This window comes from Urocitellus parryii, chromosome Y (assembly GCF_045843805.1).
Source record: "Urocitellus parryii isolate mUroPar1 chromosome Y, mUroPar1.hap1, whole genome shotgun sequence".
In the NCBI taxonomy this organism is placed as follows: Eukaryota; Metazoa; Chordata; class Mammalia; order Rodentia; family Sciuridae; genus Urocitellus; species Urocitellus parryii.
Window position 1 is genome coordinate 13012592 of NC_135548.1, and position 72089 is coordinate 13084680.

Sequence of the window (72089 nt, forward strand, 5' to 3'; positions counted from 1 at the left end):
TATCTAACCTCTAGGGGGCAGAGAGCCTGGAGTCGCTGAAGAGCCACGGAGTGAGAAAGAATCCTTGTTCTTGGTCCTAGGTGCCAGTCCACCTGCAAAGTCTTTTTGGCCCTGTCTGTAAGCCGGCCCAGGAAACCTGCCAGGCTTTTTTTTTTCTTTTCTTTTCGGTGGGATATCCAGAAGCAGGACTAGAAAGTCACCTGAAAAAGGCTCCATCAGCAGAAAGGACAATCCCTTTCTCCAACTGCTGCAGCAATCTCTCAATGCAATGCCCTGATGCCACCTTCACCTCCCAGTTTGCTTATCTGTGTTCAGAGGCTGGCCAAGGAAAATCACTCTGCTGGCAGAAAGTCAGCTTCAAGTCTTAGCTTTGGCAAGCTCTGTGACCTTGGGCCACTTGGTACTACCTTGTGGGGTTGCTCCGTGTCAGGATATAATACTGGAATACTGGAAAGGAGGAGGTGCCAGAACTTGCTTTATAAAGAGTTTATAGAGTTTATAAAGGTGGTTCCGGGAGAGGAGGAGTGATGTCATGGCCCAGGTGAGGTGGTAAGCAAGGTCTTCATCCTGTTTATCCCTGCATCTCCCACAGGCCTCATGCAGTCAGACAGCTGTGCTTGACATCAACAGTGAGTGCACAAATAAGTCAACACACTTGGCTTGACCACATGGACTTCTGCTACCTTCTCAAGATACACTTGTAGGAGAAGCATTTCTGGAAAACACCTTTTTGGCTCACCAAGGACAGGTACTTCAGAAACTCCATTGTCCCTTACAGGCATCCTGCCCTCGAGTGGTTTCCTCGTTCTGTCCCCACTCAGCACTGTGGAGAGCTTTCACGGGTAAGCAGGGGACTGAAAGCAGTCTATGAGAGATACCTTGTCAGCTTCTTCCTCCAAGAGAGGGTACATGGCTTCTTGGCAGGTGTGGCATCCTGGTCCTGAATGGCCTCTTGGTCATCTAAACCTTACTTAGGGAGATGAGGGCTAAGTGAATCTGTGTTTAAGGAGGCAGGAGATCAGGGTTCTAGCACCTTATATCTCTGAGAGGCTTTGGCATCTTATTTTCCCGAATCATAAAATAAAAAATAATTACCTTAAAAATCTTTCTTGCACATCAGTGAGACTTGAAGGTAGAGGTCCAATCAATGTGAACTGAATGTAGAAGTATATCAGCCTAACTACTGATTCATGTGACTGAACCTCAACACCTTTCCTCCAAATTCCATGAATCTACTTGGGAAATGCTCAGTTCTTGCAATGGTCAGGGGACAGGATAGCAACCTTCCTGGGACATCCTGCTTGCAACACTCCACCAATAGTGAGCCTTCTCTACCATGGGACTCTGTAACACCTCTAAAAGTTTCTACATCCCACATAGCAAAGTCAGAGCTCAGAGTTAACTTCTGAGAAGAAAAGAATGGAATAAAGACCTTTCCTATGAGACAAAGGCAGTGATATGAGAAGCCTGCCTTGTTATGATGGACCCATTGTTGTTTTGGTGGATTTTTCACGTGGTTGGAAACAGTATCTCTCCTTCCTCAGGGAACCCCAATTCATCTCTTCTGGAAGTGGAGTATTTACCAGGATTCTTTCACACAAACCTGCTTTGTTCACAGCCCACCTGGGTTACTCAGCTTTTTGTCTCTGTGACCAAAATATCCAACCAGAACAACTTAGAGGTGGAAGTTTATTTTGGCTCACAGTTCCAGAGGTTCCGCTCATGGTGGGCCAGCTCCATTGCTCTGGGTTCAAGGTGAGACAGAACATCATGGCAGAAGGGTGTGGTGGAGAAGCAGGACTTCATTCATGGCAACAGTAAAACAGAGAGAGGGGAAGGGGCTGCAAGGGAAGATGAACCCTTCTGGGACAGACCTTCAGCCATACCCACCTGCCTCATTACCACGAGTCTATTCAAACCAGCATGGACTGATTAGGTTACAGCTCTCATAATCCAACCATTTTGCCTCTGAATGTTCCTGCATTTTTATTACAATTCAAAGGATACAAATTTGGTTGTTTTCCCAGTTAAAACCAGCAGGTGGTTCTGAAATGAAGGCATGCAGATAATGTTCCAATTTGTGTTACCAAAATGAAATTTGTTTAATAGATCTCTTACAGTCATAGTAATTTCCCAGCTCAAGAAAATATAAAAAGATTTCATAAAGGCAAAGAAAATTTCTGAAAGAGTTTCAGGAGAATTCCAACTTTGTTTTATGCCAGGTTATCTGATTTGCTTTAACATGGAAATTTTTAAAGGATTATTAATTTACATTATCTTGACCTAATCAGTTAGAAATTTGAATGAAGTTTGCCACTTTATTAATTAATATTATTTTCTTAAAAGCAACTAAAAATAACTCAAGCTTGATGCAAACTACAAATTTTAGGAGAATTCCCTGCCAATAAATTTTAACTTACCTACAAATTTATATTTTCCCATCTAATTCAAACTGGAGCTCCATCCCAAAACTCTGGTTTACTATCACTGCTTTTGAACTGGCCTTGGTTTTATTGGCAAAGAGCATTAACAGAAGGTAAAACTGTTCTAGGTTAAAAAGAATCCAGCAAAGTTAAGGAATCTCTTCTGTTTTGTCTACATTTTGTAAAATAGTTTTGAATAAAATTGAATACTGACCCATGAATACCAGTGACAAGGAAGATCAAATTCCCATTGATCTTTGTACAGTTTATGAATTTGTCAATGTTACTGGAATCCACAGTCTGAGCTGACATCAGTGATCCTGTGCCAATGCCATCACAAGCTGTAGAAACAAGACTCACAGTCAGCGGGCTGAAAAACTTATTTTTGGTCAATAAATTATTGCACTCTCATGATAAAGGAAACAACATTTTATTGAAATATTAAAAAGTTATTTTTTTCTGGAAAATAAAATAATTCATTCATCATTTACTCTTGTCCCTACTTAAAATATTGTCCTAAATAAAAAAAGATGTCCTCGCATGAGTCTTTGTAAGAACCGTATTTTATACTAAAACCTGACATTCATACACCACATAAAAAAGAAAAGCCTTCATTAATCATTGCTTTTTCTTACTAGATTAAATTTACTTATTTTCTAACCCAATCTAAAACATTACTTTAAATACTTTAAACTGCTGGTCACTTAAACAAAATATTTTCCTGGCTTACTAATATTCTACAACATGTAATTTGAAAGACACTGGACTAATGAAGAATATACATCAAATAAAGAATACGAATGATATGAGTTGTTACCATATCAATTTGGGTCAAGGGACATTTATTTAAATACTTGGACCTAATGTTACCTCTGCTTTCTGAAGGCTTTATTTAAAATAATAGTGTGTGTGTGTGTGTGTGTGTGTGTGTGTAGAGAAAGGGGAAGGGAAGAAAAGAGAGGGAGAGAGGAGACAAGGCACTCTAAAAGTAAATGTGAAGTTTGGCATTTTCTAAGGAACTCCTTAATCTTTGAGAAGCTTAATAATGTTTGAAAGATGTGAGCTATACTTTGGTCCTGCTTAATTTAAGCTTCATTCTGGTGAGGAATTTGATCACTCACAGCTAGAAGGGATTTCTTCCTCCACTAAAATCCTACAGTATGAATTATCTGCAACATTTATTTAATGCTTGTAGTAAACCTCATTGTCATTTCGCACATCTTTTAAAAAATATTTTAAGATCTGGAGAGTAAATTTCATGTGGTATATCCCTTTGCATTCCTGTTTATGCATAGCAGATAATTTTGTGTAGAGTGGCAAAGTAGCTAATATGAGCTATGATACTAAAATAAGCATGCAAATCCTTGTTGAGTATCAAACATCTAATATTTGTTACTGACCAAATGGAATTTTATTATTTCTGAGCTCCTATGAAAGTTAACTCTTGAGTTTTATCTGGACCGTTTTAGTTGACATAATTCAAAACCAGTAATACGCACTGTTAGTTGATACTTTGGGGAACTGTCCAAAGTCATGGGAAGTATAGGGGAACAGGAAGGTTTCATTGTGGTAGTGAGTTTATTCTGAGGCTAACTTCATTGGCCTATTGAAAAGTAAATGAAAGACCCTGGTATAAGGTCTCCATATAAGCCTTGGTATAAGACCCTGTTCAAACCAAAGTATTCTAAGCTATCACTCACCTTTTGGGCAAATATCAGTGCAAGGTTTACACATTTTAATCCCATTTTCTTCTACTTCCATCTTGGAACTAGGGCAGGCACGCACACAAGAACTAGAATCGACCACAAAGTTATCTGATACAAAAAAAAGGTAAAAAAATAAAAATTAAAATAATGTTAATGTGCAGTCATCACATTTATGTATTTATTTTCATTTTTTATTTCTTTAGCTGAACTACCCAGGTGTGCTTTACCACTGAGTTACATCCTCAGTCCCTTTTATTTTGAGACAGTATATCTCTAAGTTGCTGAGGACCTCATTAAATTGCTATGGCTGGCTTCAAACCTAGGACCTCCTGCCTAGGTCTCCCAATTTACTTGGATTACAGGTCTTGACACTATGCCTGGCTCAGCTATCGAGTTTAAACAAAACATTGTAGGGTTTGACAGTTTATATGTCTCTTCCCTTAAAACAGTTTTTTTTTAATATCTCAACTTGAACTAGTATCTTAACCATCCACACTGAAATCGTAGGCAGTGTGTTAGCAGAACCTTGCACTTGCTTTTCTATAGCTCTATATCCCAAACTGCCCCCAAGATATAGTGGATTTCCTTTAATACACTTAGGAAACTACATGACATTTAGTTTTTGTTTCTCAATAGTTCCACTTCATTTCAGGTCATGATGCAAGTTGGAAGTCTAAAAATAGTTCAAGTTCATGAAGCACAAATGAAGCTTAAGTTAAATTGCTTTGGATTAATAGAGTGCACTTCATAACCAGGAGAAAATGTTTAAAATATGTTCTATGTTTCAATGGAGTGCCATAGAACATTCCCATATATACTTTATTTTTTTTAAAGAAACAAAAGGAAATTTCAAAGGGTATAGACACGGAACATTTTATTACCTAAACGTAGTGAAATATTTAGGAGACTGGGTGATCTTTGGTACACCAGAACATCCTCTACAAAATAAGGGACAAATAACTGTCTCTGGACTATCCCACCATAAATGGAAAACATAGTGCCTGCAAGACCATTCTGGTTTGAAGGGCAGAATCATCCTATGCTTGGGAATACTAGCCCACTATGCAATAGTGTGGAAGCCTTCCAGACTGGAGGGGAGCCCAGAGCAGGAAAGGCACATGGTACAGGCAATTTTGTTACTTGGGACATAAAACCCAATAGGTTGTATAATATAGGCAGTAGTATAATGGGAATACATGGCACGTGAAGTTATGATAAGTAGCAACTGGAAAAACTTAGCAGATAGGTTTCTGGAGCTAAGTCATGCCATTAGTAGCATTTAACAAAGAGTTCCTGACATGTTTCCGAGTCCTGGTAGAGTCAAAATACCTCATCATGGGTCAGTGGTTACACTTATGGCCAGAACTACCCATGGTGAACAAAGTTTTGTTGGAGTCATGATTTCATCACATTAAGAGCCAACAGCACTGTAAAACTGAAGCAGTGCATCTGGGATTGGGTATGTGCAGAGGACAGACACAAGTGACCTGCATTAGCTGGTGATTCAGACCCCATGTCACCCACCCCTGCCATTGTACACCACACTCAGCTCATGCCTTTGCTACGTGGAGATGAGAGGTGGCACTTAGGAAAAGCTGACCAAAAGAGAAAAAAAAAGTTAAGCTTGATCCATGGTTGCAAAATGAAAATGGACAGTGGCTTCCCTGAAGCCTCACTTAGGAATGGAGTTGAGAGGCAGAGGAAGGACATAGTTCTGGGTAGGACAATTCATCACTCATTTTGTGTGGAGAAAGAAGAGGCTTCTTATATGGACTCATAATCAGTGGCTTGCCCTGGAAGGAGAAATACTGGAAAATCTGATAATGAAGCAAATCTGGGGTACTCATGGGAGTAGGCACAAATCATGGAGATCCCTGTATTCCAGTTGTCTACCACAGAGCATTGACCTCCAAAGAGTTCCTTTGTTGAGAGGGTATCAAAGCTCATTTCTGCTTCCTTCCTTTCCCCTACAGGTATGGATTCTGAGACTATTCCCTAATAACCTAATCTCTTTGCCAGGAGACCCCAATCTGCACCAGTTTCATCTACTATGTGTTAAGTAAGTATTCTTTCTGTGAGGTCTTGGATAGTACCATATAATTAAATGCTTTCATATTTATGCAGCAATTTATGCCAAGTAGAATGAATAAAGATTATAATTGGCCTTACGCCAATGAGGTTCAGGTTTTGCAGCCAAATTTGTTTCAAAAAGGTATGTTATTTGGAGATGTTAAATTTCAGAACTCTGGATTAGGGATTGTAGACCTGTATTTAGAAGCTAAATGTCCTTGTTTTCCCAAGACACTTCAAGCTTGGCAAACCAAGAATCACAAAGAATGCTCATCTAAAATTTAAATTTCACTGTGGACGTGTTTAAATTAGCCTGTAGTTTCACAGATGTAAACTAATCAAAGACAAAAGCTTTAAGCAAGTTACTACATCTGTATTCTGTAGATCATAAAGCTTTCCTTTAAAAAAGTATGTGAAGAAATGTAACTTTTTTTTTTTTTGGCCTTTCCAGTAGATGAAACATGAAACATGGAGGAAAGTCCCACTGGTCACTCAAAGCAAAGAAATTGACTCTAGGAAATGTCAACACATATGTTATATTGAATACCTGGAGAGCAATGCTGGTCATTTTGAATACCCAGGATAAGTAAACAGTTTGCCAAAGCTCCCTAAATGTATTCTTTATACCTATTATTTTTGTTTAAAATTAGATTTTATATGAAAATTATAATAATATATATCTTAGTGTAAACAAATTACATGAATGAATTTAGGTAGAAATCCATTCTACTAGAAGCAGGCCCTATTTATTTTATAGCTTGCTTCCACTTTATTAATCAACTTAATTAACTTTCCCAAGAAACAGCATAATGTGCAAGAAAACTCAGGTGTAGTGAAAATAACAAATTCAGGAGTCAATAAATCATTGCTCTAACCTCAAACATTCCAATCCTTCACTATGAAGTTTAGAACACTTAAATATCTTGAGCTTTAATTTCCTTGTTTATGAAATGAGAGTGAGAATACCCATACCCAAAGAAATCCATGACTTTTCAAACTTCAAGTTAAAATGGATTTATAAGAAATGTTTTCTCATGTCCAAATAATGCTCTAATTAATTGGAGTATTTTTATTGTATCACTTACGTGGGCACTTCTTGACACAGAATGCTCCATATGTGTACTTTGCATTGAAGTTGTGTTCCAATTGAAAAGTGGTTGGATTGTAGACAAAGGTTTGGGGACATTGAGTCACACATGCCCCACTGTCATTGAAGTTCATGCAGGCCTGCAACAGCAAATATAATTTTCATTTATAAATAACTCTCACGATACATACTAATGAAACACTGTGGTGATACTTTTATGAAAGTTGTGTTCATTACCTAGTATACATCAATTGTATAGATACTGCAAATTTTGATACTTTTAAACTCATTTATGCTTCTGAGTTTCCATAAATTTTTTTTCAAATGTCAGTGATATACCATCTATGGTTTCTAATGTTCAAATTGCTTAGTATTTAGCCACTGATTTTGAAACTCAGAAATGGTTTAGATTATTAAAATTAGCTGATCGTGAGGAATTATTGAAGTTCAGACTGATTCAAATCATTTATATTAAGTTTTAAGGTCAATTGAATCTCCAATTCTATGTTGTTTTTTGTTTTTTTTTGTTTTTTTGTTTTGTGTGTGTGTGTTTGAGCTTTCATATAGACTTCAGTGCTTTAAGTGGAATGTTAAACATAAACATCACCATTGAATAGTGAAGAAATGTGATGGATGTTTAAAGTGGACTTAAGGAAAAGGTTCTGGCAGGTGACTAGCCACAGGTAAATTTAAGGTATATAATTAACCTGCAAATAAATAAGATGAAGCCATTTCTTGTATGGCATTTTTCAAAATGCCACACAATTTAGTAAAGCTACCACTTCAAATAAGACAGTTCCTCTCTGCTGACACAGATTTTTCTTGAGAACTCAATTCATTAGTACTTTCAAGCTAATTTGAGAAGAACTAAGAATCATTTTACCACCTGAGAATTAGGTATTTGGTAGCAAATAAAAACATATGTATAAGTACACATAAGCATGTGATTAACAAAAGTATGGATGAGCTAATTCTCTTAATTAAGAAATTAAGCTTTCATAGGCATAATTCAAGACTTGGAAGGCAAGCTAATGTGAACTCAAGTTCTGTTTTACATTTCATCATAAATTGTCATATGGTTATTAATAAGCATTAATTTATTCTGTTTCCTCAAAACATTTGCTTCATCAATTGTTGTTTTAGTGAGCACTTTATCACAAACATGACAATTCCCTGATGAAGGTCTACTAGATGCATAATCAGAATGAGACTCACTGACGATACATTATTCACTGAGATGACACTTTCTAGGAAGAATCTATTAAAAACCAATCTAGAAAACTCAGTAAGTTTTAATTTATGGTTATGAAACTTCATGTGTCCTTATAATTGCTTTACTAACATATTTTATGCAATCTTATGCATTAGATTGCTTGGCAACAAAAAACATAAGCCAGAAAAAATTAAAAAAAAAATTTACCTTTCAGACAACAAACAAGCATATTGTAACTTATACCAGGGCCTCAGTCTGGTATTCATGAGCATTCTGTAACAAATGCCAGAATGTAATTACTGGGCCATTCCAAAAAAGTAATGAAATGAGGATTTTGAACGTCACTTGATCTGCTTGTCATGATAATGAAACAATAAAAAAAGAGGTGATTTCAAACTTCTGAGAGTTTTTATTATTGTTTATTATAGTTATTGTTTTGTAATTACTAAAGCAACACTTTCAGGGTTCAGTGTCTTCAAAGATCAATCTTCCAAGCTCATCTGTCTGTATTGGTGATGGACAAGAAAAAGTTCTCAGTTTAGGAACTGCTGATCTTCTACCTCAGATTTTTAGCATTTTGATTTCCTTTTTATCTGCCTCCCTATATATTTCTGCAATAAATATTTTTTTATTTCACTATACAATTAGAATAGATAAGTTCAATTTCTTATAATAGTTTTTAAAAACTAAGAAATTATTATGTATAAGATTTTTAATTTTTAATTTATAATTTTATGCATAAAAAATAATACAATGATCCATTGATCAAAAGTCCAGTAGTATCTTTCCTTTTTATTAATGTGGGGAAATCTTTCAATCATAGAAATCCACAGGCAAAAGTATCTTCTAATGCCTGAAAACATGTTTCAAAGAAGTTCCATTGAAGACCTGGAAGACCTTCCAGAAGCTACTCACGAAACCATCTTGAGTCTTTTTAATCTTGTTAACATTGTATGTTTAAATAAGTTAAATAGTCATGAATAGGAAATCAGGAAGTCTATAAAAGAAAAAGCCTAAGATGATCCATTATCTCACTTTTAAAGAAGTGTATGTCATCTCTTTGTGAAGGGACCACAGCAATGTCAGTGTCTTCTATAACAATATGCTACTTCTGCAAGTTCTCATAAAAATGACTACCATAGAAATGGAACCTTTGTGTTTATAAATATTAATAGGTATTAATACAAAAAGTAATGAAGAAAGGATTTCTAGTGATAAACACTTCTTTGGGTCTCCTCAATTATGAATTGGCAAGAGCATTTTTGGTTGGACAGAGTCATATGGAACCATAAGGCTCATATAAATATGGAAAACTTATATGTTTTGGTGTGTTTCCATCTCTTTATTTCTGCACTGAGGATAAAAGCTGGTGAAGCTGCAGGTAAAAAAAAATGAAGCAAAGATGCTTTTATTTCCTTTTTCTTTGAAGTTATTTTGCAGGTAGCAAAATGAGGGAACACTTAGATTGTAAAAATGCCTGCAGCTGTGAAGAAAGCATTAGCATTTTAAGACATAGGCTGAGTGATTGTGTCACTGACACTTCTAACTGTGAGAGCTTTGAAGTGCTTTCTTTGAATGTACCATATATGAAGATTACTATGATTTAGATATTATTGTTAATGATTAGTAAAAAGGAATTAAATGGCACAATGTATGCAAAGGTATTTGTATGTGTGTGTGTGTGTGTGTGTGTGTGTGTGTGTGTGTGTGGTGTAGGAAGAGAGAGAACATTTATTTGGAATCAGAGACAAAAACAGCCTTTCCCATAAAGTAGAAACAGTTATGTCCATCAGCACAGAAAGCCATATTACTGAACTATTAAGACACAGAACTTTTTTGGTTGCAAATTGTATGTTTTAACAAAGCAATATGACCTGACCTAGAATTTTTCCTTACACTCACAATAGCTATGCATGACACATCCCATTAATCTGGGATCTTCAGTTCACAGTGCCAATCTGCAGCATTTAGCCATATGCCAATACCAATATAATTATTTAGTCTTGTATCCTAGTTTATAAACAGAATGATGCTCACTGTGTTTCCTCCTGGGCATGAAGCTTCCCATCTCAGAGGTTTACTCCCTCCTCATGCTGCTCAGATGTCTCTCCAGCCCCCCTCCACAATCTCCCCTTCCTTCCCATTGCAATAATATCCCCCCAGAAATGCCTAGCAGGCTTTTGGTTTCTGTTGATGATTACAGGAATAATTTATTTTCAAATGGATGTTAATCTGATAGAAGTAGTCAAATTTTCCCTGAGCTCAGGCAGAAACAAACTTCTTCATGGCAAGTGTCCTGATTCCATCCACTATTATTGTGATGGGGAAGACAAATTATCCAATTACTAAACACACTGCTCTAGGCAATACAAAATAACATCCTGATTAATCTAACTACATAGGAGAGATACTTATGTTTAGAACAAGTCCCCTAAAACAAACAATATTGGATTACGAATAAAGATGAGTCATATTTGTTTGGTAGTGCTTATGGTTGTTTCGATCCTGAATAAAGAGCCTACTTAAGGTGAGAAGTATTTATATAAATGCCCTTAACATTATATAGTTAAAATTATGTTCAAGAGTAAAAGGCTAAATGCATTCATAAGAGCATTTTTGAGATAAAGTACTGACAATTTTATTCTAGCTTATTTGTACTAATTATACACAAATTTTACTTCTTCTCCTCCTGTACTACATACAGCAAAACATTATACGTATAATATTTCATTGATATATGGTAATATTATTTATGAATTTTAGCATGTATTTCGTATGTATATACACATACATACATGTATTCATAAGCTGAGATTCATTGATGGTCGTTATAGACAAGTGTCTTGTTTCTTGTCATGATGGTTAAAAGATTCATTTATTTCTCCACAAGCAAAGGAAAAAGCAATAAACGTTTTGGCAAGAGGATAAACATTAAATAGTATCAGTCAAATTATTTAAGAAATATTTTGCTTTTAACAATTAATTGGGGAAGTTTTTAACTTTGTGAGAAATAAGGATAATGAAGAAAGCTAAAAGAAAGCACACTTGAATTTGTGAGGGTATCTCATTTCTGTGAGAGACCTGCCTCTAGTCTTTTGGTGTCATATTCTATAAACTTTTCCATTTGAGCTTGCCTACCTTTTATACCTCCTGTCTTTGACAATCTTGTTTTACAATTTTGAACTTAGACTGCAACATAGTTCTGATTCCATTTATTTTGAACTCACTTCCTCTTTCCTGCTGCTTCCTCACCTTATACCTTGATCTCAATGTTTTTCCAATAATATCCTACATACCTGGCTCAAATTCTTCACCTGCTTTATTGCTTGACTGTGGTGTTTAGAGATGCTTAACACAGTGTGCAGGAGAATGGGTCTTGATCTACTTACCTTAGGAGTGGTGAAATTAATTTGTATGTCACTTAACTTTTACAAAAAGAATTACATCAAAAACCAGCTCCAAAAGCAACAAAAACATGCAGTGGAGAATATGAATTTGGAATAAGCACCCCTTCTCTCTAGGAAGTCAGCATTCTTAGACTAATGCACAGCTTTCGGAAGGCATGGACGGAGCCATCAGAGAAAGGATACACTTGTACAATCAGCCGGGCAACCTTAGTCTACAAGGGCTGTAAGGGTGGTTGCAGATAGGTGTAAAATTCAGATCATTGTAGAACCCAGGGTTAGTGAACTTTTTGAGCAGGTATGAGGGTGAGGGTTTAGTAATGGATGGATTTTAGTCAGAAATATCTAATTACTCTTTTCTTGTAATTGAATCTTGGAAAAATAGCTTTCCAATTTTTCTTCAAATATTAGCTCTTCCATGTTCTATTAGTGTGACATTGATGAGTTATTAAACTATTCAAGTCCCAAATTCCTTAAATTCAAAAAGAAAAAAAAAGAGGGTATCTATGTCACAAGGTTGATAATAAAATCTGATGAGTTACCTCATAGGAAACCATATAGTAGTGCTTGGAATAAAGTGTGCTTAATTATAGTTTTCTTCAGCAGCAAGATTTAATAACACACTCCAACTAATGTAATATCAAACCCAACTAATACATTTTATTTCATTTTTTAAAAGATTCTCACCTGTTTTGTCCAAGGATATTTGGCTGCAAGGAAATAAAATGTACTTGAAGTAGATGGATGAAACGGGGATCTGATACATTCTTTCACCAATGCCTTGTGAGCCATGAAATTACAGTTCTGTTGCTTTGATAACTAAAGGAAGATTTTACTGATGTTACCAAAGTCAAAGAAGGTGATCAGCTTTAGACAACAACCTTGTGGAGATGTTAGGGTGCCAACATTGATAATGTAAAAAATCTCATTGTGGTGAACTACACACCCAAACCATTGTGCCCTTTTGTGATTTCTACTATACTGACTGTGGGCCTGGCCATGTAACTTGCTTTGGTCAAAATGTATCAATGAACATGATCAAGCAGAGGCTTAATAAGCATTGCAAGTTTTGACTTGCCCTCTTATAACAGTCCTTCTTGAAATCCACTATATGTGTAGGAAATCAAGGCTTTCCTGCTAGAAAGAAGAATGATTTGGATAGAATCTGGGGATAAAACTCCACATGGAGGAAATGTCCTGTGATGGAGAACTGAGCTAAGAATCCAGTTGAACATAGCTGTAGCAGAGACCTTTCCAGCAGTCATCTTGATGAGAAATGGATATACCACCCAGTTAACATAATTTAGGAAAAATAATAAATGCTGGTTTAAGCCATTAAGGTTTGGAGTGTTGTGTTTCACAATACTTACTGAACAATGAGTTTGGTTTTATCTTTTGGATAACTGGATAGGATATCATAGTTAGCATCCCTTTGGCCCTTCTGTTCTGAAGATGCACAGTTTCATTCCTCAGTACCATGAAAACTTGCACAGGGAGCTGAGCTTATACATAATTGAAATTGAGAACAGGAAGCATAAGGGACTAAAATAAACTATAAAATAGAGGTGAGGAAAATAAGAAAGAAAGTGACAAAGGAAACATTTCCTTTAAAACCAGAGTTCTGAGCACAATGTATCACTTAGTGTACTTTGGATACAAACATAAAACCTATCTGAAATTGTCATAGACCATGGTGGAAATTAATTGGCTCAAGTAACCAAAAATGACTAGGCCACAGGAGAGATAGATGAAAGCACTACATTTTTTTTCTTTTTAATATTTTTGTTTTATCCTTCTCCAAGTGTGGCATCATCTTCAGGTATACTTTCTCATTTAAAAAAAAAACTGTCTGCAGTTTTCCTTGACATGCATGTCATTGAAACTCCTTCTTTCTCCTAAATTATTCTTTTATTTCCAAATCAATCATCCAGGCAAAGGGAAAGTCACACACTCAGTTACTGAGATATGTTACAGATGATGTAAAGTGATGACTGAGGCAAAAGAAAAATCAGTATCTTCATTAAGTGTTAGTAGGCAGCAAGAATTACCAGATTCCCACTCAGAAATAAGGAGGTACTCAGAGTCCTCTGTTCTCTCTCCACATCTTAGTAATCAGTAATATAGTAAAGTCTAGTCTGTGTAACTCTATCTTTCTAGCACTAATTGATGTATTGAAAAGAATGATTTCAGTTGCAAGTTACAGAAATATCTAACTTAAACTGACTTAGGCAATAAAGAGGGTTTATTGGTGTTTGAAATTGAAAAGTTCAGAGCTGGAGTGGACTTCAAGCACTATTCGATTTGGGCTCAGCTTCCATTTATCTTTGATTGTTTCAGCTTGCTTTTTGTCTGAGTAAGACTACAACCTTCATGATTTTAAAAACAACCAACACCAAAAAAGAAAAAAGATAGTGATGATGCACTGATCATGTGCAAGGTCTTAGCCACAAGCTGCTGGGGTTGACAATCCATCTCCACTGTTAGACAGACAAGCAACTCTGCATTTGTTTCAACTCTGCATACGTTAGTTCACTCACATGGATTATCTGAATAAGCACAGAATCTATCTCATAGAATTATTATGAAAATTAGGTAAGCTAAATCAAACAATATGATTAAGAATACTGGATGTCTGGCACATTGTAAGAACTTCATAAATTTTAGTTACTGCATCATTATCCTCTGTTCATATCAGTGGAGAGAGAAAAACTTCTCATAATTATCAAATAAAAATCATGAACTTGATTTAAGTCATCTCTAAATCAACAACCGTAACAAGGAGAATGGGATCATTTTTGCTGGCTTAGACCACTTGAAATTCATCCCTTCCAAACTAGATTCACAAAATAGAGGAATGAAATGGGTATTAGGAAGATAACCTCAATTCTTGCTGCATATCTTAAGTAGCAAGATTGACAGTGCTACTTCACATCAATTGTAAACTTGGGAGAGGCCGATGGCTTAAAGAAAGATGAAAAGCATCTCTAAACTCCTTCATCTTGCATTAAATATGGAATATATACCTAAAATCAGAAACAAAATAGTGTCTCTTTATTCTGCCGAGTTTTGGTGTTTGCTGAAAAATATGACTAATTGTGGATTATATGACTGCTGTCATCAATGATCTTTCAGTATATATTTGATTATATGATTGATATCCTCCAGTACTACAGGAGAATGTCATCAAATGCTATTGAACTTTATATGTGAAAGCGAGCATCCATTAAACTGAGCAAGAAACATTTCAGCAATATAGTTAGCTGTTAATAGTTCTAAGAGTGAAGGTGGACCCAGGGAGAATGGCAAAGGTGTTCAGAATGCCTTCTCAAGGAATGAAAGACTAAGGGTACTGATCTTAATGATTACATATCTGATAGATGAGTGTAATTCTTAAGAATGAATATTTCAATCAATGCCAAGAAAATGCCAAGACTGTGTGAGTTTCTCATTAGGTCTGTGAAGTGATCACTGAGGCAAAAGAAATATCAGTATCTTCATTAAGTGTTGGTATGCAGCAAGGATTACCAGATTCCCACTCAGAAATTAGGAGGTACTCAGAGTCCTCTGTTCTCTCTCTTCTAATTATTTATGTGATCTTGGAGATTAGATGAGAGAAGGAGGAAAGATGAGATGTGCTGACTACTATACAATAGGGAATCTTAACAGCTTTAAGGAAACAAAAGAAGAAAAATCAGGACACAAAGGATTACAATTGTAAAAATGGTTGCTAAACCTTTGCCATAGATTCTTAGAGCAAAATTATTGACAGACATTGCATTCATGTAAATAAAGGAGTACAGTAGTGCTAATTGAGTAAGGTCAATGACTGACAATATCTGTCTTAGGTCATGCAGAGAAATAATGCTGGCTCCACATCTTAGTGATCAGTATTGGGAGACCACACTAGTATTGGGAAAATTAGTCCTGTGTGTATAACACCATAGTTGTACCAATACTTTATGATCCATGACCTTAGAAAACCATGCAGTCTCCTTCAGGGTGTTTGAATTTTTCTTTTTAAAAATTCTTATGAAAGATACTATATTTTACAATACTCTATGAAGATTATTTTTAAAACATTTTAAAACTGGAATAATATTAATGCAGCAATAGGGACATAAAACCCCAACTGACATTCAGGTCAAACAATTTTAGGTATCCATCATATCTATTATGCAGTCTTCACAATGGGAAGTGAATAAGATCAAAGTTCCCTGCACCCATGCTTTTATTAGAAACAAAACCTGTATGAGGAAGTTTTGATTATTTTACTAAAATTAAATTTGGAGAATACTGAATACTGTTTTCACCTTTTATACATTCATAGTAAAATTAGCCTATCAAATTCTCTGAGAAGTCTAACAATAGTTTATTAAATCCAGACTATTCCTAAACTGAAATGATAATAATTCACTTTTCTGCAATATGAATAATCATGTCCTGGGGAACTAGAATTCCATAGACACATGTGTGTCATTAGTTTTTTTATTTTTATTTTTACCAGTATGTGAACTATAACACCAAAGATGTTTAAAATAATAAAAAAGCACTAATACTGAAAAATAAAAATATTGTGAGAGAATATATATATAATTAAAATTTGTAAAATACTCTCAAAAAGTTAAACTTTATAATAAGTATTTAATTCTATGCTTAAGTATTTAATGTTTAATCCTATGTTTCTTTTGACTCACTTGTATTTTGAAAAAAGACTCAAAATATTGCTCCAAACAGGATATGTTCCATACAGAAGAAGAATAATGTACAGGGGTAATGAAACCAAACTACCATGCCATAAATGTAGCATTAGCATTCATATTTGTCTCCCTTGCTGATGACTTCTTGAATTTCTCACTTTGTAGATTTTGTCTCCCACCTGTAATGTCTCTCTTGATAGGATTCACAGACATATATTCTTCACTTTGGGACAGTTTCTTTACTCTAGACAACTTGGAAAACACTTTTTAATGCCACCTTTTGTTTCTCCAGGTATTAAATACTACATAAGTTTTTCTTTTCTTGAGAAATATTCAACAACATGCCCTGTGATCCTGCTGTATGTGTATATAATAATTTTAAGATAGAAATTCTAATGAAGTAATTGTTTTAGTTAGCTTTTCATTCTTTTGACTAAAAGACCTGACCAGAAAAAAATGGTAAAGGAGAAAAAGGTTATTTGATGGCTTAAGGTTTCAGAGGTCTCTGTTCATGGAAAGCAGGTTCCATTCCTCTGGGCTGGAGATGAGGTAGAACATCATGGCAAAAGAGTGTGGTGAAGAAAAGTGGTTCACATGATTATCAGGAAGGAGGGAGAGACAGAGAGAGAGAGAGAGAGAGAGAGAGAGAGAGAGAGAGAGAGAGAGAGAGAGAGAGAGACTCCACTTGCCAGATTCAAAATATATACCCAAAAGGCATGTCCCCGGTGACCCATATCCTCCAGCCACACCCTATTTGACTTCAGTTTCAATTTAGTTAATCCTATCACAGAGTTAATTCACTGATTGGGTTGAAACTTTCAAAATCCATTCATTTCTCCTCTAACCTTCTTGAATTGTCTCACACATGAGCTTTTGGGATACACTTCACATCTAAACCATTACAATAATAGACTATTATTTTTTGTAACAACTTTACTATGTAACTTTATTTTCCTGTAGCTTTTTGTTACTTCAGAGAAATTATGTGCAATACAAAGGAAGATTCCACTTTTGATGTATCATCATTGACAGTTTTCAGTCCCCATTCCTCCCTTTTCCCTTTGCACAATATCTGGGCCATTGCCCACACAATGGTGTAGACAGAAAATTCAAACCATGCAGATCCTAGGCCACATGTGAACCTTCTCAAGCACAAGAGCCTATATCATGGGCCTTGCTTCCCTCTTTCTTAAATTTGTGAGTAGCTGTGCCTTTCTTGTTCCTCCTGAGTATCCAGTCACTTCACTCACTGGAGAATGACTGGTGTCATTAGTTTCCATGTTTTGGGCATTCAAATGATGTCTCAACATTAGGGTGTAAATCAAAATAATATCCAGTCAGAATATGTCTCTACAATTTAAAATATGTGCACACATATTATGCTTATATAACAACACTTAAGTGTGTGTAAGAGAGAAAGTACATACATACTTAGGATTAGGCACAAATAATAGATTCTGTCTCAATGTATACTGTCCCTCAATAATCGGCAGTGTGACATGCATCATTTCTTTTCACCATCTGTTTGATATCTGCAATAAGCCTCTTTTTGGACAGCTCTTACTACAATTGCTAGAAATCACAGATAGAATCTTATGGGTTGAGAAATATATCTCACAGAGAAGTAATTGTTCATACTCAAATCAATGGCTTATAGTCTAATTCTATGAAAAAATTAAAACAAATTTGTAAACAAACAAAACAAACAGACAAAAAAAAACAGAAAGAAAGAAAAGATGTAGTGTGAGTTAATTTACAGAAAGAAAATTATCCCAAAGTGGGAAATACACAGAATTAGTAGGAGAGGTAATATTACTGTCCTTTAAACTGTACTCTGAGGGTTTTTTTAATAGAACATTAAAATTTTTCTTAAAAAAGTGATTCTAAAGAAGCTGATGCACAATGTTGATAATGTTTCACAATTTGAAAAATAACTTAGATATAATGAAATAATGAATATTAGTATAGATATGCATATTTATTTAAAGCATTGAGTTTGGAACATGTTAATATCTGCACAGGAACTTATTTCTCTAAGTGATGTTTTAGTAAAAATCCAGCTTAAGCTTTATATCAGCTTTATATCATAGTATACTTTAGTATAAGAAAGGCTATGGACAGTGAGTCAAAATTATAGTAACAAGGGACACAATTATTTTTAGCTCAGTTATTCCACTGAGATTTTAAAGTATTTTTCAAGTACGAATTTTACAGGATATGGGATAGCTCATCATTTCCATATTTCTTTCAACTTTTGTGACTAGTTTTTCTAAGCTTCTTTCACTGCTACTTTACAAAGACTCTGCCTCTTAAACATTAGTATTCCCCAGATTTGGTTTTGACAATTTTCTGTGGGCTACCGGCTCATTCCTGGCCAAAATCATTCAACCCAAGTTGTACGACTTCGAGATCCAAAATGGATTCTCTGTGGAGATACTTCTTATCATAAGTTCATAGGAGATTTTGAAAATAAATATTTGGATCTAGATTTGTGAGTTTGTATCTTGTATTTAGAAATTGAGGTACATTAAATTCTGAAATAAGTGATTTCTTCTATAAATATTCTAGCATACAATTCTACATAATAAAACAGCTTGGCCTATTAATTCACCTTTTAAAAAGTCTCACCTTCTCGGTGAAATCTACTCCTATTTAATGCAGAAGCTTCCCCAAACAACTGTCTCCTGGAGACTTTCCTCTTCTTTCTACTCCTTCTCTTGTCCAGTCTTAGTCATGTTTTTTTTTCTTTTTCCTTCCTTCCTTCATGCCTTCCTTCCTTCTTCCTTTTTCACTTCCTCCTATATTTTTGTTACAGCATCCATCACCATCTAACATGTGTTCCAAATTATTTATTACATTAATTTTATGGTGTATTCCAACATCTAGAATTATACCTGACATTCATGTAATTTTATTTATATTTTATGTATACATTATATATGTGTGTGTGTATACACACATTATAAATACACAAATTACATGTATGCATTAATGTTCATAGTCATATATTGTACTTACATTGATGTCTTTTAACCAAGTGGTGTATTTATTTAGGTGTACTAATTATTCATACATACTATATAAAGCAAATGATTTGCATAGTTTTTTAAAGAGTACATTAAAACATAGCATTTTCTCTTCCAGATGAAATAAAGTCCTTTTGATATATCAAGAGTCACTAACTAAAATAGAAGATATGTGATAAATAAACAAATTATACATTTGAAATAAGTCTCATCACAGGACAGTCTATTAATTTGATTATAGTTGTCAGGCATTAATCAGCTGGAAAATAATAGCATGGAATTGAATCAACAATCATATCCCATAAGTCACATCACATTTTAATTTTAGATGTATATATCTAAGTGTTGATTTCTACTTTTAACTCTATCACCCTTTAAAGTAGTACAGAAAATGTTTCAATTTCCCTTCATTTGTTTACTCTGAACTTCTCTGACATAATAGGAAAGTAATATAGAAAATATTTAAATAAATAAGATAATTAATTTAAATTTTATTTTTAAATTATTGATTAAATGTTCATATTAAAATCATTTTTTGTCATGGGACATTATTTAAACATGGAAATTGGATGTTATGATTATAATAGCACAATCTTAGACTCAATAACAGGCATTGTACTTTATATCTCCTAAAACTTGTATTTTAAAAGATTTAATCATATGTAATGTTAGATATTTTGAAATAGGAATTTCAGCCATATGGTACTCAAATATTTCATTCATATCTAGGACATCTTGATATTCACATTCCATTCCACTTCAGCAACATGCAAAAATCATCTAAGTCATTATCCAAAGGCAAATATATTTTTTAATTTATTTTAAGATATTAAAAGGAAATTTTGGGATTTTTCTCAAAAACAGTCTATAATTGAGTTTTTAAACATTACATTGTATTTAGTATTAAAAATAATACTCTTTAATTCCAAATAAAAATTTTCAAAAAACATATTTGGAAGTGTTGATGAATAAGTAAGCAAAAGAACAAAATGATAAACGTAATTTATAAATAGTGATGAGACAAAGTTTGTAAACATCTTTTTACATTGTTTTATGGGACTTATTTTAGAAATAAAACATTCTCCTTGCACACATCCAACTTGTGAGCAGGGCAAAGGGCATGGCATTATAAAGTAAATCCATTTACCAGAATTTGGTGATTAATAAACATCATTCATTTAATACAGAAAAACTCATCAATCTGTACTCAAAGTTTTTGATGAGAGAGACACAAAACAAAATACAGGTCCTGAAATCAATGAGATAACTCAGCCTCCATAGGAACATTAACATATAATTGCTTTAGCTTTTATTAATTTCCATCCTTGCTGGGATATTTCAATGGAAATGTTTTCGCTGTGTTTGGTATGCTTTCTAAATTGCTTCACTGGGTGCATTAAAATATTTGGGTCAAGTTTTAACTAGCTTATTCATTGCTGGTATACTGCTATGTAGTTAATATAAAAAGTAAAACCTCAGAAGTTAAACTTATATTTGGGTCAATAAACTTGAAATTGGCAATGGGAATTCATTCAAAATATCCATGAGAATCATATGGCAAATTTAAAGAACCAAGTATTCCATGGTAAAGCAATATTGCTGAGAGACTATCACCTCTAAAAACTATAGTATTTGTTAGTAGCATTATCTTACTAGTACCTCACTAATGAAAGCAAAAGTTTAATTACTTCCCTGAACACAATGATATCCAATGTTTTTATTAAAGTTACTCCTTTAGAAAAATATTTATCTCATATGAAGAGCATCAATTTGCAAATGAAATATTCGTTGTTGCTTTCTTTAAATTTTTTTTGTTTTAATTAGTTATATATGACATTAGAATACATTTATGCACTTTGATATATCATACATAGATGGGATATAATTTTTTATTTTTCTGAGTGTACATGTTGCAGAATCATATTGGTCATGTAGTCACTTATATATACATACAGTGATAATGTCTGTTCCATTCTACTATCTTTCTATTACCATATCCCCTCCCCTCTAATCATTTCCCTCTATTTTTATCAGTAGCCAAAAGGAAATTACAGTGAAAAGCTGAAAGGTCTATTTGCTCATTAACAGGGAGAGCCTTTATAAACGTTTGCTCCCCATATTTTTGCATTTGACCACTTTCCTCCTTCTTCCCTGTCTCCTTCCTCCTTCCTTTCCTTCCTTCATTGCCTTGAAATAGTTTTAACTAGTACACTGAAGTTACATGTAAGCTTGAGATTCATTGTGGTGTGCTCACATATGGATAGAGAGTAATTTGGACAATTTTGTTGTTCAGTTCTTTCCCCTGCCTGCTCCTCTTCCCTCCCTCTTCATCATACCCTTCCTGTATTCTACGGGTCTTCCTTCTGTTTTTATGAGATAACCTTTATATTCCTGATTTTTTTCCTCTCTCTCTAGATTCCATATATGAGGTCAAATACTCGACCTTTGGCTTTCTGAGTCTGGCTTTGGATTGGCTTCACTTCGTCCACCCTGTTATTCTAAACTGGTTTGTATATTATATCATGTCATGGGATCTTTCAAACTTGAATATAAAAATTCTTATACAAATAAAAAAAATCAATTCAATTAGCATCAGTGGGGCACATAATTATCTATTTGTCATAAGCTCCTAAGGAATGTCACTGCTTGCTGTTCCACAAGCTCCATTTTAGTAGTATTTTATTTTTTTCCAAATACATTGACTTGAGAATCACTTAATTCCTAATAAATGAAATTAGCCAGCAATGTACTAAGAGTTTTTTACAGTTTTAATAAGTTGCATAGTTGATTCCAATGCACAGTCTAGAGTTGAGAAACATTATTCTGTCCAGTCAAATTGAGAAAAATCTCTAAGTCATTTACACCATTTGATTGACAGATTAATTATTCTTTGTCTGAAACTTAATCATAATGACTTCTTGCTTTCATTTCCTATTTGTGTTCTTAAGTGCTCTATCACTAATAAGAAATCAAACAAAAATTGATAAGCAAAGAGATAATAAAATTTGGAAGGAAAATGACCTAGATTTGGGACAGAAACATGGCATGGCTCGTTCTGAAGGCAGAAGTGTCAGAAAAATGGAACATATCATTATTAGCATCTCAGGCAGCAGCTGTATGCACATTAGGTATCATGAGGCAACCCCTAATTTCATTGCAAAACATTTTAAAGCACTTATTTCATTTTTCTTTCATTTTATCGCAGTTAGTACTAATAACTCATATCTATGATGCCTATATTATTTAAATTTTTATGGACAAAATTTTGAAAAACCATGCCCAGAAAACACAATATATTAATTAGTATTTCAACTTTAAAACATAATATATTAATTAGTATTTCAACTTTAAAATGAGTGTTTTTGAGGTTACAGTATTTTCAGCTACATACCTGGAAGTTTGAATAAGAATAAAAATGCTTGGGTTAAACAAAGGTGATTTTGGTTGGATGTGAAGAAGAATTTATCGACTATTAGAGTGATAAAAACACTGTAATGAGCTACTGAATGGGTTTCTTGAGTGTTTATTTGTCAGTATTTTAAAGGAAATCTCTCCTGCATGCTTTAGACATCCACTTAATTAAAGGCGGGGGGCATGATGAAATGTTCTCTAGAGGTACCTTTTAGCTTTAGAGTCCAATATTTATTCCTATGAATGGTGAAATGGTTCCTAAAAAAAATGAGCAGACTGGGTCACGTAGCACACTTTCAGAGGCTGCCATGACAAGGGTGTACTTGGAGAGAAACAAATAAAACTCACAGACCATCCAAGAACAGGCATAACTCCCCCAGAGCAGGCTGAGAGGTGTGGAAAATCAGGTTTAATGAAACTCACACTAAGGTACACACTGCTTATTCATTCTCCCAAAGGAGACTAGCTAGACACATCTGTATACCAAGGGTCAGGTGGACTTTAAGAATTAAATAGGGAGATACAAAATAAGGTGCCTGGCCTTCCTGCTGCATTCTGATTCAGCAAGTATAGAGAAGGTGCCAGAAAATGTGTGTGTGTGTGTGTGTGTGTGTGTGTGTGTGTGTGTTAAAAACCCCAAGTTTCTTAGAGGGAGATTTTATAAGCAAATATTTTGAAATATCTGCTCAAAGACATTGTCTTCTTCCTCAGAAAAAGCTCCCCCAGAATAGGTAAAACATTTAGATGAAAAGTCAGAAATGGAGATGGATGTTAAACTGGAATGCTCTTCCTTATTTCCCTAAGTTACAGACTAATTAAGCCAAAAAATGTTGCCAGAGTAAAGCCTTATGATAAAATTGTGTCCTGGTATGGACAGGGAGGAAATTTTTTACTTTTAGGAATTCTCCATTATTTTGACCAACACATAAAGTCTAACATATTGAAGCCTGTCAGGTGATATGAGGTTTATATATATATATATATATATATATATATATATATATATATATATATATATATATATATATGTAATTTTATGTATATGTATATGTATATATAAATTTTCATGTTTTTAACAGTTAAAGCAGACAAAGTAGAATTATGAACAGGTGTGAAGGTGTTTAGGTCTTCCAAATTCCCATTCTCATAACACAAAAGAAAATCTGATTTTCTTTCATTCCTAATTCCTAATTACACTGATGAAGCTATTGAAAATGAACTGACCAGTGTAAACCACAAGGTGCTCATGACCACAGGTAGTATTTAATCCTACATGCAATAACTGCTTAGTTCACCAGGAAAAATTAGCAAATACCTGATCATCCCTCGATAAAACTTACATTCAGAGGCAGTTAATACAAGCATGGCCAGATTTTGGCAGGTACTAATTAAGTTTGACCCTTTTCCCAGATAAATCCCTGGTGACCCCAAAGGCTATGCCATGATAATATTGTTAGTGGTGTCAAGGGGGAAAGGGGTCTTGTCTAATCCATTCTTCATCACCAGCCACTTTATCCATTTATTTAATGAAGTTTTATTTAACCTATTTTATTTATAAAGACAAGCTCAATGATTCATCAAGGGACTTTAAAGTTGATTTTAAATCAGACTCTTGGCCACGAGGGAAATTCTCCCTTATTAATAGGCTATGAGCATCACCAAACTTTGTAAGTCAGTATTCAAAGAAAAAAACAATATTGCTCAATTACATCAACTAAAAATAATATTCTTAAGAGTGAGTATGAGCTAGTTTATATATGCCTTATAGGATCATAGATACAAATGCTAAGACTATGGTGGAAGGACATAAATCTGCATGAGAAAATTTTTAAAAAATAGCATCTTAAAAAAGTAACATCTTTAAAAAAATAACATCTTTTTTAACATTATTGTTGAAAGCTGTACCTTCAGTCCGCTAGTAAATTACAGAATGGAGATAACATATTCAAAATTGAAATAATCTTATGATGGACTTGTCACACAGCAAGAAATGTAGAAAAATGATATTAATCATTCAAAGTCACTTTGTCTTACAATAGATCACATCTCAACACCAGTCTTGATTGTAAAATGAAAAAAAAATACTCTATCACTTTCACTTCTTCTAGTTATTTATCTGAAATACTAGTAGAGGAGAATGAAGATAATTTCTATTCTACTTAATATGCATCTAAATTTCCTACTAATATTGTGATGAAAATAATCACAGAATATTAAAATTGAAAAGAAAGAGTCTCATATTGGGTGAAGAATGAATAAGTATCTCTTGAACCAATGAGCTATATTGTCTAAATTTTACATTCTATTGATGAGAAATCTGTTATTGTTATTTGCCTCTGATTAAATTCAAAATAACGTTCACATGTCTCTAAGAGATATCAGTACTCTTCAGGCTTCCCAGGTAGTTTGCAGTTTTGAGGAGGATTCAAAAATCGGACAAACTATTGGTGGGTGTAGAACTGATAGGAGTAATTGAAGATATTGCTAATGAGTAATTGTTATGAATAAATAAAGAGTAATTTGTCCATCAAACCTGTGTATATAAATTCATCTGTGACCAAGCAATTATTTTTCTAGAAAGAAATCTGAATTATGAAAGAAGGGGCACTTGTGGACAGGTATTATTTTAAAATATCCAATGGTCATAATTGAGGTTAGAACAATGCAACCCAAATGTCCACTAATCAGGAATTGGTTAAGTATAGCACAACCATAACTGGGGGAAATGCTGCAGCATATATAGAAATATGGTTGACCTCTGTATGCTGCAATGAAAGGATTTTAAAAATATGATGTCTGTAAAATAATAATAAGTTATAAAACAATAAGTCTTCTACTACAGTTTAAATCTGGAATGACCCTTGAAGGCTCATCTGTCTAAGGCCTGGCCCACAGCTGGTGGTGCTGTTGGGAGGCAATAGGAATTGGGAGGTGGTTGGACAAAGTGGGTCACTGGGAATTAGCCCCTAAAGGGTATATCTGGTCCTGGTCCCTTCTCCTCTCTCTGTTGCTCTGCTTCCTCCCTGTAATGACCTCTGTCACCCATTTCTGTCATGTTTTGTTGTGCCTCACCTCCAGCCCAAAGTAATGGTGGTGCCAGCTGATCATGGACCAAAAGTTCCAAAACCATGAACCAAAATAAATCTTACCTCCTTTAAGTTGTTTTTCTCAGATACTTTGTCACAGTGACAAATGTTTACTAACATGTAAATCCACTTTTGTAAATAAAAATCTCAACACTTATATGTGCTTTTGTTTATACATGTATGCTTGAAACACACACACACACACACACACACACACACACACACACATACACACACACACACACACACACACCAAACTTTTATTAACAAGTAATCACTTTAGGAGAAAAAACAAAGGGTGGAAAAAATGTGCTCACTGATGGAGAGACATTGTTATATTTAATTCTATACTCTTGGTATCATGTAAATTTTCAAAAAATGGAAAAAATAACTGTAATGAAATAACCTGTGCATTTGGCAGAGAAGTTAATTATCCCAGTGTCACAGATGAAGAAGTTAACATTTAAAAATATTTAACTACACCATCCTGGGTCAAACAATAAGTTATTATCAAATTGGTTTAAAATTAGTGTCCTGGGACTGGGGTTATGGCTCAGGGTACAGCACTTCCCTAGGACGGGTGAGGCCCTGGTTTCGAGCCTCAACACCACATACAAACAAACAAACAAACAAAAACAAATAAGTAAATTAAATAAAGGCTAAATTCTTTAAAAATATTAGTGTCCTGATTCCTATATAGCATCACGTGTCTTGCAGCAAAGACGAAATAAAAGGGTGGGGGGAGAAGTTCAGAAATCATTTTATATGCAACATGTTGCAAATAAAATAATCAAACACAGATCTACTTTACATCTCTAAAAAAGTCTGTTCCAAAGTCAAATTAACTAACATGACTATGAGTGATTATAACAAATACTAAGATATTATTCAAATGTTTTTCACATTTGTGGTTTAAGTCATAGAAATGAGTTGATATATGGTGTTTTATAGAATCTTATATAGTAGTGGTTCTGACATACAAAATTTACAGAGGAGGAAAAAGAACAATAGCTAGGGCCAATTTTCAAGTCTATATCTAAATAACAGTTAAATCAGTGATGCTATAAATGTATGTTTTAAATATATAAGGAAAAACATTTTCATAATAATGCTTTTGTCTTCATAGAACACATCTGGGATTATCTGGTCAAGAAGACAAGCATGTCTGGCTACAAATTAAACGAAGCATCTTTGTAGTGTTTTTCAGGCTTTTAAACCACAATTGACACTACAAATAATGTAATGTACAACATGGCTCAGTATACATATGCATGATGAGAAGTTTTGAGGGATAATATTGACTCTAATTATATGCAAAACATTTTAATATTGTCTTTTCTATTCTACCCCAATCTGGCCGATTTTATTCCAATCTATCTTATTTCAATAAAAACTTAATGTTTGTCATGGTCCATCTGTGAAGGGATTTTACAATCCACTAACGAGTTTCAACCAGCAGTGTGAAAGCATTGCCCAATTGCATGGACAAAGGTCAAATTAGGGAATTAGAAAAATCAGTCTGAGGGCTCCTTTTTTTATATGTGCAGCAAATTAACCTCCTAATGAATTCAGGAGCTTGGAGCCACTAGAGATGAAATTCCCCTTTTCTGAAGTTTCAAGATCACAGAGACCACAGAAAACATTGCACAGTAGTGTCTGACCCATGCCTTCCCTCCCGAATTTTGTCATTGGGACTACTCCCAGGGGTTCATGCCTCTCATTCCCACCTCCAAACACTGGAAATCTGGGGTAGTTAACTGTACTTCTACAGAGTAGGTGTTAAACTTGGGGCTAATGCAAAACAACATTTATGATTTTCTTTGGCAAAATATTTATAGAAAATAATATATCTGTAGATATTAGTAAAGAAGTTATGCATTATGAATGTATTGATAAAAGACATTACCATGTCTATGATCTGGACAAACATTTAGAAATCCTCAGAAATTATAGAATATCATGTGACAATAAAGAGGGTGTGATTTATTTGTTGATCCTCTCCTTCTTAAAATTCTGAAATCACATACACATTACACATTTTTAGGAAGTATAAATAACCACAGATGAATTACAGACAAATCATTCATTCTCTTACCACAGCAACACATTTGGGGATCCCCATGTCCACAGCAGTATAACAGGCAAGAGATCACAAAAGTAACCCAATGAACTCAGTCTTTACTGGGAATTTTCAAGTCCCACAAAGGGGACACATCTCTATACCCTGGAATGCTCTCATCCCCCTTAAGACTCTTTCTCACCCTCTGCAACTTGCCCCTCCAACCTGGCTCCCAGGATGGTCTATAGAAATTATTTATGAGGATTGAAGGAGATGATACATATGAAGCTGTTAGCTGAAATTCAAAACAATTTATTAGGTGATAGGCAGCACCATTGATGACTATAGGAAATAATCTGGAGATGACTCCAATTCTGACTTTACGTAAGAACTGTGCTGAATCAGACAAATTAGTTGACCTCTCTGTGCTTCAGTTTCTTCAGGTATAAAAATTAACAACTGTACTTACTTTATAAAGCTGTTTTAAAGAACATATTATTATTAGAAATTATTAAGTTTGGAATAATGCCTATGTAAATATTGCTGTTGATATAGTCAAGTAATGAATGTTAATTATATTGCTTTATAACTTGGTGTTTTTCAACAAAATATTATATCACTAATATTTTGTTAAAGAAGTATTAATATGCTTCTTTTACAAGATGTTTCAAGGCTCTAAATTACACTATTATATGAGAGAAGCATGGTGGCACAGGCCTCTAATCCCATCAGTGTGGGAGGTGGAGGCAGGAGGATTGTAAATTCAAAGCCAGCCTCATCAACTTAATGAGGCCCTAAGCAAATCAGTGAGAACCTGTCTCTAAATAGAATATATGAAAGGGCTGGGTATGTGGCTCAGTGGTACAGCTCCCCTGGGTTCAATTACCAGAATCCCCCCACCAAAAAAATTTAATAATAATAATGATAATAAATTATACTACTATATGATATCCTCTAACTTAACCCACTTTCTAAAATGTTTATATTATTTGCATTTGCTATTACTATATATATATATATATATATATATACACTGCTATAATACATAATATTTAACATACATCTTGTGTAGTATGTATTAAAATAAATTCCCTAGTCTTAGGAAATTTATATTTCAAATCTTTTGACCATAAATAATCAGTCAATACAATGATGCCTACTATCTATAATCCACCAAGAGCAATTGAGATTATTCCTGTTCTCATACTGTGATTCAAACTAGGAATTACTGAACATGTTTAGTTTGTAAAAATTGTATGTTTTTGATTATAAGGCAAAGCATTGATTTATGTCTGAATTAATATCTCAAATATCACTGAAGTATTTTTAAAATACAAACTACTATTGTAGTTAAAGTGACCTTTTCTTTCTTCTTTATATCTTTTATGTCAGGTTTAAGAAGACCTTCATCATTCTACAGATAAATTAAAGACAAATTATTCATTCTCTTATCACGTCACCTGTATGTTTTCCTAGTACAATCAGTTATTTTGTATTTTTTAAGCTGTTAGTCCACACTCCATGTATAATCTGTAGGCTATTTCATGCCTTTCAAATTTAATCTACCATCGTTTTTTGTTTTATATCAGGGATCTAACTTAATTTTAATCCATACATTTGACATTTGCTCCAGCACTATTAATTGATTAATCTATGCTTTTGAATATGTTTTAAATATGCCAACCTTACAAAAAAAGTAAGTTTCTTTGCAAACATTAGCTTTCACCTTGGACTTCCTGTTAGATTCCTGTTGAGCAGTTTCATGCTGAAACCCATACACAGTGTTTCAATAATTACTACCTTCAATGTTTTAATACCTGGTGCAGAAAATCCTTTCACATAGTTTCTTTTCTTTTCTTTTTTTTTTCTAAATGCTTGCCTCTTTAATTAAATTTCGTTTTTCAGAGATACTTTAAACTATTTTTTTTAGTTAAAATGAAACCATTCAAAATTACTTTGATACGGTTAAAAGTATAGCTTAATTTTATAAAAGCCTTTTCATAGTATACATTATCCACCATAGTATATAATTCTTCACTCACTTAAGTTTGCTGTTCTGTTGTGAAATACAGTTGTAACATCAGAGTCTGTCTTTCTTTCTATCCCTTCCTCTCATCCATGTTCTACTCAATGAAATTATGTATATTTTTCCCCTCACTTTAGAGGATAATAATTGCCCTGGTTAACAAGCATTCAAGCTCAAGAAATAGTGAAATCAGATGAAACCTGAAGGTATTCCTGTGATCACAATGCTCTATCAGATCTATTGTAACAAAATTCATGGGCAAAATGACTTCAGAGAAACTTCAAATAACTGTCTCCAATGAGGTAGCAATATGCAAAAATAAATTTTTAACAAAATATCTAGGTTTATTATTTATAAACTAACATAAGGACTATTTCTTTTGCAAATGCCCATGGTAATGGAGAGAAGCAGCCATGATAATATTATAAATTTTAAAATAATATTTAAATTTATATTGGCCTAAGATATAGAATATTAAAATATCCTATTTAGAAATGCACATTTATTGTAATTGTCCAAATGTGACTTGACCCTGGTATGTGGCCCTGTATCAAGTCACCCCTTCTTAGCCTCTTTTGTCTCTGTGCTGCTTACTTGATTCATCCTCCAACCAAACCAACCAATTTGAAATAGAAGATATACGCCTCATATTAATGCTAAGCAGAATAGATATGTTCACTAGATTGCCACATCCCCCAGCCATTGGGGGTGGTATGCAAGTGTGTGCATTCACAAGAATCAAATCTTACACTTCTTTCCATTTCTGTAGCAAACGCTGAATTTTGCTTATCAGAAGCATGTCACATATAGAAATTTTGAAAAATTTTCCTTGATAGTCAAAGATATTTACTCTAACAGCCAATAATTTTGTTGCAAAGATATAAACAATTATGGATAAATTTCATCACTATATCACTATCAGAATAACAAAATCCTTATATCGGTAGCACTTCCAGATACTTCTGTCCTTCTTAAGGTGCTCTTAGTAATCTAATGTGGAATATTCACTTCTGATTTTTCTGCTTAGATTATCTACCTCTGCCATGCCCCACAGTGTGCATTCTCTTCAACCTCTCAATATCTGTATTTATGTCATCAATATCTACATATTCCATAACTGTATTATGTGGGAAGACACCTGTGAAATGTGTGTGGACCAGATCAGCACTGAAGCCACTGAGTGGGAAGATCTGGTATCTGGGAACTCCCAGCAGCACCCCTGCTGATTTTGAGATGGCCCAATACATTGTGAACTCCCACCACAGCATTGCCAAAGGTCCCAGGCAACACTGCAGGTGGGAGTGACCCCTTCCAAGCAGCCTACCTGGCCTACTCTACCCTGTGTTTGAGAAGAACTTTCTATGGTGCTCACTGATGGAGAGACATTGTTATATTTAATTCTGTACTCTTGATATCATGGACATTTTTTTAAATGGGAAAAAACTGTTATGAAATAACCTGTGCATTTAGCAGAGAAGTTTATTATCCCAGCGTCACAGATGAAGAAGTTAACATTTAAAAATATTTAACTACACCATCATGTGCCGATGATCTGTGCTGATATAAATAAACCAAGCACAGGATCATTTCTTTGTTAGTAGCTGCACCTGTCTGTTCAGTTGGCCCATGACTACCCCCAATCTGAAAACATATTTTTTTGTGTTTCCAGTAGTTATTTCACAGTACTATTTTCTCAGCTTTTATTTCTCAGCCAGCCCATCCCTCAGGAGGGGAACCCATTCCCTTGCCCACTCGGGGAGTATGAGAGAATAGCATGTATACCCTGTACAAACAGCTAATCAACATGAATGTACACACACACGCTGTGCAAGGAAGCAGGCACAGAAATCAACTTTTCTCAATGCTTTCACTATGTGGATAAGGGAATTTGGGAAAACTGAAGTTCTTAAAATTGAGTTAGTTTAGAGGCACCATTGCATCTCTAGTGCCCTGATGTTCCCAGTTCAATATTTTCTTTCACCTTTGCAAACATTCCTTATCTTTCTTTTGCACCCCACCCACATTATTCCCAGAAAACAGTTACAGATTTATGCAGTTCCTTTATACCCTATGGGCCCTTAGCAGGGCATTAAGCAATGTCTCAGAAATAACATTAACCTGTAATATCTAGAAGAGTTATGATAAAAGTATCTCCTGTCATTAAAATGGAAACCATTCTCTTCTATCTTTGAGAAAAGTCATCAGTTTACAACAAAGCTGATCAATTTGAGTGAGAATGAACAGCATATCAGTGGAGATTTTTTTTCTCATTTTCTTCAAGTAAATTATTCAGTGATGGTTAGAAATGTTAAATGTGTACAAGTAATTAGTCCATTGTAATGTTTCCCTTAATTTTACAATATCTTCAGAAATTATAAATTCAAAAAAAGGAGAAAATAGAAAATAACTGAAATCAATAAGAAGGCTTGTGGACATGCAAAGTTATTAGTAAAATACAAGAGTTTTAATTAAAGAAGCTGGCTTCTTACAAAGGCAGGCTGCTCTGCTGATTGATCAGGGGTGCTGGCTCAGCTCTTTCTCTTTCCCCCATTAGCTCCCCCTTGCTTTTCTCTGCTCTAATGGGATATTTACCACATCGGCACCTTCTTTTTAAACAGCATTTGTTCCACAAAGACTGCAAACACAGTTACACTGCAGACAAATGATGTGTGGATGCATATATGCAAGTATAATTAGTGTATTATCTTCATAATTTGTCATTCTGATTTCAGAATCTACAGGAAACTTTTAATTATCATGGAAAAAACAATAAAATTGAGCTGCTACTTTTTTAATGAAATTTTGAGGAACAAAAATATATAATCATTTCTTGTGATTTCAAAGCAGTTCCAGATATAGGACAAATGTATGAAATTACTTACATGTATCTCTCAAGACATTCCTAAGAATGAATAGAATTCATAAACCAGGTTAAGGATTTAAGCTTTTCCCTCCTGTGTTATTAAAAGAAAAAACTTTTAATATATTGTCACTGTTGAAAGTAATTTTCTTCATGTTCGTGCATAATGTTATAGAGGAAAACTGTAAAATAATTTCTAAGTTGCCCTAGCATATTCTATGTCTTTATAGAAACGATGTGTAATATAAAGCATTGTCTGAAACAAGGTTTTATTTTGCTAATATAGTGATGCCCCCATTTACAATGATCTACAATAGAATAAATACAATGTCAGTATTTGTTTCTGTTCTATTTTTAATTTAAAAAAATAAGATTTTGGAATGATCTGCCTACAAAGTATATTGTAAGTAATTAGGAGTATATTCTGTCACAAGAAGTTTTCCTTTGGTTAAAATAATGCATTAGCCTTAATCAATTCAGTGACAATTAACTGGGCAGAAGTAACAATCTATCCATTGGTCCAGTAGTTGAAACATACATGTCTTTGTTAATTTTTGTAATATAATATTTTAGTTTAGGAGACAAATAACTTTTGTAACCTGTCACCAAATGCTCCTACATTTTTCAGTTTGGAGTTACGAAATATCTGTCTTAAAGCAACTTGGCAGACTGAGTAGAATATTGAGTGGTTATCAGCCTAGAAGATTCTAGTTAAAAAATATGCCACGGAAGATAATAACTATGACAACTTTTATATAAAAAGTAGGAAAAGGTTGAGAAAAGAAGGTCATATTTTCATGTATTCTTTTGTCCCTTCTCCTCACTCAAAATGCAGTGACTAACGGAGATGATACTGGGCCTGGGAGGACAAAGGAACGTGTGAAATGAAACCAGCACCCTTCCTGTTATTGTGGACTAGAGAGAGCTGGCCTGATGCTGTGCTTAAAGATAAAAAGGGACAAGAAGCATCTATTTTAAATGAGATAAGTGTGCTTCATATATCTTGCAGCAACATAGATAACTTTGTTCCTTTAATCATTATTATTTATTTCTTAAAGCTTAGTTTCTTTCACACCTACACCTATGGAGCTCAGACTTCAGGACTCCTGTTCCTATGAATAGAGAGAGTTGTCATTCTTACCAGTAAGCCTGCTAAATAATACTTCTATAAGCTTCAGACTTCACATAGCAGATAAGTTTGTCTCCCCTGACATGACTACATTAATCCACTGAATCAATTTACTTAAGCTGTGCTGTGGAGCAATGCGGCCATGATTTAACTGAGCTTAAAAGTACTTTCAAGTTAGAGTCACTGCTTTACATGTAATACAGCTCTCACTATCGCAGACTAAGTTGTATTTTGACCCTTTGCGGCTATGTGAGAAATGTTCTTGTCAAATTTATAGGGTCAGGATGCTCAAACATCAAAAAGGAATTAAAGAGAATGAAATCGAGTTGCTTCAGAACATTAGACTCACGATTAAAATAGTAAGAGTAGTACATTCGGTAAGATTCTACAGGTATCATTTAATAACTTTAATATTTAAAAAGTTCTTTAGGTTGCCAAAGATTTTGAAAACTAATTTATTTAAATTAAAAAAATCTTAAGTTTTTAGAAATAAATAGTTTAGAAATAGCTGATGGATCCAGTTTACAGTCTGATCATTATTGAATTCTATCAAGGCACAATGACACACTTAAAGTATAGAACATGCAGTCAAACTAACTGTGACACTCAATCTGTACACAAAATAAGTTGTACAGTGTTACTAAATTATGCTAAAATTTCACAAAATTCTACTAAAATTTCTGACTGAAAAGTTTGCATAGTGAGCCTGTGTAAGCTGTCAATTTATACCACCCTTCTATTTCACTATTAAGAACAAAAACATTTTCTTCATTTCTGCTACTTAAAACTTCTGCCTCCTGCAGACCTCTCCTCAAGCTCACTGTGGTAAACAGAATCTTTGCTCCCATGTCTCTATTTGGAGATGGCTTTAACGCTCTGGCTCTGTACCATTGTTTGGTTGCATCCTAACCACTCATTCATTGCCATGAACTTTGCCCCAGAACCTGAGCCATATGTCATTACCCCTGACTTCTCAACTTTAGTGACACAGAGGACAATTCCTAGCACACTTGCAAAGAGAGAGAAGAGTGAGAAGAGTTCAGCAGTGGTAAGTTTGGATGAGTGAAATAATTTTGTTTTCCTTACTTTAGTTTCCTTTTCCAAAGTGATGAACTTTTAAATACTCTTTTCTTCTTTGCCTAATATATTGAAAGTCTCAAAAAAAGCATCATCCATAAAAATCAGGAAATATTTGGAAAAACATGAAGATGAATACCTCCAGAGAAGCTCACTAAAGGGAATTTATTCCAATGATTGACAAAGAAATAATTTGTAAATAAGGTGAGACTATGGCTTTCAGATCCTAAAATGCACATGTATAGGATCAATCAACAAAAAGCAGAATATTCTTGAAAACTTGCACAACATACTTACTGTTGCTGTTTTTTGTTTGTTTTTAAAATTGAGTCAAGGTTCAGATAGAAGTTTATCTCAAGTGGGCCTCGAGGTAAGTAGGATACTTCAATTAACAAAACAGTCATTGTGAATCTAAAGGAAGCCTAGACAACTTTAAATTTAAAGTATTGATCATGTATGTTACTCTTCTATGGGATAAATGGGTGTCTCATATCACTGTAGAATCTCTGAGGAGGTTAAATTTTCAAAAAAATAAAAAATAAAAATAATTCTAAAATTCAGGTCTTTCAATAAGTTTGTCTTTTAGTAGTTCCAAAATACATTTTGCCTCAGTATGCTGTGCTCTTTAAATATGTATAAGTAATTCATCTTTCAGGAAGCTCAGCCAGGGAGAGAGACTGGGAGCCAATGTCAAGGGCAAGCAGCCTCCCCCTCACTCCAGGGCTTTTGCTTTTCATTCCCCAGATGCTGGGTGTCAGGAGACTTCACAAGGTACAACTGGCCCACAGGAGCTTCTCTCTCACCTCCATTCATTCAGATTTTAAATGGATTCAGTTTCCTGACTTACCTCCTCTAGTTTATTATGCCATCAGCTATTATTTATTGGGTCCTTAATACATGCCAGGAAATACTTAAATATTTCAACTGTATTAGGGCTTTGAATTTCATTCTAAAGAAAGCCACCTTCTGAGATGATATGTGTAATTCTCTCCATTTTATAGATGTGGTAGCTGGCTTTTAAAAAGATGAAGGTGCTTGCCCATAACAGAAAGTGGGAACAACTGGAGTTTGAATCATCTGGCTGATTTCATATCCATTGCCCTCGATTACTGAAAGCAATGTGTAATTCAGTAGGGGATATAGGAGACGGTAATATCTTCAGATGCAGAACACTTAGAAATCCTCAGTTTGAGTTATGTTTAACAACCCCTTTAATCATATCCTCAGCTTTTATTTCTCCAATTGTAAAATGAGGTTAGTGATAACTGTCCTCTTTAGCCCACAGAAAATTCACTTAGAATGAAGTTTTAAATGGAAATGTTTTTTATAAATTATAAAGGTCATTGCTAATGTATATTACATTAAAATTCATACTTGTATATATTTGATACATATGCATGTTGAATTTAAGTCTGACAGACTGTGGAATAGGCACAGTGATCATTAACTGAGTGTGAGGTTATACAGAACTTAATTTCTATGTAGAAATTTCAGATGAATTAAATGATTTTGTGTTTGATACTTTTATATAGAAATTATGGTCTGAAATTTTTCATAGACAAGACTTTTTCCCATTCCACTTGATGGCAAGCAATAAACTCTACTATATGTCTAGAAGAACTAGCATTTGGTAAGGCATCTATGGATAGAAGTGTACCTGTTCCTCGTGAATGCCAGAGTACCAGGAGGCAAAAGTATAACTGCTCCATTTGCATTGTACAAAGTACATGTAAAATGAGACAAAAATGAAATTATTTGATTATTTAAATTCTTTTAAAATATTTATCATTTTAAATTACTTATTATTTAATTATTTCATTTATTTTCACATTTTTTATTTGTTAATAGTCTTATTGAACGTATTACTTCTAATAGTGTTATTATGTACGACTTCTGGTCTAGAGGAGATGGTATAGACTTCTTTCTCCCTGCCCACTGCATTCAACTGTAAACTCTGAAAAGAGCGAAAGAGGTAACCTCTGGCAAAGGAGATATTCTAAAGTGTGGTAGGAGGAAGGCAGTGGGATTTTGGACCTAGCACTGGAGGAACAATACAGGGATTCTTAACCCACCTCCTCCCAAAGAGGAGAAAGAGATGTTTATCCACATCAGTGTTTCCAAGTGCCCTCATCCCCTGGAAGTAAGTTCCTTAACAGCCATTGTGTCTCACCCAAACTAGCCGCCCACAGCGAAGGAGCTCTGATTCCTCTGCAAAATAAAGCAGGTAAGTCTGCAACAGCTTATTCTCTGCTTTGACAACTCAGAACTGTTTTTTTTTTCATGAAAGACTGGAGATCCTTACACACTTCAGTAATTCCCATGGTTACTTGTCACTTCATTACAAAACACTGTGATGTGTCTTCATTATTTTAGAGATCTGGACTTCTTACAATTGGCCACATCAGTGTCATCTCAGCATTGTGCACTCCTTGGTTTTGACTTCTCTGCTATTAAAACATTATCTCCAAACATTGTAATGAATGAAATTCACACGGCAGTCTAATCTTACTTTAGAATCCTGTTTAAAACATTCTTGTCAAAACACTCCTGCCATAAAATATTGTTTCTATTAAATAAGTTAATTTAAATCTAAACTGAGATACTATTTTTCATCTAATCCTGTGACAAAGACCCAAAAGATGGATAATGTACTGCTTTGTCCAGGGAATAGGGAGACAGGCAATCACGCACATCCTCCTGGCAAAGGTAATTGTTAGCAACCACAACAGAGAATAAGATCTCTGTGGTGGTGATCTCTATCAAATTGCAAATACACCTATCTTTGACCCTACAAATGCCATTTCTAAGAATATTGCAAATAATTCATACACATAAGGATAGGTTGAAAAAACAATGGCAGTATAACCACTCCCCATGGCCCATTTGTTAAAGATTTGGTCCCCACTCCCGGTGCCATTAGATGATAGCAGAACATATAAGAGGTGGGGCCAAGTGGGAAACTTTAGGTTATTGGGGGTGGCCCTCAAAGGCCACTGCCAGGCCCAGGTATTTTCTCTTTGACCCCACCATGAAGAGAACAATGACATAAAGTCTTGTAACAGCCAACAGGGCCAATCACTCCTGGAGTAAGAACTATAAAATTATGAGCAAAATAAATCCACTCTATTTATAAGTTTATTATTTTGGTATTTATTACAGAAACAGAAATAACACATAGTACAACATGCAAAGCCTGCTAATATCTGAGTAAAAAGGAGTGGGATATGTATACATATTTCCTTGAGTATGTGTAAATTATCTTTGAGAAGAATATACCAAAATTACCAATACTAATTGTTGCCTATCTAGGGTAGCTAAGGGACCAAAGAGGGATACAGGTGAAAAGGTACTTCTTACTTTATTCTATTATATTTTATGAATTTTTGATATGAGAATGCTCACAAATTTTAAAAATAAACTGAAGAAATCATTTTCCATTGAACATATATCATCTTTTACTTCTTCCTTTGGTGCTTGAAATAAAGCAATTCTCTTTGTCTTTTTGTTGTTGCTGTTATTATTATTGTTATTCAAACAGAATCTAGCAAACATCATGAACTGAGACAAATTAAAAATCTCTAAACTTTCATTCAATACTTTAACAACCTTCCACAATATATAATATTTGTATGTAAAAATCTCCAGCAATATTTTCTGTCTTCTATGCTCATAAAGTAATATGTACTATTGTCACAATAGTGCTTTTCAAATAGTATTCTAGTCATTGTTATTGCAGCAGGAAAAACAAGTATTTACCATTTGTACAGGGCATTTTGTTTTCCATTTATTTTATTTTATTTATTTATTTTGAGTACCAGGGATTGAACCCAGGGGCGCTTAACCAACTGAACCACATACCCAGCCTGTTCTTTTACTTTTTTACTTTTTTTTTTTTAAATTTTGAGACCGACCGGGTCTCTGTAAGTTGCTTAGGGGCTTGCTAAATTGCTGAGGCTGGCTTTCAAATTGCAATCTTCCTGCCTCAGCTTCCCCAGCCACAGAGATTACAGGGGTATGCCACTGCACCCAATTGTTTCCATTTTTAAAGAAACCATTTATACCTAAGATTGGTGAAAGCTCCTGGGGTTAAAATGGCTTATGACTTTAAGCATGATGAAAATATTAGATATTTGTCTCTATACTCTGTGTGGTTTGATTTTAAATGCCTGAGCAATGAGGTTAGCTTCATATCTATCTTACCTAATGATTAGTTCAAGAAACATACTCTCAGAGCAAGATTTATGTTAACAATAGGGAATCTACATGCATCCCTCACTTAGTTTATAACCCCTGTGCCTAGAATAGTGCCTGGAATATAGCAGGTACACAGTATCCTTTTTGCCCTTTATTTTTCTACCAATGAATGGTAATATAACTGCTTGGGAAAAATACTGAAATATCTATTTTACCTAAAGTTGAATTAATATAATTTTGCTCACATTTTGGATTGTGTACTTCTACTGACATACAAATTCTGAAGTCCTAACTAATACCAACACAGTGATGCTGTGAAATCATTAACCTAGAAATTTCAAACAAATATAAGAAGCAACTACATATTATCTTTCATTTGACCATCTCAAACATTTTTTTAATACTATTGAGTACTTACAGGTCTGACAATGATTTTCTGTTGGTCCCCAGCATCGGCCAGTACAGGACTTATGGCAACGTCCACCTGAAGAAGAGGAACAAGGAGGAAAGAAGGTCATGTACGTTTTAATCTTTCACTCCTTGATGAGGAGAGACTGCCCAAGGACATATCCCTGCTCTTTCGAAAAATTTTATGTCATACTAGAGTTGAGGCCTAGTGCTGAAAATGCTCACTTAAGTAGCAAAGCTTGAATATTCTATCTTTGACTCTACAAATGCCATTTTAAGAATACTGGATCTTCCTGCATGTTTGTCAAGAACTGTGAAGGGTCTGAGGTTTTACTTCACATGCAAATTAACTTGGTAGAATTTTGTGGATGCTGAACGATGACATGAGACTCTTGGCTCAGAGCAAAAGACTTTAGTATTCACAATAAAAGCAGTAGTCAGAGTAAAAAAAAAGAATACTAGAAATAATTCATACACATAAAGACAGATTGAAAAAAACAATGGCAGTATAATCACCCCCATGGCCCATTTGTTAAAGATTTGGTCCCCACTCCCAATGCCATCAGATGACAGCAGAACATGTAAAACTGAAGTACAGTCTTGTGGTATTCAAAATACTCTCAACATTTTATATGAAAAAGAAACAAATATGTTTGAAATATTTCCCAGAAAGTCAAAAGTAAATTGTTATATTAAATAAATTTCACTTTGCTAAAGATTTTGGTTGTATTGATCTCTTCTACTTGGTATAATTTCAAAAGTTCACAGCTTACTGATTCCAGTAGATATTACAAATTAAGTTAATTGCTAAAAAGAAATCAAGTTTATGAAAGCGAGAATGTATTCTTTGAAACACATGACAAAACATCAGAATAAAAGGCAAAATCAAGCATTTAAAAGAGTTTTTTTTTAGAAAACAATTTCAGTTATTCAATACATGCTTTTAAAATTGTTATATGCATTTTTTAATATTGGCCTTTAACTCTTGTGGTAGCTCTTTAGCTACAGTGAATATCAGCCTCAACAAATATAGTTGTCCCACAGAGAAATCCCCATAAGGACTCAAAAATAAAAATATTAGCTAGAGGCAATCAGGTAAAATGACTTTGTGTGAAGCTGGTTTCTGAATTTCATTCTAAATTTAGGCACATGGATTATTTTTAGAATGAAAAGTACACATGAAAGTTGATGAAAGACTAGCTGTTCTATAACAAGTTTCCTATTAGACCTCTCTTAGCTTTCAGGTATTAACTGTGAATTCAAAGAGAACTATATTATAAAAATTATCAAATAGAGTTTACCAAATGTTTCCATCTTCCCTTGATGCATGGTTTTCAAATAATCAGCTTGAACATTCTTACTGCTTAGAGGTTTTTTTCCTTTGCAATGAAAGTGCCTGAGTGATCCCACATGATAAAGACCTTCAGAGTTATAATACAGATTCAGCAGACACTTTCTCTGATTGACCTCAGCCTGTCCTGATGGTCTGCCCTCAGAAGGGAACCATAGTGTTTCCAAATCAATACAATGCTCAGGATCAGTTCAAGTCATCTTTTTAAAAAGTATGGGGATCCTTGCTACAGCAGAGTTTATTTAAAGCAGTTCTGTCTGTGATCGCTGCTACTGACATCATCAGTGTATAATATCCTGTCACTCTGCCATCTGTTTATTTAGATCTAAACACATTATAACTACATAATGCAAGCTCATTCTAGTTGACAGGAAAAGGACTCCATCTGGCCTGAACAATATAACTTTAATCAGTGATAATGATAATTATTATTAAAAACTTACTGGAGTTCCTTTGTACCAAGCTAATAAATCTAAATTGATTTATACCAGCGGAAATTAGAAAGGACTGTGAGACAAACTGGGAAGCAAGGAAAACTTTCTGAAGAACCAAACTTTTTTATGAGAAAATATCTAACATTATTATGCCTTCTTAGATGTGTTGAAATGCTTTGAATCTATTCACCAACTGGTAGGTAAATTGAAGATATCTAAAGCAAAGAATGACCTGTCACTTAATCTATGACTTCTTTAATTGTGTTTGAGCTAATAAAATATTTAGCTTTATTCTTTATGGTCAGAATTCTATCTGGTAGGAAAATAAAAGAAAGGAAAAACAGAGAAACAGATAAGATACATTAATAAAATATATTTAATATACTCAATATTTATTTGGGGGGAGGGTTACATTTTTCTTGACTTTTCATTTATCAAGTTTCAATTCACCACCCGAATTCAGGCTCCCAGATTTCGCATAAAAAGGCCCATAAAAATGTATGATGTTTTTGTTTGTTTCTACTAGTTAAAATAAATGCAATTTTTTTAAAAAAGGTATATTTCTTGAAATATTGTTCATGGTTTTTTTTGACAAGGTATCAGAGTCAAGCTCACTATTTGGAAATGAGTGACACAGAATGTACACCCCCAACCTTAACCCTGTCTGCTTGCTGCTGTGAGATGTTCTTCAGTCGTTTTTATTTCTCATCTGTATTTCAACAAAAATATTATTACTGGTATATAAGGATGCCTTCAGCAGCTGCTTCTCTTCCTGGATTTTACAGAATCTTCTATTTCTTCCATATACTTTGGGAGCTAAAAGAAGATAGATGTTCCCTCATTCTACACATTTCAGAATCCATTCCTACCAACATATTGGAGGGGTTTGACTGGCATGTGCTTCTATAAACTGTTGTTTGGCCTGCTCTACCTTGATTTAACTGTCTTCCTGGAGCTTTGACTCTTTTGGAATCTGCCCAGGGACTCAGTTCAGGTTTGATCTTCAAAATGGTATAATACATTGGTATCAATACTATTTTCATCAAGTTGTTGTAATAACTAAATATCACAACATCTGAACAAAAATCTCTGTCTAGGGATTGTCAGAATTCACTCTTTACTACACTTTCAGACCTGCCATCTTAATTTGATACTTGTGGATAATTGGCCAGTAAAGTCCTATAAAATATTATAGTTAAATAACTTAAATTTTTTTGTAGCCCTTTGTTTTCATCATTTCTACTGCAGAAAAGTATCAAAGAGATGATGGGGTAGAAAACCTTACTGTTTCCATAGTAATTATCTGTCTAGCACAGGAACAACAACAATTTCTAGTAGCTTTGCTTCCATCTATCTCCTCATAATTACTTCGTAAGCACCTTCATTGTTCTGTGTATTAGGTATGATGTTAAATATTAGAGATAAAACATTGAACTGAAACAGACATGGCCACCATCCTCAGAGAGTTTAGAATTAATTCCACATCATACTGAAAGGGAAAATTTTTGACTATTACATATTTCATGTTTATTATCCATGAGACTAAGAGGAAAAGCCAACAAATCTACATTTTAAAAGCATTCTAACTCAGGTAAGAAGGGGTAGACTAGACCACTTTCAGTGAGATGATCAGCTAATGAATCCAGGTAGTCCCTTTGCACACTGAACCCTTGAAACAGGCGTGTCAATGACACATCTTCCCTGTATAGAGTCATATTTCCAGTATAGATTAGACTGATTTAGACAAAAGGAGAACAATCTACCAATCCCAGCTTTCTTCCATGACAAAATCAATGGAGCTGACTGGTACTAAGCAGACAGTGAAAACTACACCAGAGCATAAATAAGAAAATTCATGCTGAATCAAACAAATTCAATCCACTTTATTCCTGTTCTTTTTGTTTGAAGAGTTTATAGAGAATGATTCAGGGTGCTACTCTTGGCAGCTGCTAAACCCCTGTTGCTCTCATGTGAGGTATTCATACTAATTTCACTTTCCCTGAGCTTTCCCTGGATCAACCACATTATCCCTTTGCTGTAAATAGTGTGTGAAAAGCCACTAATGCTGAGAAATAATGGATACCATTTTTAGACAATTTTAGGATTAGTTTTGCAAGAACACAGAAAAGCTTAGGCATGGATGAGAACAAAAATGTGTTAGATTTTAGGAGAAAATGGAACAGGATATAAAGAAAAAATGTAGAAAAGATACTATCTACAAAGAGTCCCATGTGAAGCTAGATAAAAGAAGAAGAGAGAACATTCTTTTGAATGCTGTATGTAACATATTAGCAATAGAATATCATCAATAGTTCCAAGATTAAACTTGGTTCTCCAATGGTCAGTATTCTGAAATTTGCTATCTTCTTCTTCAGAAATTCCTTTTTCCCTCACTTTTCTTTTTTAATAAAAATGGGGTTTTAAAATGTAAGAAATTGTTCCATAGGGGTACTTACTTAATATGGCCTGCCAGGAGGGTGGCACTGGGACAATGGGTCAGCTCTGGTCAGTTCCTGACTAGGTGTGCGAGATAGTCAGCCCAGTGAGAAGGCAGTCAAGTGTATCCTGGGCCAGTCTAGGACTCATTCTGGTATCTCCTTGCCAGGTGGTTCAGAGCAAACTCTCAGTAGCATGGGGACACTGTTGATCTTGATTTCCAGGTTTTGGGAGTTAAGGGGAATGCCATACATTATGGGTTTCCAGGTTTGGGATTTTTATCAACTTTAAACAAAAATGTTTTGGCCCATAAAGTGTTTCCTTTTTTATTGTGACAATGAAAGGTATTAGCATTTGTTAGTTTCAGGACCTCAAGGATCTCTTTTCTACAGGTTAATGGGCTTCCTCAGAGCATAAGATGTCTGTGAACCATACCTTACTTATTTCTGTACTGCCTGGCTTGTATCAACCCTGCCCACGCCTTCTACAAGGGCACATTGTAGAAGGGCTGAATAATGAATTTGTTCCGAACTTCTTTTGCCGTGGTGTCATATTTTCTGATGTGTTCTTCATTGTCATTCCTCTTATCTTGGGTGTGTGGGGTGTCCTTTGTACACTCATCATTCTTTGTCTCTTCTTCCTTGATATTCTCAAGGGTGAAAGGGACGGCAGGGATCTTGTTGCAAGAAAAGTCACGGGGTTAGCTTTTCTGGGTGAGCTGTGGACTGGGGCTTCATCTGTGTTCTTCTGACTCTAATAGACCAGAAGCCACAGAATGCATCCAGGGGCTGCTGGCTGGACTTCAGCAACAGTTCAGTACATAAATTAATTTCCAGCATTACTGGCTTGAATTTTTCCTCTATTTTTTTTTCTTTTTTTCCTCCTCGTGTTTGATGGTTTCAATGACAAAATGGCACACTATTTTAAAACCCAAACATTTACTGCAGCAGTCTTAAAATGCATCTATAAACTCTTACATGGAGTCAGGTTCAATATCCTTGAAATAAATACCAGATGATTGTGCACACAGCCCAACCATTTATATTTGAATTAGAAGATAAACAACATGCACATTCTTCCCCTTTTACAAAAAAAGGGACACTGTAGGAATGGTACAAATATTCTTGATTTGTTTGGCATGTGTTACTGGTAAAAATCTGTCAGTATAAATCAAGTGATAATTCTAATAATCTAAATTTGGCTAAAAATTATCTGAAAACAATTACAGATATGTTAAAATTGTTAGGAAATAGATAGAAATACAAAATTACTTCCTTCAGGAATTATTAGAGAAAGATCCAGAAATTATGTACCCATTGACTTACCTCTTCATTTTTCTCGAGTAAAATCAGGCTCATTTTGACTGACACTATGTTTCAGCATTTCTTGTTTGCAACAGCTAAATTCCTGGAACCTCTAGGAGGTAACTATATAACCGGATAATCCATTTGTACACTTATTTATTGATTCAATAAATTATTGGGTCTTTCTCTATGAATCTGGCAATGCTCTAGGAGTAGGGAAACATTGGGCACTAAAAGAGACAAAACAGAGATTCTTAATTCTAGGGCGATAACAGAAAATAATTAGAAAATCAAAATTAAACTAACAATGGTTATATTTTAAAGAAAAAATAAGGAAGAATATGAGACAGGTGTTTGGTTACATATTAGTCATTGTGTGCTCAGGAAAAACTTCAATGAATACATGACATTTGAGTAACATACAGAAAAAAGTTGAAGCAGCCTATAAAGTTAAACTGTGTTCTCTAGAGATAAACACAAATACTAATGCTCTGGGACAGTGATTCTCAATGTTTTTAACCCCTACATGTACCAGTGACATTTACTAATGCCTGGATACATTTTTGGTTATCATTCCTTGGGGCACAGTTGTTACTGGTATCTAGTGAGTAGAGTTTAGCATGCACAGGACAGACCCCAGGACAAGAATCATTCAGCTATTTTCAGTGCTGGTATTTGAAAATCCTGCTATAAAACTGTTGGCTTCCTCTCTCTGCCAAACATAGCTAGGAGGCAAGTGGACCAGGGCAGCAAGTAGGAAGGTGGACAGGCAGAGTGTTGGCTTCTGAGTTTACTTACCAAGGTCACTGCATGCTGCAGTAAGTGAGGCCTGAGTGACAGGTGAAGAGGCTGTAGCAACAACAATCCAGGGAGAAATGAAGCCCACTTGGACTCATGTCATAGCAGTGGCGGTAAGAGATGTTTACATCCTGAATACATTTGATGGTAGAAAAAAAAAGAGCGAGAGAGAGAGAGAGAGAGAGAGAGAGAGAGAGAGAGAGAGAGAGAGATATTCAGAAACAGGGGGAAACAGAAAGGAAGAGAAAGAAAAAGGATATCAATAAAAGTAAGTAGAGTTCCCATTCACAGATGAGAAAAGTCTTTTGTAGAAGCTTCTGTTTCTCAGGAGCTCAGTTCCACTGTATTCATTTGAAAATAAATCATATTTTTATGTAAATATATTTGAATTGCTATGACCATATTTAAATTTCACAAGTTGAAAGATATCTAAGAAGGAAATTGGGGGTTTTGAGTGGAGTTTACATATCTAAATTATGAGTTACAAAGACACAGATTGAGAAAATTGGAGATATTTCAATGATTAAATTTGAAGCGGTATGATATAGAGGTGGTGATTTCAAGACTAGATGACATGCTATCAGGAAACGGTAATGTAACTACTCCTGGTGTCCCCTAGGACTGACTCAAAACTATGAGATGAACTTGCATGATGGCATATTTTAGTTGAAAATAATGAAAAAAATTAAGGGTAAGAACTCTGTAACATTGGGAAAGTTGGCTAGTGAACTCTCTATTTGCTTTAAGCTGTTCATAGTAATATCACAGATTGTGTTTGAGGAATATTTAAATGTTTCTTCTATTGGGAGAGATGTGAGTCTCTCTCATACCCTGTTCACACTCAGAGTATGAAGTATGAAACACCTTCATTGCTTTTCACAGTTTTGTTCACAAATCATTAATTGCATCACATTGCAGCTCCTGGACTTCAAAGAATGGAAAATATAACATTTTTTTAACAATACCTTGTACAATGGGATCTATTGGTCAGTGTGAGTTCTAGATTTTCAAGGATTCAGGTTCAACAAACTAATTAAACATCTTTTCTTAATTTTTAGTGAGTAAATATAGATAATTTTTTCAGAAATCTGCACAAAATATGAAAATTTGCATTCAAATCTAATAACTGCCTCAACTTTTTCCCCAGGTGTTATCTTTAAAGAAGGTTATGCCTTCTAGTCACAGAACTGACAAAATTCGATTAGTTTTCTCCAGTCAGCACTATTTTGCAATTTTGTTCAAAGATAAATATTGTCTGGAGGGCAATGTACACTTTATTCTCCATTTTTAAATGTGCAAATATGAGAGGTTATTTTCTGGTTTGTTTTTTTTTTGCAATTATTAAATTTCTCTTGAATGAGGTAGGTGATTACAGCTAAATTCTGTAATACTTGTCATTTAGGAATTTAAGAATGCCTGAAGCAATTTGAAAGTACTCCAATGGCTATGGGATATTTTAGAAAATAATTTGATACAAACTTTTGTGCATTCCAAAGGGATATGACCCTGTTGCTTAATGGCTACAGTTTGAGTTCTTAGGAAGTACTTTGGTATGCAGCAAGAAAGAATATTTGAAGAAATCGATACTTAATGATTATTCTCATTCTGATTCTTTTAGTTCTGAGAATTTGTTCTAAAATGGATAAACATTAAAAAAGTTGGTGCTTGAATTATTTTCAGGAATATCATTACTTTTCCTGAGTATCCTGTTCTGCAGCTAGTTTTCCTTATTTGCAATCAGGACTATTGTTGGCTGAAAGGGGAAGTCTTCAGGCATTTTTATCAGCTTATACTTTGGTAAGACTGACGGCTATGACAGGTAGAAAAGATACCACCCTAAATGCTGCTCCTCTTTGCAAAATAGGTTCATCCTTTTGACAGATAAATCAACCCAAAAGCCAAGAAAATTATTTTTGGATAACACCAAATCTTTTTTTTTTTTTTTTGACAGTGAATATCATCACTGTTATCAACACTGATTAGAAACATAAACATAAACCTATTTTAAAACTCTTGTATTATTTGACATAGTCAGAATAATTGCTATTATATATTGGTAAATACACATATCCTATTTCAGTATCAAATTTCCCACAATACATAGGAAGCAGTCATAAGAATAATTATCCCTCAAACAAAAGTTAAAATTCTTTTTTTTAAACATATGAAATGACAACAGAAAGACAGTGAGTTAAGATCATAGCTATACAATTTATCCTCTAAGTACTAATTCTTTTTATAAATGTGGACTTACACAGTTGCTTTATCTCTCTGGTTTTCTCTTCTATGAAATAAAGAGAATAATAACACACTCCTTGCATTAATCACAGGAGAGAGCCATACCATTCTGTCTATCTGTCTATCTATCTCTCCTTTAAAACTGAACCTGTTTCATGACTGTCATTCATTAGTCATCATTCCATTACTCTGCATTACCTTTCTCCCGTGCAGATGATAAGCACAGTCCTCTGAGGATGAAGGAGTCCCACTCACTGGGACTGTTACTGGACCTGCCTCTGTCCTGCATCCTCCAGGTACTAAAGGGATTCAGAAACTTAGAGAAGCCCAGGAAAGTAAGGTGTGACATCCACCCAGCAGATAAGATATGCTAAAGGAAGTCAGAGAGAGATGTGGGAACTCATTGGAGTAGAAGTGTTGAGAAAAGTGGCATATGTGTGTGTGTGTGCATATTGTTTTGTGTTGGTGGCAGTTGGGGGTGGGCCTGGATTTGCAATGTACAACCAGAGTAAGGATTTAAAGCAATTATTATCACTATATGTGAAAGAGAATTGAAGGCCACAAATTGGCCTGGATTACAGTGATATGAATAAAACGTAGTATTTAAATGTAAGGTTGGATCTTGGTTTTATGCAAAATGTCAATATTTTGTTCATGATGCATATATTAATTTTGATTTTTAAATAGTGCACTAAAATTTCTAGTACTTATGTTTATCATTAAGATTTTTGTAACCTAAATTTTGTACTTATGACCTCACTAGCCACCAGTCATCTCAACCTTAAACTGGAAACAAAGTTGAAGAAAGGACTTAGAATTCACTGTGTTGTTTATAATGTATGTGAAGAATTCAATTTCTGTTTGCATTTTCTGTTACTTATATAAAATAAAAAGTATGTGTTTCATATATTTTTTTGGTGAACAGGCTACCATTTTATTGAATGTACCCCCATGTAAAAGTAGAATCATAAGCTAGTATATATTTTGTTCTTCTTGTTTCTGTTTTGGTACAATAAAACCTCCTGGGGATGTAGCTCAGTGGTAAAGCACTTGCCTTGTACGTGTGAGGTGCTGGGTTCAATCCTCATCACCACATAAAAATAAATAATAAAGATATTGTACCAACTACAACTAAAAAATATAATAAATAAATAATTAAAAAACTTTCAACACAGAAATCAGAGAAAACTGAATGTGGTCTTCTTTATGTTCAAGTTGCATGAAATCATTTGATACATAAAATTAAATTGTCCTTCCTTCAAAATGAGAAAGGAAGGAAGAAAGGAAGAGAGATAAATGAAAGTAGGAAAACTGCTGTTATTCAGGCATTTACATTAATGAGAAGAAAATTAGGCTGGAGCCAGAGATATCATTCAGAAAAAGAAACTGGTAAATATATACCAAAGAGAAAATATAATAATGTATTTTATGTAGCTATTATAAATGACTCAAAAGCTCAAATGTATGGTAATATGAAATTCAAGAACTGAAACTTGAAAAAAAATTGAATTAAACTCAGAGATTCCTCCATTACCATATTTTTTGTTTCTTCTGTGTCTACAACAGGGCAACATCCTGAGAGAGCATTGAGGGTCTCGTCTGTTTTATTTAGCAATTAGGGAGATGGTTATCCATGTAATATATCACTTGAAATATCTCTTCTAAGTCTTTATAAATGCTATTTAAAAAAATGTACAGTGATAGCCCAAAACATTTTCAGTTTTCCTTTCATTTTTGTGTCTAACATGAAGCATCCTCCAAGAAGGGGAAACACTGTGGTAGTATGAAGAGGTGATATGTGGAGCCGAGATCTTTGACTTAGGCAACTCCAGTTAATGTCTTTGTTGAATGTAGTGTTGGATTTTAGAGAGCTTGACTGTATTGTTCAAAGACGTCTTTGCAACATTTATCCTGAAAAGAAGAAGAAAGTTGCACGCTCCACACGCAATTGCTAGAAAACAGAGTGAGTAGTAAACTTAAAACAAGACTTAACTTCAGATCACAGATATCATCTGGGAGTGGAAGCTGTGCTTTCAAAATCACCTACTGGGTATATCAAGTGAGCAAGGCAATAATCAGAGTAATACTAGCAAATATTAGGTGGTTATTGGAGAGGGACAGATTATTTTTGTGACCTACTCCAACATATCTCTCTAGTTTCAAACGTCAGGGTATACTCTCAAGTTGACAAGCCTACTGCATAGGACAAAGCAAAAGACATCATGCCACTTAGACAAATGTCTAGCTTTTGCAATATATACATTCTATGCACACAAAAAAAACAGCCTTGTGCAGTGTTCTGAGGCTACTGACAGAGAAAATTGTGTTTGGAGACCACACATGTCTAGTGTTTTGTTGTAAGCATGAATATCTCTTAAGATCTTGGAGAGGGAGCTAATGCTGTCTGCCTATCAGTTTCCTAGATGCTTCTCAACACCACATATACATATGACTTGAATGTCAATCATGGTTTCCCACCTGAATTCCAGTCTGCAGCATTGGAAAAATACCCCCTTACCCAAGAACAAGGATTGTGCCTAATTGATATTGGTATTCTAAAATCTGTCACAATGCCTGAAAGATATTTGGCATTCAGTACAATGTTTTTCATCAAGACATGAATTCAGCAGATGGGAACGTGTTTACAAATAAATCTCTGACTTTTATTTTAACTACGAACCAGCACTTACAATCCAATAAATAAATATTTTGATTTAATAAATTAATGGATTAAACCTAGCTAAAAAGGTTTAAATATGAGGGAAAGGTAAATTGTGTTTGACATAAATATATATATATCACAAACTGGTTGATTAAACAACAGAAATTTGTGTCTCATAGTTTGGGAGCCTGGAACCCCGTCCTCACAGGGAGAAGAGAGAGCTTTGGTGTCTCCCTCCTCTTAAAAGACTCCCACTCCCACCACTGTGGCTCCCCATGGCGTCACCTCTAAATCCCATCTTCTCCCAGTGGCTAATGTCCAAATACCATCAGGTTCAAAGTTAAGCTTCAACATGAATTTTCTGTAGACCCAATTCAGTCTGTAGCACCCTCTTTATTTAAAAGAGGCTTTAAAAAGTTACTTAGACTGTCTGCTACAGTTGTTGTTTTTTTTTTTTTTTTTTGCTTTATAGCAATATGATTAAGCAAACATTAAAGTCACAAAAATATATGGTGTCATATCCTAAATGTAGTTTCACAATGTCTATTCTCAGTAAAGAAGCTGAAACAAAAGAATGTGACATTTTAAATCCAAAGCATTCTTTTGTTAAAGATGAATTAGATCACTTTTCATAACATAGTCTCCTGCCAAAAAAAGCAAATAACTTTATCTCTGCTCTGAGAGTTCCACGTCTAAGAAAGGTTGGTTAGACATCACCAAATGTGATTCATGCTGGGATTTTGTGATGACAATGATAGTTGACATGTTAAACTGCGTAACGCTCAAAGGAAGTTTATCCTGACATTTACAAGTAATGGCATTTATAGAAAATAAAATAAATGTCTCATTGTTTTGTTTTTTCAGATTTCATGAACATTAATAGAGACTTCTGTATCAATATAAAACTGAAAAATATAGAAATTTAGTTGCTGCAAAAGCTAAAAGATATAGTATTATTAAACTTCCAAAACATTTTGTCTTAGGTTGTATACCTGCAAGAAAGTATAACATTCAAAATAACATAGGCCATACATGTGTATAAATATGCCCCTAAGCATTTTAATTTGTGTGATCTCTATAGATGTTCAGTAGTGGTACTAGGTTTTCATTCAAATATACCTACATCTAGCCTTGGTTTGCTGTTTTATATTATTATGTTTCCTAGCTCATTAAAAGAATGATGATTTTCTTCAAATCCAAATAAATGTATACCTTAACAAGCTGATGAAAAAGAGAACTAATTTTTTAAATTCTCCAAATGTTCATTAGGTCACTTAGGAAATAAATTTTATGTGGATGCAGAAAATAAATCTAATTAAGTCTATAATAAATAAAATAAATAAATCTATAATAAATAACATTAAGTTAAGGAATCAGTAAGGGCATATACTTTATAGGATCTTTTCTTAATATATATATTATTGTGCTAATCTTTATTTTTTAAACCTTACCGCAACCCTTTGACATGGAATACAATGTCCTTGTTTTTAGTAAGTCAGGATAAATGTTGTTTTTAAATATCAACCACATACATTGTGAAAAGGTAAACTGAGGTTCAAAGTCACATCTACAAATACACTGAATCTTTTATGATATTTATTTCAATGCCTTCTTTTTATGTACTTTGGACAGTGCTAATGTTACATGGCATATGACATATCACCAGGACCATGTTCATTACAGAGGATCTGACTGGCTCTGTGCAAGCATATGGATAGCCCAGCTTCGTCCCTTATCTGAGAAGGAATCAGGCTCTTCAGGAGAAAGAAAACAAATGTGTTCAAGACAGACAAAATGAAATGGTGAAAAATTAAATGCTTGTGTGTTGCATTTACTTTACAAAATGGCTGATTGGAGTGAGATGCTTTCTTATTTCAACACCCTGTGTTAACAACAACCAAAGCGTTTATATTAACACAAATGGTCTTTCTGTCCATGGATCTTTTCCTTCCAGACTAAACATCTATTTTTTGGTTCACTACTACTATTAGCTAGACATTTTATTTCCAACTATCAATCACTATTATTTTAAAAGACTATCATGTGCTCCTTTGTTACATGAGTTCAGAAGACCAATGATTTGCATTAAATTTTCAGGTACATGATTTATCTCACCCGATAAAGAATAGTATGAGTCCAGTTACTGACTTCGGCAACTAGAGGAAGAACATTTTAGAAACCTGATAAAGAAGCATTCTGCTTTGTTTTATATTTCACAATAAAGTGAAGTTGTTTCCTGCCATTATTGAATGGAAAATGTGTAACAACTTTCCTGGAAAATCAGAAACTTACTCAATAAGGGATTCATATTCCATGTTATGGATTTAAGACCTCTTTTTTTGTATTTGGTTCTATAAGCAATATAAATCATTATTTAACTTAATTAACTTAAAATTAGTGACTGTATAGGCAAGAACAATGCATTTCTTTTCTCATTAAAGGAACTAGGCACAATTATATTGAAGACTGGGCAATGTGAACACGGCATCTGCAGTTGGAGAAGGTAATGCATGAGGCATGTAATTCATAAAAGCAGCACACAATGCAGTCTTTCAGGAGCTGACTTTTGTTAACTAGACTTGAATGGTCCTAATGTTCCCAAGTTGCTGATTTGGGAACACAAGGGACTTAGATCACAAAAATGGCATTTTGCAACAAATTTGCCTTTATTCTCTATGGTCATACCCTTGGGATATGAATCATTTTCCAAGTGACTTTTCCACATAAGGGAAGTGTTTATCACAAGATGGAAAACAAAATATTCAGTGAACAGAATGCTAGGAGTATGTGCATGAAATCAAACTACTGCTCCCAGACATGTCTGGTGTAATGTAAATGGACATATTGGACAAACATGCTGGGTGGAAACATTAACACCTCTGTGCCAGTATAAGGAGAAATTTGCCTCTAATTGATGGCTGAGGAATAATGTCAAAGAGCAGGACCCCCAGTGGTGCCAGGTCCAGCTGGAGGCCTCTCCAACAATTTGTAGCCATGTGACAAAATACAAATCCTATAGAGAACAAGATGAGAGACTGGGATGATTTTGATAGATGGCCCATATCCATCTTCTCATTGGTTGATTAGCTAACTCAGAATACAAGGGCCTGTTTCTCTCATTCTTGCCTGGTATTACCTCTATCAACCACAATCCATATAAATCAAAGTTGAACTAAGAGTCCCTGAGATTCTATCTAGTGAAAATTTTTTGCAAAGTTTTCGAATTTTCAGATAACTTTATGGATGGATTTCAAGTTCTATATACATAATGAAAAAAAATTAAAATACCAACCAAAATATGTTAGGGATGTCTGGATTGATATACTAGGAGATGAGAAGCAATCTAGTTCTTGTTTTCTTTGCTTAAATGTTGCTAGGAGTTGAAATCTGAATAAGACCATCAATATAATACTTTTTAATCAGGAATGATTTGAGATTTTACATGGGCTAGAGAAGTAGACTATGAATTTTAAAAAGAGGTAAATCATTTAAAAAATAATAATGCCACATATTTTCCCTAAAATAAGAGTGTTATCCAAACTTACAGACCTGTAGTTGGGTGGAGAGAAGAACCTCAGAAATAATTCTAGAAATATTTAAGAGAAAGTGCATTTCAAATGCATTTAGGCATGCTTTAATTCCTTCAGCAAAAACAAATGTTTACAGAGTATTCAGTCTGAACAGATTTGGAACACAATATATATCATAAAATTGTTCTATTTTGAATACTGGCACATGGGTAAAAGTGTCAACACCAACTACATCCTCATTAGTTATTCTCTATGAAATACTATTCCAACCCTTCACGAAAATGAGTGTGAAAAGCACTTGATAGAGGAAAATAAAATTCAAAATAAAAACACAGGTGTTTCATCCCAAACCCAGCAAGTGGTGTGTCTCAGTGTTGCCAAAGGAAAAGCCACTGTCACATATTGTCAGGTTAGAGAAACATCCCTGTTATGGGAAAGTATGCTTGTTTTTCCTGGCATCCAGTTTCTGACATTAACCTATGTATCTAGTAAAAATTGTCATTTCCTTAGGCTTCATGTAGGTGGACACTCAGCCACCACAGTTTTAGTGCCTTGATGCCTATACTAAAGAACCAGGGAAACTTTCTTCTACTGAGACTTAATTCTGAGCAGGTTTGGTGTTATTTTGTAGTTATCACAACCTGGATTAAAATTTGGATAATTATAGATGGGCATCAAGGTTGGTTTCACAGTTTTATTATTGTGAATTGCTGTGGTTGCACCTCTATAGTATGCTTATTTTAGGTCCTTTGGGTATAGACCAAAGAGTGGGATAGCTGGGTCAAATGGTGGTTCCATTCTAAGTTTTCTGAGGAATCTCCATACTGCTTTCCAGAATGGTTCCACCCATTTGCAGTCCCACCAGCAATGTATGAGTATACCTTTTCCCCCACCTCTATTCCAACACTTATTATTGCTTTTATTCTTGATAACTGCCATTCTGAGTGGAGTTAAGTAAAACCTTAGTTTTAATTTGCATTCTCTAATTACTAAAGAGGTTGAATTTTTTTTCATTTGTTGATCACTTATATATCTTCTTCTGAGAATTGTCTGTTCAGTTTCTTCGCCCATTTATTGATTGAGTTGTTTGTTTGTTTTTTTTTTGGTGTTAAGTTTTTTGAGTTCTTTATATATCTTGGATATTGGTGCTATATCTTATGTGTGTGTGGTAAAAATATTCTCCCACTCTGTAGGCTGTGTCTTCACTTCATTGGTTGTTTCTTTTGCTGCTTTTTAGTTTGAATCTATTCCATTTAATAATTCTTGATTTATTTCTTGTGCTTTAGGAGTCTTATTAAGGAAGTCATGGTCTAATCTGACATGATGAAGATTTGGACCTACTTTTTTTTTCTTTTGGGTGCAGGGTCTCTGGTATAATTACTAGGACCTTGATCCTATTTGAGTTGAGTTTTGTGCATGGTGAGAGACAGGGGTTAATTTCATTTTGTTGCATATGGATTTCCAGTTTTCCCAGAACCATTTGTTGAAGAGGCTATCTTTTCTCTAATATATGTTTTTAGCACCTTTGTTTAATATAAGATAATGGTTTTATGTGTTTTTTTTCTCTGTGTCTTCTATTTTTTACTATTGGTCTACATATCTATTTTGGTGCCAATACCATGTCATTTTGTTACTATTGCTATGTAGTATAGTTTAAGGTCTGGTATTGTGGTGCCTCTTGGTAAACTATGAAACCAACCTAGATGCCCATCAATAGATGAATGGATAAAGAAACCTAGGTTTATATACACTATGGAATATTACTCATCATTAAAAGAGAACAAAATTATGGAATTTACAGGTAAATGGATGGAGTTGGAGAATATCATGCTAAGAAAAGTAACCCAATCCCCCCCCCCAAAAAAAAAAACCCCAAAGGCTGAATGTTTACTCTGATTAGTAAATGTTGATCCATAATGGGGTGGGGTGGCAAGAATGGAGGAATTTTGGGTTGGGCAAAGGGGAGGGTGGGGAGTGAAGGAGGAATAAGGCAGAAAAGATGGTGGAATAAAATGGACATCATTACCCTAGGAACATACAGGATTGCACAAATGGTGTGACTCTACATTGTGCACAACTAGAGAAATTTGTGCTCGATTCATGTACAATGAGTTAAAATGCATTCTGCTATTATGTATAACTAAGTAGAATAAATTTAAAAAATTGGATAATTCTTAATTTCTTAAGTATCTCAGGACTCTGTAATTTGCTACAAACTTTTTCAAGATGAATTTAAATTTTATTTGTTCACTGTATTCTCTGCATTTCACTGTGGTCATTGTATTCTTATGGCTAAAGATGCTACTGTTATGATTTATGTCTAATATATACAGAGCAATAGGCACAAACTCAAGATACACACACACAAAAAAAAAATGCATTTCTCACCTATATATCTTCCTTTTCCAAATCTACTTATAAGCTCTAGGTTCAATTTGTGTTTCTAAAAGCACATAGCAAAATACTTTTTTACAGACATCACTGAAAAAAATATAATCGCCAAAATTTATCACATCTTATCTTCTGTGAAGCTTTGTGCTATGTGAGGTTTTCATCTCCAGTTGTCAGGTGAAGTTGAGTGAGGATCTAGTTAGGTTGTTAGAGGTCATATGACCAGTGAAAAAAAAAACCAACAGGTGAGGTCAAAGCATGGTCAGACTTCAAGCAAGTGCATTTTCAAGCAAGTGAGTTGGACCAAATTTAACTTTGTAGAGTTTTAGCCTTGTTGATTTTCTCCAATAATTGTGAACTATGCTTAAGGGTTTATGTGCCTTGTGTATGATTTTAATCATCAGTGGACAACCCATTACCTATGTGTGCATCTGTATTCTGCATAATTCACACACATTGCTCCATTGACCTGCAGTGTCTAAGCATCACTCAAGGTATCAATGGGAGTTTGCTCTGATAAACACTTGGAAGTCTTTGTTTCTCTTTTGCTTTATCATTGCCTACTTTGGGTATGAAAAGACAGAACAGAATAGTGCATTGTCAAATAGGACTCAAATGTAAAGGTAAAATAAAAAAGAGACAAAAGCATAGGTGATGGGGAGAGTTTTGGAATGCAGTGTTCTGGGAGATGCTCAAGTTCAAACCCCCATCACACCATTTCCTTGGGATCTTGGAAGCACTTACAAGTGCCATCAAACCTCCCATCACTTTTCCTGACATATGCTACTCCCAAAGGTAGACCTTGAAAAGGAGCTGCTCAGAGTTTGCTCCTGCATTGTGCTGGACTGTATTTCCAACCACCAACTTGGGAATGTCTCCTGAATCCCACAGATGTCCACATTAGTTTCACCCCTGAACCACCATCCTAAAAATAAGAGCATAAACACAATCATCAGCAGAGATGAATTAATCTACACTAGGATAATCTGTCTTTTTCTGGCATTCTTGATGTGCTTAACTGCTTGGGAATGTCTACCCAACCCTGAATGATCCTCCCAGAAAGAAGGACTCACATTCTGCCCAGAGGTCCAGAAGTCAGAGCCACAAATGAGCACCTTGAGCTTTCAAATGCACCAATTGTCATGATCTGGCAGGGTCTGGGGGCTCACCTTTTATCTCATGAATAAAGAAACAATGCCTAATTGTATTTTATGTTTAAAATAGACATTTCTAAACAAATCGCTTGTGTGAAAACATACTGAATTGGAGGGACTCTCAGCGCCTCCCCACTGGAGGACCTGTTGATGCTCTCCTGAGTTCCATAAAGCACCTAGTGCATGTGCCAATTAAGCCTGTAATTAAAACCTAATGAAATAGAACTGACCCAAATTTCTTTCACTGGAAAGGTGGGCTGTTTGAGAGCAAGGAGTAGCTTTAAGACCAAGCCCTATGCCAGCCACATGTCAGATATCCAAAAAATGTTTGAACTACTTTTGGAATGAATTTAGAAGGATATTGCAGAGGGCCCTCCATTTAAATTGTTATTGTGAGCACCATTTCTGAGTAACATTTCCAAAATCGGTGATTACTCTGTGCTTCAGGGAGAAAAGTACTACCGCAGGACCCTCAAGTTCTACAGAACAACTGTTCTGTGGAGGGGCAGAGCCAGCCTAGGCATGGGTCTCTCCTTGAGTCAGTTTCTGCCTCTCACTGGTGGAGTTGCCTGGGTTTGGCACATCTGCTGTGTTTCCATCCACTTCTGACTGAGCTGGCCACCATGAATGCTCTGCTCTTATGATCCCACCAGTCAACAATGGCCCCACATAGCTCAGACTTGTTTTCCAGTATGTCTTCTGTCCAGCTAGTAAATTTCAGCACAGTGTGTTCTGATATCATCTATCAGCAACATCAACATAAGTTCACTCACAAGAGATCTCTGTGCGCACTGTTCCCCAACTTCTAAGGGCCCTCCTTCTTCCTCTCCCAGTTGTTTTGTACCCTTGTTAATGTCAGTCATTCTGGAAAAATCAATTTGAGCAATTTTTGTGAGTTGAGAATGTGTTCTCTGAGATACTGTGTACTTCATATGCTATAATTTCTATTTTTTTTTTTTGAGGCGAGAGGTAGAGTTTTCAATTTTCAAAATTGCCACTGCCATGTTTTTAAATGAAGCATTTGAATAAAATGATATTGTTAAAGGTGATGCCCTCATTAATCTTTTGGTCCTCTATTTACAATGTAACCTGGGGTCAATAAGAAAACAATTAACTGGATAAAGAAAACAGTTACTCTCTCCCAGTACCTCTCCCCCTGGCAACAGGGATTGAGCCAACGGATGCTGCCACTGAATTGCATCCCAAGTCCTTTTTCATTGTTTATTTTGACACAGGGTCTTGCTTGTTTGCATAGGCTGGCCTCTAATGTGGTGTCCTCCTGCCATAGCCTCTAGAGTAACTGAGATTACAGGTGTGGTGCACAGCTGGGTTTCTCTTTAATGTGGCAGATACCTAGCCAACTTCCCCTCTATTATTGTCACCACTTTGTTGAGTGTGCAGTGGATATGATGCATTGGTACTTCCATTGGATTTTACAACTAAGTTTTACATTTCTGGGCCCTCCCAGACTCACTCTCTGCTGCTCACTTCCTTTCTAGTCTTCCTTAGAGTCCAAATCTTCCAGAAATATCGATGGTTAGTTTCAAGCATGATTAGAGCATGGCTCTCATTTGTTCCAACTGACATTTTCTTTTAAGAATAGAACTCTTGTAATCTCAATGACTAAGGCAGATCCAACCTACACACCCCTAAAGCATGAACTTGACACAATTAACAGGCCTGGAATTGTAAAAGGGGTGTGTAGGTTGGATCTGCCTTATTGTGCTTGCTTTCTTCCAAAAAAATCTTAAAACTGAAAACATCATTACTTTTTCTTATAATCTATGGAATTTAAAAGAATTTATTCTCACATTGTTAGAGATTTTTTTCCTTCCATTTCTTCTGTCTCCAGTTAAAACGCATCCCTATAAGGAATAAAATCCCTTATCCAAAATGCAGTCATAGTATTTCATATTTCATTTTGGGTTTTGAAATATTTGCATATACATAATGAGAAATCTTGGGGCTAGGACCCCAGTCAAAGTATAAAGTTCTTTAATTTTTCATGTATACCTTGTGTGCACAGCTGGAAGGTAATTTTTTGTAATGTGTCTTGTTTTGACTTAGAACTATCACATGAGGTCATGTGTAGAATTTTGAATTTGTGAAATGACATCGGAGCACAAGATGATTTGGATTTTGCATCTAAAAGATTTCTGATTTTCAGTTTAGGATGATCAAACTGTATTTAGATAATAATTATCTGAGAGCCTACATTAAATAGTATTACGTTGATTTATGTCTATGCTCTTTGTACATTTGAGAAATCTGATTGCTTTTTCATTTTATTTTATTAATAAGGGATGACCTTGAAGAGATTCACTGTGTGGACTAGCCCTCTTTTGCTGATAAGTACTCAGGGAGGTGCATTTGTTGTGGAGAATTTTGTTGGGACTCTGAGAGGAGTAGCCAGGGAGAAAGCAAAAGGCAATTTAACTCAAAAATGTTAATCATGTCTATATTTTTAGAATAAGTCCATCTCTCTCAAATTTCACTGATAGATCACTTGGGATCAAGACACCAAATTGCCCATTGGATGTGGCAGCATGGACATCAATCATTACCTTAAAAAGAGTAGATTTGGTTTATGTTTGGGGTGGGCAAAGTAAATCTGCACAGTTTCTCTTCAGGAGAGCATGGGATATAATTATGCACCAAGAGCAAAAGCAACTCAGATTGCAACATTCTTACATAAGGAGGGACCAGAAAATTAGAATAATGTATGAAGGATATGTGGAGTCCAAGGAGGCTTTTTAAAAAAATTGTATTGAGATATAGCATTTTGGTATGCTAATGTGAATGTTCTAAAAAATGATAAGATAAAATTGCAGCTCATTTTTGGACTAATGTTTCTATATAAGTGAGAGTCATTTGAGATCCATTCCAAAAGTAGAGTGTGTGGACTAAGGCTGGCTAATTATTCCATTTTAAGAGAAAAATCAAGGTTTATGGGTACAGCAGGGTGGAAGGTATAATGGTGGCAGGATGACAAATTCCCTTTGGTTGCATTTATCTTTCCATAATGAAATAATTCAAGGACGTTATCTGTACATATGAAGGGAACATATCATAATGGTGATGTAAAGGAATAATGATTGAAACCATTCTCTGAAAATGGGAGAGTGCTTGAACAAGAGAATATTAGTAATCCTGTCCATTTGTGCTGAGTTGGTGGTTAATTTCTACTAAATCAGAGTGGTTGGCATTCCCCCTGCCCTGTTCAGGTACAGATTGCAAATAAGTGAGGAAACTTTCTAGGTAAATGTGAGAGACAGAGACAGAGAGACAAAAAGAGGAAGAGAGATATGAAGGAAAGAGAAAATAGATTATTTCTACAAGTCTTTCTATATTAAGGGTTATATGGACATATGAGGGAAGAGATGGTTAGTGAGTTACTGATTGTCTCATTGGATTGGAGCTCCTGGTGGGTGCAAAGAAAGTTTAGAAATTTGCTACTGAATGAATTTTAGTATGTCTCTGTAATATTGTATTGACATTTTAGCTTTAGCTATTTGCACTTTTTTCAACATTGCTCTGAAAACTATATTTCTACACTGAAGTTGTCAAGGTCCATTTCAAGTTACTATTATACTATTTCAGAGAAAATAAAATAATCAAAGAGCAGAGCAGTTACTGTTCTTCAACCATTTTTGTGAATGTGGGGTGTGTGTGTTTGTGTGTGTATGTGTGCACATAAACTCAATGTGCTATAAAGTTGTAATATTTGTTTTAAACAACTATTATTGATTGAATAAATTAGAAGAGGTGAACATGTTTTCAAAATGTTTTCCTTCATATTTCCACAGTGGGGGCTTGTTCTTCCTCAGGTCTGAGTCTTTGTTTGGTGTCAGTGCCACCATCTGAAGGCTTTCAGTTATGTTTCTTAAAGTCCAGGTCTGTTGGTGACCATTTGTCAATTTTTATTATAAAAAGAAATTTTTTCTTACCTGTGGGGAAATATTTTCTTTGTATTGAGATTTTTTTTTTCAGAACTTGGAAGATATTGTTTCACTGGATTCTGATCTCCTTTGTTTCTGGCAAGAAATCTGAGGTAGCTTGCATCATGATTCTCATTATGTAATATAATCCATAAGTTTTCTGAACTTCAATTGAGTTATTATTTAATGTTTCTCTTCCAAAGACATAATGAAATGAAATTATATAATCTAGCATTTTTTTTCTCGTTAATTTCAAGATTTTATTTTTACTTTTGGTATTAGTAGTTTGATTATTAAATATCTAAGACTAGTTTTCTTTCTCTTTATTGAACATGATTAGAAAGTTTATGTTTTTTATCATATGTGTATATTTTCAGTTAACAATTATTCAAATATACATTCCCTTTTCTTAATCTCTATTCCTACTGATCCAATGTTGACTATGTTTCTTCTGATTTCCTTTTCAGACTTTGTTTTTGTCTCTATTTCATATCAAATTATTTTCATTGTTCTATCTTCAAATGCACTGACTTTTCCTATTGCCCTTGTTTTTGTCTGATTTTTAAGGTCATTCAGTAGATTTTACTTTTCAGATATCACAAACTTAGGCTCTAGAATGTTCATTTGTTCTTTTAAAATTTTCACTTCACTGTCAAGCCCTTTCATTTGTTCTACAGTTACACTTCCTTCTCAACTATTTAGACATAAGGAAAAAAACATCTCTACTGTTTCCATTCAATATCTGAGTCATCCTGGTTGGCTCCTGCTGGAAGCCATCTCCCTGCACAGCATGGTGTGTGGGGTCTCTTAAATGTGTCCCTGGATGGCGGTGGTCCAGACAACTGCTCCCAAGACTCTGATTTATAGTGTAGAAGATGGATGGGTTGAATCCTGTGGCCAATAGAGCAGTGGAGTGTTCTTGAAGGTAGGCCAGGGGAAACTTGATTACATCCGCTGGTTCTAGAAGAAAGGAGCTTGAGATAATCAGAACTAGTTTATTTTATCTTTTTCAATGAATATAATTCCTCAGTAACTAACTGGTTTAATGACATGGGAAGTATGATCACATTGGCTGACTAAGTTGCTAAAGCATTTGGATTCTTCATCAACCAAGACAGTGCTTTGGTGTATTGCCCTTAGCAAGAAAGGAGGACCTTGTAGAAAAAGCATTGTTTTCAAGTAAACCCGAAGTAATTTTATTTCAGAAAGTAATTTACTGACATTTATTAATCTTTTGTCTTCATAACTTCATTGCAGGACCATTTGATGGAAAAAAATTAATTTTTTTTTTTACAAAATTCATGACTTTAGTTCACTTAATTTAGCAGTTGCCATTTTCCTAGAGAAATTGGCAATCTTCTGTTAAAAACAGAGGTTGAGAAAAAGAAGTATTTCTATATTTTTTTTCTTTCAATCTCATTTACTTAAAAAATTATTTATAGAAACCTTAACACATGTACATACACACATGTACATAAGAGAGGAAGATAACACATTTGATTTCCCCACACAAATATCATTTTATTATAATTCAAATATTAAATACATTATGTAACACAGAAATAATTCCATAATTCAGTAGTTACTTTTATTGAGTAAAATTTATGCCTAAATTTGGGGGAAATGATTTATTCAATAAATATACAACAGGTTTTTAAATATATTGATACATGTATGATTTCAACTTTTAATACATTATATGTAATGCATATGTAACATATGTATCTAAATACATACATACAGTATATATAGATAATTTATCTTAACCAAATTCCTATTTAAGAATAAATTAAAGAGATTCTGGCCTCAAAATAACAATGGATGGCTACAAACAACTCTATTTAACAGCTGGATATTGTCATTAATACTGAGGTTACCAAAAATAAAATCTAAGATGACAATTTGTCTTCATTTCTGGAATCTTCTATATGTAGTATCATGAGTTCTGATATTTTCTTATGTTGTCTTTAAACCTCAACCTTCTTACCAAAAGTCCAAACTCACACTTTGGGTTTCTATGGCTTCATTGGGCACCATGAGAGGATGCCATCTCTTCTCTTGCATGGTGATCTGACTTGTTTGTCCTCTGATCTTCCTCAGGTCACATCTCTCACGATGATAAAGCTCTGACTTCATATGATAGCTTTATGGTGGGAGTAACTGACTTTGTCCCTTTTGTCTCATGCAATATACATCTATTAAAGATAAGGGTACATAAGTTGATACTTTATTCATATTTAGTGTAGAGAACATTTTACTCTGCCATTTACTTTGCCTTTCATTTGAGAAGTCATTTATACAAAATACATATTTTCTCTGTTTTGCACAAGTCTCATAGTAAAGCAACTACCTTCTGCAGCAAAATGAGAAATTTACGAATACGTTCTGACATTTTGGTTTAATATGTATCTTACAAAACAGATTGGTTTTGGTTTTCATTGAGAACAGTTATTTTGCAGTCATGTTTCAAAGGAGCTACCTTCCTGAGGAAGTTCCACTCATTATTCAAAACTACTCAAATGTGACTTGCAATCTGAAGCTGCTGCTGACCTCCCAGGTAGTACTGAGCTGTGTTTCATTCAGTCTTTGCATGGTGCTTCATAACTATCACCTATTCCAATTACCCTATTGTGATAATTATTTGTTTATATACCCTGCTATCACTCTACTGCACTAATATAGATAGAGGATTATATTGCAAACTTTTTTTCATAGTCCTGTCTTTTGGTATATGATGTAGGAAAATCACATAAACATACATTTGCAGAAGAAAAAGAAAAAGGTTATTACCTACATATTTATTTTAAAATATATGAAAACCACTGGGCACGGTGGCACACACCTGTAATTTCAGCAATCTGGGAGCCTGAGGCAGAAAGATGGCAAGTTCAAAGCCAGCCTTAGCAGGTTAGCAAGGCACATAGCAAAGCAGTGATACCCTATCTATAAATCAAAAAGGGCTGTGGATGTGGCTTAGTGGTTAAGCACCCCTGAGTTTACTACTCCATACAAAAAAAAAAAAAAAACAAAGCATATACGAAAACATAAGTACTATATCATTTCAATGTGCATAATTGAAATTCTATGCCTATCTCTTGTTTGCAAAATCAATCTGATAGGCATGAAAAATTACAAAGATACTTTTAAGTATCTAATAGACTAAATATTAATTTATAAAGACATTGCAGCTAAAAACAAACAAACAAACAAACAAGCCTAGCATAGAATCTTAAAGAATGAAGGAGGACGGGATGTCAGTGCAGTTGAGGTAAACCTTGGGGGCAATTGCTTTGAACTGAGCCTCCAGCAGACCAAGCCAAAATGAGGCTGCTCATTCTAAGGTTCTGTGTCCCAAACAGAACCTGGACTCCTTAACCTTCTGAAGAATGAGGAGAAAGATGACAGTGAGATACTGAACAGGCCAGTTTTAGCCTTCATGGTAAATAAGTTGGCTCTGCTTTAGGGTTTAAAAGGAAAGAAGCCTGAAGTAGTCTGTTTCTTGTTTCTGTTAATGCTACTTTATAAAGCCAACTCCTCGGCTGTACTCACAGGAACCTTTTTCTGCACCTTCAGATGAGACTGCCAAATCCATGCCTCAGTAATAGAAGCCACTGAGATCGTTGTGGTGATTTTGTCTTTTGACATAATTTTACAGGCAGAAAACTGGCCTTCACGATAATGATGGATGATGCATTGAGATGCAGTAAAACACGTTTTCTTTAGGTCATTTGTTATTGGATTCCCATAGTTGAAGTTGGCTCATTGGGAACTTTAAATTAATTACTCCTATTTCAAACTTAAGGGCCACTAATAAAAGCCTTAATGGAAATAAAGGCATATCTATCTAATACTAATGTGTTTGTCATTAATGTAGATGATTTTATTGGTAGTATTATTATTTTATGATAAGAAATATTTTATATAACATAAAGCATTTCATAGCACTCAGGTATTTTCTGAATCTGCATGGGAAAAAAGTAGAAGATTGAGAAGGAAGAATTTCAACTTTCAATTTTACCAAATTGCTAGAGTATTATTATTCATCTCTCAATGTAAAAATGACACATATTCAGTATTTACCACTAAAGAGAACCTTTTCAGAAAATACTAGAAAATACACCTTTTAAATATAGAGGCAGTTCTATTTAGTATCATAAAAGCTGTGAAACACATGACATGCTTCTTGTATACCTTTGCTTTAATGGTTCATAAAATGCTATTTCTTCTTCTGGTAATGACATTTAGTATTCCTTATCAAGGTCAATATATACTGTGTGTGTATATGTATATGCATACATATGAATTGTTATAAATTTCCAGAGTCCGACTAAATGAATGATGCAGTTTCAAAAGAATCCATAGTGAACTTATAAAAGTCAGAAGCTTTTAATACTTGGAAGTACAGCAATTCATTGTTAGATAATATTGCTAAATTAAACTAACAGAATATTTTTCCAATACAAGGAAAACTATATCCCGTAAAAATGTATTTTGTCTTATCAAATTTAAATGCATATTATAAATGATACAGAGAGGGATTACCAGAATAGAAGAATGAGGACCTTTATTTTCTTTTTCTGAGGAAAGGGCAGGTGTGACCAAAATTACAGGGCTCACTCTCTTCCCAGCTTCCTGCCTGTGATGGTTTCTCCTGGAGAGGAGAGAGGAGCAGGCTGCCTGCTTTTCCTGTGCCACCAGCCCCACACTGCAGAAGTTCTACTACAGGTCAGTCTTTCCACCAATCCCCACATAATAGACTTCAAAACCCAAAATTTTGCTAGAGATAAAACAAACATTTCATAATGAAAAATGTGTTGACAGATCAAGAAAATTCAACTGTTATAAAACACATATGTACCTAACAAGGAGCCCAAAAATGTGTGAAGCAAAACTGACAGATCCAAGGAGAGAGGTTTACAATCAAATATTAGAACAAAAGACATTGAAATGTCACTTTCAGTAATGGATGGGACAGTGATGCAGACGATCAACAAGGAAACAGCCTAGAAAAATATAAACCAAATGGACATAACAGACATTTACAGATACACTCTTCAACAGCAAAACACTCATTCCTCATAAGCAAGCATTGAGCATTCTCCAAGAGAGACCCTACACTGGAACGCAAAAAGACAACAACAAATTTAAAATGATTAAAATTTTACAAAGCATCTTCTCCCATAAAAATGAAAATAGACTAGAAGTCAATAATAGAAAAGAATTTGAGAAATTTACACAAAAATGTGAAAATTAAACACAGTATCCTAAATATTCAGAAAATATTTTGAAGAAAATGGAAGTAAAAATACACTATACCAAAATGTATATCATGCAGGGAGAAAGAGCCTGGGAGAAATGCGTAGCTCTAAACACTTGTGTTTACAATGTAAAAAAAAAAAGGAATATTTTAGATCAATAACCTAAATTTTAGCCTAAGAAAAGTGAAAATAAAAAATGTGATATAAAGCTAGCAGAGGATAAAAATAACAAATGTTAGAGCAACAAGGAATAAAACAAAGAATAGAACCAAATATAGAAATTAAACAACACCTAAAGCTGCTTCTATAGAAAGAGCTCCAAACTGACAATTCTTTAACTAGACTGATCATGAAAAGAAGACCAAAGACTCAAGTTACTAAAATCAGGAATAAAAGAAGGAGACATCACTATGGAATTTGATAATACTAGAAGAGAATTACAAGGACTACTATAAGCAACTTTATGCTTACAAATTAAATAATTTAAGTGAAATAGAGAAATTCCTAGAGAGACACAAGTTACTAAAACTGACTCAGGAAGAAATTTTAAAAATTCAAATAGGTCTATAATAGAATAGAAATCAAATCGACTATTTAAAAACTTTCCCCACATACAAGATCCTGACCAAGGAGTCTTCACCTGTGAATTCCACAAAACTTTCTGAGGAAGATTGACATCAGTCCTTCACAAACCCTTCAAGAAAGGAACCAGAAAAGGAGGCCTTCAGATTCTTTCTAGGAGTTAATATGAATCTGATACCAGCAGCACAGGACATTATCAACAAGCAGCAGCAGCAACAACAACAACAACAAAACATCTGATATCTTTAGAACCCAAAACTTTTCACAAATACTAGTGAACTGAATTCAGCCATGTGAAAAGCATTATGTACCAGAACCATTTGTTCAGAAATAAAAGGGCTGATTAGCATCTTGAAGTGCAGAAAAATCATTTTGATAAAATTCACCACTCCTTCAAGACAAAATAAAGAAAGAAAAGAAACCACAAAAACAGCAGCAACAAAGCCAGCTTCACAAAGCAGGAGCTGAAGAGGAGTGCCTCCCATGGATAAAGGGCATCCCTGAATAGCCCAAGGTGAACACGACCTTCTAACAGTGCAAGTCTGAAGGCTTTTTCTCTACACTACCCATGCAATAATGGCAAACCCAGAAACATCTATCAGCAATGAATTTAAAAGCGACCTGACTGCATAATCATTGGTTAGCAAAGATGATGAAATGTGTATTCAGGTGGAATTTTGATGATGAGAATCAGTATTTCTCAGTCCATTCTCCAGGAGGTCTTGGCAACTTCACACCCCCTCTTTCCAACCAGAAATAAATTATAGTGCAAGTAAGTGCATGATCTACGTTAGGAAAGAATTGTATTAACCTTATATGAAGATAAAAGGAAGCATATATACACTCAAACACTAGAGTCATCCTCTTTACCTGGAATGGAGTTGGGTATTTATAATCTATTAACTCCTTGCACACCACAGACCTTTAGGCTCTAAAACAGGTGATGGCATTATTTTTTTTTTATTTCATATACAGCTAACTTCCTTGTACCAAATGCCAGTAATCTTGAAACTTTTAGAGAGGACATATTTTCTTTCAAGCCTGCATATAATTGCACTGTCCCTTTCAGAGATAATTTTTCAATCCTGAATATTCATGAGTTTTTGTATAATATTTAAGAGACACTATAATTGTCATATTTTAATTAAACTTTCTGTAACTGTATAAAAGAAATACTTGTGGCTTGTAATTAATGTGAGACACATATAAGGTAAATAAAGCACACTTTTTTCAATTTTTCATGTCCCAAATGCAGTTTTATCCCAGAAAGTCTTAAGTGTTCTATTGTTTATTTCCAAAAGAACTTTTCACAGAGCTAAAGAGATTAAAATAAACAATCCTTCTTTTAAAAATGTCAGGAAGCTATTTTACTATTATTGAGAACTACATTTAATTTTCTCCATCCCTTTTCCATGGGTTCTAGAACATCATTAGTAAAACGTTTTGGTGTAAAAGTATTTGAATTTTCTCAAAGGATAGACAACTCTTTTAATACTGTAGTTAGCAAGTAATGACAACTTTGATTTCTACATTTCATATAATACCAACATAAACTATCAAAATGAATCTGTTCAAAATATCCTTGTAGGTGAGGCATGAATTTACATTTGGCAGTTTCCAAGGTGAGTGAGTTGGAGGATGTTGCACTGCTAAAATGTGGGTCAGGGGACAAACGACTCCAGTTGTGGCATTGCATTCAGGTCCTGCACACTCATCTGATGCTGAGATATTGATCTAAGCCCTGGCTGTATGAAGCCCAGAAGCACATTACAGTTTGATTGGGGAAACAAGGAGCAGGTACCTACAAATATACATAGATATTAAAGATGTCGGCTTAGGTAGAGTAATACCTTTAGGCATAGATGTAGAAATGCATTGTATAGAAATGGTATGAATATGACATACACCAGTGTAAAATAGAAGTATGGTATAGTCGTGTTGAGCATAAAGAGCACTGTCAACCTTAGTGCTAAATTTAATAAAAATGATTTTAGCTAAATCTCCAAGTCCCAACAGCCTAGAGAAGTGTGGAATCTAGGTCTATTATATGAATAACTTTCCTTTTATAGAATTTTTTCTTCAATTATGAAATAAATTATTGCCAAGGTAAATGAATTAGTAAGAGAATTCCTAAAAAAATATTGAAAGAGGTGAAATAACAGAATAACTTTGGAAATATATGTTTGGTGATAACCTTTCAAACTGTTTAAAAAAAAAAGATACATATCCTTAGAAGTCATCTTGTCTATTTTGCCTTTTACCTGCTGAGTGCTTTGTTATAGGCACTTGTTTATGTTTTATTGCTCTCACTGCTTCCAAGTCTTAGAAACTTCCTGGTCCTTATGCTTCACCTGTTTTTATTCTGACATTATACTTAGTGTAGCACTGACCTCAACCTTTACACTCAAGAAATATCTGATGAATTGAATAAAAAATGATTTTAGCTAAATCTCCAAGTCCCATGCTTTTTTTTTTTTGAGAGAGAGAGAGAATTTTTAAAATATTTATTTCCTTTAGTTTTTGGCGGACACATCATCTTTGTTAGTATGTGGTGCTGAGGATAGAACTCCGGGCCGCATGCATGCCAGGCGAGCGCGCTACCACTTGAGCCACATCCCCAGCCCCCCATGCTTTAAAAAGTTTAAGAAAATAATTGCAGTCTACTTAGAAAATACTACATATAAAATTTATTGGTTATATAGAACACCATTTGTTGAAGCATGAAGGAGATTGTGCATTTAGAATTAATTTTAATCCATCACTTCAGATAAACCTCAAAGTGTCTTCCTGCAAATTTGCTGACAGTTAGGCAAAGTCATGAGCTCTCCTAAAATATGTGTGGAGAAGCTTGATCTTCAATGGCTTGATTAATAACTTGGAAACTTAGATCCTTTTTTAATCAGGTTTTAATCTGTCTGAACCACAGGCATAACAGGTATGAGGACCCAAAAAATATTTGTGACAGTAAGGTCCTCAAGGGTGAGAACAGCTGAATGGTATGCTGTTAATGTGTTTACTCATCAGGATTTAGAAGGAAGTGCACAACTCCTTGGCGTGTCATCCATCAACAACTGGCAGGGAAGATGTGGAATGTACGAAAATTAAAAACCTGTTTGTTACTATAAAGCAACAGGCAACATCTATCATCTATCAAAAGCAGACAGAGATGCAAAAGAAACCAGAGTTGGAAGAAATACATATATGCACCAATTTTTAATATTAGTTAAATGTTAAGAGATAATAAATATTTTGTTTAGTATTTATTTTTCATGCATTTGAAAAACAATGCAAATATGGAACATATGAGCATTCACATTTTTAATATATTTGAAAAGTTTTTATAAAATTAAGCATCATTCAATAAATACTAATGATTTAGGAAATTATATAGTGATATATAACAAAGGCTTTTGCCTTTTCTTTTTAAACATTGTTTTTACTAGTTTTACATTTGTACTTTAGTATTGTCTGTATTTTAAGGACTACGGCAAGACTCAACATCTTGGTCAAGAGGTTCGACTTCCTTTCCTAAGTGAGGCTGTGGGCAAACAAAGTTACCAACAGTAATAAAAAACTCATGATCTGACAAAAGGCTTGAGATAGAACAACACAGCACAACTTGTCACCTTTTTCATTTCTATTCTCATTTTATATTTTGCCTCTTGAACCAATAGGATAAGTTTAGTGTCACATTCAAAAAAGGAAACCTGAACAAAACATGAAAATCAAGAAAAAATGACATATTTCATGGGATTAACAGAAATTCAGCACTCCCTTAGAAAATTTATAGATTACCCCTAAGTTCTAATACTTGAATTCATACACCCATACACAGGTCACAAATTTAACTTAACCATTATATGCACAAATGCTAGTTTTTGAAGTATGCCTTGCATATGAAAAATTCTACACCAAATTGTATGAATGAGTGAAAGATTGCATAGTGGAATTATAAGTGACATTGGGAGACCTTAATATGTGTCAATTATTTATGTGTGTGTGTAAATGTGTATGTATGTGTGTGTGTGTGTGTGTGTATATATATATATATATATATATATATATATATATATATATATATATATATATATATATATATATATCATACTATTTAAATTGCTTGCTAACTAATACTTT

At 34.5% G+C, this 72089-nt stretch overlaps 1 long non-coding RNA gene across 2 annotated transcripts; it reads left to right on the plus strand.

Annotated features, from left to right (window-relative positions):
• The first annotated feature begins 35168 nt into the window (after positions 1-35168).
• Positions 35169-40540, plus strand: LOC144251102 (uncharacterized). 2 transcript variants are annotated; one of them, XR_013342630.1, is made up of 5 exons: positions 35169-35245; positions 35352-35478; positions 35610-35644; positions 37454-37498; positions 39919-40540. It is a non-coding gene; the product is annotated as an uncharacterized LOC144251102 (long non-coding RNA). The 2 variants fall into 2 exon arrangements; XR_013342631.1 differs by lacking the exon at positions 35610-35644.
• Positions 40541-72089: the final 31549 nt, after the last annotated feature.